Source organism: Aegilops tauschii, chromosome 5 (assembly GCF_002575655.3).
Source record: "Aegilops tauschii subsp. strangulata cultivar AL8/78 chromosome 5, Aet v6.0, whole genome shotgun sequence".
Classification (NCBI taxonomy): Eukaryota; Viridiplantae; Streptophyta; class Magnoliopsida; order Poales; family Poaceae; genus Aegilops; species Aegilops tauschii.
In genome coordinates, this window is record NC_053039.3 from 451,869,396 (window position 1) to 451,941,484 (window position 72,089).

The 72,089-nt window shown below is 44.6% G+C and overlaps 1 protein-coding gene and 1 pseudogene across 1 annotated transcript; both read right to left on the reverse strand.

Annotated features, from left to right (window-relative positions):
* Positions 1-12,066: 12,066 nt before the first annotated feature.
* Positions 12,067-18,038, reverse strand: LOC109780098 (uncharacterized; annotated as a pseudogene).
* A 3,477-nt stretch (positions 18,039-21,515) lies between these two features.
* Positions 21,516-24,066, reverse strand: LOC109736442 (uncharacterized). Its single transcript, XM_073499295.1, has 4 exons — positions 23,665-24,066; positions 22,595-22,729; positions 22,314-22,400; positions 21,516-22,000 (listed from the first exon to the last, which is right to left on the reverse strand). The coding sequence occupies exons 1-4, from the start codon at positions 24,064-24,066 to the stop codon at positions 21,812-21,814; spliced, it is 813 nt and encodes a 270-aa protein (XP_073355396.1). The 3' UTR covers positions 21,516-21,811.
* Positions 24,067-72,089: the final 48,023 nt, after the last annotated feature.

Here is a 72,089-nt window from a genome sequence, read left to right on the forward strand (position 1 = left end):
AAACATGCTCAAATCTACCATCCACTAGCACAGCTGTTTTGACCACTAGTGGATATCTCCAATACCTGGGTGGATGACACCAATGGAGTTTGTTTACGAAAATATTGAAATTCTCCATTAGCAAAATAATATTAGTAGTCTGACTAAGAAAAAATATGAATAAAATAGCAACATGTTAAATTATTTAAAGCATTAAATATTAGTATGTTATGGCATCAATAACGTTTGTAATAGGTGAACTATATTTTTACAACACCAATAGACAGTTCTATTTCTGTTTCTTACTCATGTAGGGTAAACTCTTTCTGTTGTATGAATCTTGTTTCTTGACAACAGTTATTTTTACGTGCCTTGATGGGTGAGCTATATACCAGAGTAATCGTAGTCCGAATAATACTAGTGTTCAGCTATCGACAACAATAGGTAATTTCTTCTGTCTTTATCGCTGTTTGGTATACGTTCTTTCAGTATTTAATAATTAATAACTATGTTTTTATTTCAGTGAAGCTAAAACACGGGAAGCGTTTCATTATCTCACCTCCAGGTGAAGTTGACTTGGGCATAGAGTGAGAATATAAGATTACATTTTTTGGCACAGTAAAACACTTCTAATTATTTAATTATAAATATTTTATTGTTCTATGCTTGCCTTATTGGTTCAAATGTTATAAACTATTACTTTCTTCATTAAATTAAGCTGCTCTGATATTTCCAGAAGTATATGGTGAGCTGATTTTACTTGCGCTCATGATTCAAATATAAAAATCTCCTAAAAAAATTCAAAGCACTAATTCATGTTCCGACTATTGGTCCGTTTTTATTAATGTATACATGATTTATACTAAATTTTATACTTACTATACTACTTTGTTAAGTAGTAAAAATTTTAATTGCTTATTTGACATACTTAATAAAAACATAAACTTATATTTTAGTTATATTTTTTTAATGTGTACCATTCAAAAATATCTATGTGTTGCGACGAATTCAATTTATATTTTGTAACAAATTTTTATATTTTTATACTTGTGTATTTTATGTTGTTTATACAACTATTTGTTAGATATTTCAAAAACATATTGTCTAACAAATATTGTAATAGTGTGATTCTACTATATGATTTGGAAAACATATAGAAAATTCTAGAGTATAAATTTAATTATATGTGTGGGACTGCTTGAGATATACTCTTTTTTGGAGCACACATTTACAATTTAACCATATATTTATAAAACCACTTCCATAACCTCCCCAATTTCCTTCCCAATTGCTTCACCTGCTTCCCTACACATCATTCCTAAGGGCAGCCTCTTCACTCATATCCAAATTGGGATGGTCTCGAACGTATAGTCCTCAATGCGTTTACTAGCATCAAAATCTTCAAAAATAAGAAGGGCATTCCCAAACTCCCAAGGGCCGCCATCCAGAGCCATCCTTTTACCCGATTCCTGCCCAAACATGAACAAAAATACATTCTCTTTGACCTCCTTGCAATCCACCCCCCCGATCGGGCACCATATCTTACCCAAGGTCTCTGCCATTGCATCAACGAACATAGGTTTCTCTGAGAGTAATTTGGCGGGGGCTTGCGATTCCACGACCCCCGCGTTTGCAGACCCGGCCCAACCGATCTTAATGCCCTTCTTCTCCTTGTCCGACAACTTCAAACTCTGCAGCAGACCTTCCACCCTCTCCATCTCTGCCGCCACACAGCAGGGGACACGAAACGCAGAACACAAACCAGGTTTGGAGGTGGTGTACGATCACGAGCCCTAGCTCTCGCGAAAGGTCTATGGTGGGTGGTTTTGTCAACGGAAAGGGGATCAGCCGTCCGAGACAACGAGATCACAGATTGATGGGCGGTGGTGGACTGAGGACGGGCGCACGGGAGATGGTGGCGGCGGCCGAGGAAACCCTAGATCGCATCCTGCGTCACCAAACAAAAACAAACCGCACCCTCGTGTATTCTCTTCCCATCTCAATTTTGTCTCAACTACAGTCGACGATTCTGCATGCAATAATTCATACATATTAGTGATGGGAAGCTCATTAGAGAGTTATTTACCCAAAACCACCACACTTGGGGCTAGGGTAACAGATCGGTACCACATTTGAGGCAGGGCACAAAAAACCACCAACAATGGGGCTAATCTGTAATGCAGAGCACTGACGCTGCGTTTTAGCCCAGAAAATAGCGAATCCGACAAGTCGGTCCCACCTGTCGGGCTGACGTGGCGCGGGTTGACGGAAGGCGTTAGACGGTCACAGACGGCCGTTTCCACGCGCCCGTATGAGTGGCCCGCACCGGTCGGTGTTTGGACCAGACCAGCCAGTTCATCCCGCTCGCTCTCTGCTCTCTCGACTGCGACCACCGCTGGGGTCGCCACTGCCGACTCGCCACCGTTCGCCGCTCCGCCATGGTTTCTTGGAGCGAGCCGTCCTCCAGCTCTTCTTCGGATGGCGAAGAAGTCACTAGCCAGGTATGCGTGATCGCCTCCCCCATCGAAGGTTAGGGTTAGGGTTCCTCATTTGGGGATTTTTTACCAGCTCGCTTATTTGTGCAATTTGTGTGCTGGTTAGCTTCCTAGGACTATCCCTTGCTATGAATGGAGTGGCATTGCTCACGATCTGTCTTCTCGTTGTCTGCATCGAGAACCTTGCGTTAGGCTAGTTGCATTTTAATCCGTGGACACGAGCAGACGTTTTCTTGCGTGTGCTAAGGAGAAGGTATGTTGCTTAGTAGTGTAAATAGATTTTCTTAGTTAGCTTATGCTCCATTCACTTATCAGTACTCCAATTTTGTGTATGAAAGATTTGTTCCTGGATAGTTGCTCAAATATGAATTGCTTCAGTACTCCAATCTTCTCTTGCTTCAGTTGGTGTATTAAATCTTTGTGCTTGCCAACAATTTATACATATACAATCTTATTGAGAAAAAAAATTATATATGCTGTTATAATTGTTTCTGCCCAGAATCTATGCATACAATTTCTTATTGAGAACATTCAGTTGAATACAATCTTGCCCACACTTTATATATGCTGTTATAATTGTTTCTGCCCAGAATATCGCTATTAATTTATGATCTAATATTTGTTTTATCCCCCAATTTATGCATAGAATATAAGCTAATGTAAGCTAATTAGCCCATGCCCTCAATTTCATACAGTATTATATAATTTGTGCACATTTCATATAATTTCTTATTGAGAACATATTTATTTAATTGTAGACAGAACTAAAGTGCAGCTATCTCGAGTGGATATACCCTGAGTGGTCAGTGGCTATGCAGTTCAGCCTAACTGAATTGTGGAGCATGTACGACAAAGAAAGCAAGGACAGGCTGAGAGACAATGTTTAGCTTGCTGAACAAAATTTCAAAGTAGTTGGAGAAAAGAGGAAGATGGAGGAAGATCAGAGGTTTTTCAAACTGGACTTTGCTAAAATGGTTGCTGACAAGGAGGAGGCTATCACACAGTTGGGCAATGCTATGTTGGCTCTAAGTGATATCAAAGAGGAGATGGAGAAGAAGAAGTTGGCAGACCATGGTTGTACCAATCTACATCAGCTACTTAGGGCAAAGGAAGAGAAAGAGAGGGACCAGCTTGTGCTAGAGAGAGACCAAGTTGTGACAGAGAGGGACCAACTGAAGCAAGAGAAGAAAAAACTTGAGTATATGATTGCAGATCTGCTCAAACAGAAACATGGGTACAAGGACAAGATCAAGAAGTTGAAGGAGATATGTGATAATTTTGAAGTATGTATTATGGTGTGGTTTAGGGTAGCACTATAGTTGCTATGATTGTGCTCTTTTGCACTTAATAAGTTGTGATGCTTTAACTTGTAGTGAATTATTCAGTTTATCTCCAAGACTTGTGTTGTGTACTCCCAAGACTTAAATATGTAATGGAATGGATTTGATGGCTTATTTTCTTATTATCATTGCATCTTTGGATCAATGTCCAAGTTATGAATGTATTATGTTTATATCAAATGAAATGGTTGTGGTAGTTGTGCCATAATAGTTCCTGATGATTTTGCACAGAATATATTTGACAAATGCACAGAATATGTACAGAACATTGCACAGAACCTATTTTGCACAAAATATGTTTGACAATTGAGATAAATATGCACAGAATATGTACAGAATTTATTTTGCACAAAATTTGCACAGAACCTGCTTTGCACAGAACCTATTTTGCACAGAATTTTAACAGCAAGAAATAAACATAGATAACTTGACAGTGAAGAAACATAGATAGTTCATGATGTGCCACAGATAAGACCAACATAGCATTACAGCAGTAGTTCTTAGTGCCATACATAGGGTCAACATAGGCTCAACATCATAATGTCATACATAGTGCTGTAATGCCTGATTTAGCACACATGCACTTGGATAAACACTTCAAAGGTGAACATTCAGTAGTTCCCACTGGCATAGAAGTACCCCTCCATCCTCTTGCTCATGTATTTTGTCCTCTTTGGCCTATCTTTGCTGGCTGGCTACTTGAAGTTTCTGCAGAACTTCTTGGAGGGTTGAACCTTCTTCCACACCTTCCAGCAGTAGTAGAAGATCTTGCACCTCTTCCAGCAACAGGAGAAGAACTTGCACCCCTTCCAGCAGCAGCAGAAGACCTTGCTCCTCTTCCAATAGCAGGAGATGAGGTTGCACCCCTTCCAGCAGCAGAAGAAGACCTTGCACCTCTTCCAGCAGCAGGAGATGAGGTTGCACCCCTTCCAGCAGCACCAGAAGTCTTTGCACCTCTTCCAGCAGCAGGAGAAGAGTTTGCAGTAGATGATGAGGTTGCACCTCTAGCACTTCCAGTAGCTGATGATCCTGCACCATGCTGCCATTCAAGTGCACTCCTGTTTTCCTATAATTAAAAATGTAAACAACTTTATAATGATCATTGAATAGAAATGAACACTCAAGTAATTTCAAGTTGAAAATACCGTGTGCTTGTTCCTCCTGATTTGCAAATCAGGCCTCAATGGCTTTGTACAACTTGTGTACTTGTGTACCTGCAGCTTGCAGTTCCCACATGTTATAGTAGTCATCCTAGATGTCTGCTTTGCTTGAGGTGGCTCAAACTTTCCTTTTTTTCCTTTTCTCTTCTGCTGGCCCCTTCTTGTCATCTTTGAATTGTGGTGGGTCAATGACAGGTGTTGGAGTTTTCACCCACTATCTGGACCTGGAACAGGGTAAATTACAGGCTTATATGACTTCAAGTACATTTTTTAAGAACACATTGATATGGTCCTCTGGCAGCTGTTTAGACCTATAGATGGCAGAACGAGCATGGGGCAAGGAACTCCAGTGATGTCCCATTTCTTGCACCCACATATTTGTAGGTTTGTGTCAACAGCATAGGTCTTGTCTCCACTAGTGACTTGGAAAAGTCCTTGGCCAGCTATCAATGCATTGCAATCCCTTGCGTACTTCTTGTTCATCTCCAACTTATCTGCATAGGTTGGTGCAATCTCCCATCTAGCACATTTTCCACCCTCTCTCTTCTCGTGGAACCTCACTAGAAAATTGTCCTTGATCCCATTGATCATAGTGACAATTGGTTTGTTCCTTACATCTAGAATGTACTTATTAAAAATTTCACTAAGTTATTGACCACCAGATTAGTTTTGCAATTAGTATCCATTGCATGCCTAGACCAAGCTTTAGGAGGAATTCTTGACATCGACTCCCAAGCAGCAATGCACTCAGCCTTCATGCTATCCATTGCCAAAATAAAGTCATGTTCAGTGTAAGCATAGGCAGCTGCATCCATGCATCTCTTCATAAATGTGGCTCAAACAGTACCTATGATAGCAGTTTGGGAATACTGCTGTCACTACATTCAGTAGACCCTGCATGAAAATGAATTTTAACTGATTATAAATAATTTAATGTGAATTTAAATGACTATAAATTATTTAATATGAAATTAAATGATTTAATATGAATATAAATGATTTAATATGATTTAAATTATTTAATATGATTTAAATGATTTTTGTACCCACATGGGTCACCCTAGGCTATCTAGACCAAAGTGTCGACAAGAAGCGTTACGACTCGACACCTACCAAATAGGGTTGATGGGTCCATTTTGATGACGCCTATGATTTTTGTACCCACATGGGTCACCCTAGACTATCTAGACCAAAGTGCCGACAAGACGCTTACGACTCGACACCTAGCAAGTAGGGTTGATAGGTTCATTTTGATGATGCCTATGCTTTTTGTACCCACATGAGTCACCCTAGGCTATCTAGACCAAAGTGTCGACAAGACGCGTTACGACTCGACACCTACAAAGTAGGGTTGGTGGGTTCATTTTGATGATGCCTATGCTTTTTGTACCCACATGGGTCACCTGGGCTATCTATGAAGGAAATATGCCCTAGAGGCAATAATAAAGTATTATTTATTTCCTTATATCATGATAAATGTTTATTATTCATGCTAGAATTGTATTAACCAGAAACATAATACATGTGTGAATACATAGACAAACAGAGTGTCACTAGTATGCCTCTACTTGACTAGCTCGTTAATCAAAGATGGTTATGTTTCCTAGCCATAGACATGAGTTGTCATTTGATTAACGGGATCACCTCATTAGGAGAATGACGTGATTGACTTGACCCATTCCGTTAGCTTAGCACTCGATCGTTTAGTATGTTGCTATTGCTTTCTTCATGACTTATACATGTTCCTATGACTATGAGATTATGCAACTCCCGTTTACCGGAAGAACACTTTGTGTGCTACCAAACGTCACAACGTAACTAGGTGATTATAAAGGTGCTCTACAGGTGTCTCCAAAGGTACTTGTTGGGTTGGCGTATTTCGAGATTAGGATTTGTCACTCCGATTGTCGGAGAGGTATCTCTGGGCCCACTCGGTAATGCACATCACTATAAGCCTTGCAAGCATTGTAACTAATGAGTTAGTTGCGGGATGATGTATTACAGAACGAGTGAAGAGACTTGCCGGTAACGAGATTGAACTAGGTATCAAGATACCGACGATCGAATCTCGGGCAAGTAACATACCGATGACAAAGGGAACAACGTATGTTGTTATGCGGTCTGCCTGATAAAGATCTTCGTAGAATATGTGGGAACCAATATGAGCATCCAGGTTCCACTATTGGTTATTGACCGGAGAGGTGTCTCGGTCATGTCTACATAGTTCTTGAACCCGTAGGGTCCGCACGCTTAAAGTTACGATGACAGTTATATTATGAGTTTATATGTTTTGATGTACCGAAGGTTGTTCGGAGTCCCGGATGTGATCACGGACATGACGAGGAGTCTCGAAATGGTCGAGACATAAATATTGATATATTGGAAGCCTATGTTCGGACATCGGAAGTGTTCCGGGTGAAATCGGGATTTTTCCGGAGTACCGGGAGGTTACCGGAACCCCCCGGTAACTTAATGGGCCTTATTGGGCCTAGGTGGAAGAGAGGAGAGGAGGCTAGGGCAGGGCCGCGCCCCCCTTCCCCCCCAGTCCAAATAGGACAAGGAGAGGGGGGCGGCGCCCGCCCTTCCTTCCTCCCCTCCACCTCTTCCCCCCTTCCTCTCCTAGTCCAACATGGAAAGGGGGGGAGTCCTACTCCCGGTAGGAGTAGGACTCCTCCTGGCGCGCCACACCTCCTAGGCCGGCGGCCTCCCCCTTGCACCTTTATATACGGGGGCAGGGGGGCACCTCTTGACACACAATTGATATATGATCTTTTAGCCGTGTGCGGTGCCCCCCTCCACCATATTACACCTCGATAATATCGTAGCGGAGCTTAGGCGAAGCCCTGCGTCGGTAGAACATCATCATCATCACCACGCCGTCGTGCTGACGAAACTCTCCCTCAACACTCGGCTGGATCGGAGTTCGAGGGACGTCATCGAGCTGAACGTGTGCTGAACTCGGAGGTGCCGTGCGTTCGGTACTTGATCGGTCGGATCGTGAAGACGTACGACTACATCAACCGCGTTGTGTTAACGCTTCCGCTTTCGGTCTACGAGGCTACGTGGACAACACTCTCCCCTCTCGTTGCCATGCATCACCATGATCTTGCGTGTGCGTAGGAATTTTTTTGAAATTACTACGTTCCCCAACAATCTAGACCAAAGTGTTGACAAGACGCGTTACGACTCGACACCTACCAAGTAGGGTTGATGGGCTCATTTTGTCGACAACAAACGTTAAGACTCAACACCTACCAACAAGAGGCTTTCTACAAGTAAATGAACTAAATTAACAAGTAAATAAACTATATGAACTAAATGAACAAGTAAATGAACTAAATGAACAAGTAAATGAACTAACCTTCTATCTATCAGACATGAATGTGTACTTTCCAAATTTCCCCTCTTCACTTCCTCCTAGAGCATACTTGAGTTGTGTCAAGAACCGGGACCAGTTTGGTGTATCTTCAACTCCAACCACTCCAAAGGCAATGAGGTACATATTGTTGTTTGCATCCCTTCCAGTAGCTGCTAGTATCTGTTCACCACTTGTCAATTTGATGAAGCAGCCATCTAGACCTATGAATGGCCTACATCAATTCAAAAACCCCTCACAACATGCATTCAAACTGAAAAATAAACCATGGAACCTTGGTCCAGCAGTAGGATTTTCTCTGGTTTTGCCACTAACAGTACTAACAATGCATCTAGATCCAGGATTTGTAAGCTTCACATTCTCCAAATAATCTCTCAGCCTCCTATATTGCTTCTTGTGATCTCCAAGCACAATATCATTTGCTTTCTTCTTAGCTCTCCATGCCATCATCCTAGGAACCTCAAGCCCAAACTACCTCTTTGCCTTGTCAACAATAGCAGGTACAGTGGTGTTGGGATCTGATCTGATAGTTTCAAGCATTTTGTTGCCAAGCCACCTTGAGCTAATGCTAGTCTTCTCAGACTGGGTGGGACATGTGTAATCCAACCTCATCTTCTTAATGCAGAAAGTGGGCTCATTGCTTATCTTTGCTGCTACCATGTAGAATTGACAACCATCTCCATCACAGCAAACTATTATCCTATCACTGCAGTTTCTGTAATATTTGTATCTTCTAAGTTGTTTCACATGCAAATTGATAAGAGCCTCTCTGAATTGGTAAACATCTTTGAAACAAAGCTTTAGCTTGAATTGCTATTCTGGATGCATCCTCTCCTCATCATACCAGACCCTAGGTGGTCTTTTCTTAGCTCTGCTCCTTCTGCCAGAGGTGATAACAAAGGACATTGGTTCATTGCCATCATCATCTGCTTCAAAGCCTGTATCTTCCTGTTCTGAAGATGGAAACCAATCAGGATTAATGGTTGGACCGGCACTAGAGTGGGACCTACTTGTAGGACCTGGCCTCTTTGCCTTCTTCTGAACAGGCTCGGGAACTGGAATCTCTTGGGCCTCCTCATCATCTTCTTCCTGGTCCATGTCATATATATCTTCATGATCAGGATCTGTGTCCCCCTCACAGTGTGTACTACACATGTATTCAGCTTTCTTCCTCTTTATTTCAGAAATAGTTTCCTCTAGCTTAGGTTCCTCTTTCCTCCTGTTTGCACTCTGTTCTTCTACATACTGCATTGAATCTGATTCTTCTTCTTCTTCTCCTGCATCTAAGAGGTCCACATCAACTACAAAATCTTCATCACTGCTTGAACCTTCATCATCATCTGTGTCCATGCCTACAGGAATTTTTTCCTCACTGACTGCATGGTCCTCCTCATCTGTATCAAACTGAAAATCAGCATAATTGACACTTATTTCAGTGTTAATTTGTGTCCCAAGATGTAACTGACAGTTAGGAGGAACTGATTTGAGTGGCAAAAAATTGACACTTTCCTGTGTACCAATTGTTTTGTGCACAACACTTGATTCAGCAATAGCAAACACAACAGGTGGATCTCCATCTATTTGTTGAGACTCTTCATCTTGTCCAATTGGTGATTCTTTAATAACTAGATTTCCCTTTCTAACTGTCAGAGACAATGTCTGGGCGCTCTCAAATTTTCTCAGCATGTGAACTACTTCAATGTTGTCTTTGATGACACAAACACCTTGCAGCCCTATATCTTCCTCTTTCAAGTAGCAAAGACTGTTATCCTTACAATATCCATTGCTGACCATTACATTGACCAAACTACCATCAGTGATTTCTCTTTCACACATCTGAACAAGAGCATACTTCTTCCCAGGAAACTGGAAATATATTGACCATAAATCTTCAGGCCTAAAATAGACATGCAAATGAATATTACCAAGTCAATTCTACTAACATAACTGACCATTATAGCTGACCATTACAATGCACTATCAAAAAAATCAGAACCCTAAAATTATTGCTAAAATTACTAACATAGACATACAAATGAATATCTTCGGGCCTAATATAGCTGACCATTACAATGCACTATAAAAAAATTACCAAGTCAATTCTACTAACATTACAATAACATAACTGAACCCTACATTGTGATTTTCAGAACCCTACATTACTACTAACATAACTGAACCCTACAGTATGATTTTCTCCAAAAATTCAGGACTACCGTTAATTCTAAATGACTAACAAATGAATATTCAAACCTACACTATGATTATAAGTCTAAAATCTTTGTTCAATGTCTAAAACAGATCCAGTAGTAAGGAAAGAATGAAAGAACACATTTTCAAAGATTCAGATTTACCTCGCTGAAGATGGGCCGAACGGGAGCACATCCTCGGGACCAATCTGTGAAGCTGCTTCCTCGGTACAAGGCTCCGGCGACAGGACTGCCGCCGCCGCCGACTCTAGATCTTGATCGCAGCCCCCATCGATGTGGGGGCCGATGAATCCGCATTGCGACCGCTGCCACTTCAGTCCTGAAGTACTACCACCGCCTTTGCCACCGCTGTCTGCGCCGTCGCCGCTTCTGTCGACTCCATGTGCGCCGTCGCCGCCGGAGCAAACTGAATCAAGGGGGTGGACTGAATCGACGGGCTGGGGAACGGCTAGACACCGTACACGTGCCCGCGGAAACGGTCGTCTGTCGCCGTCTAACGGCGTCCGTCAACCCGCGCCACGTCAGCCCGACAGGTGGGACCCACATGTCGGATTCGCTGTTTTCTGGGCTAAAACGCAGCGGCAGTGCTCCGCGTTACAGATTAGCCCCATTGTTGGTGGTTTATTATGCCCTGCCTCAAATATGATACCGATCTGTTACCCTAATGTGGTGGTTTTGGGTAAATAACTCCTCATTAGATTCTGGCGTTACTGATGGCTCCTGGAGATGCCTCTTGCTACTGATACAGTACTTCGGTGGCTCGTTCTCACGATGGAGATGCCTCGATGAGATTCCTCAAGCTAGCATGACCTCACTCAGCCTGCCCTACAGGAATCACAAATATGTGGCACAAGATTAGTTGTGTGAGCAGTAGTCGGCAAAGTCTGCTTACCAGCTGCAGTTCTTTGGCCTACTCACGGTTGACATTTATATCATAATCTGGTATGCAAGATTTTTGCCTGGACTGCTACTCAAGGGCTGCGGATAATCTTATAAAGAGGGGATGACCGAGGTGCGTACTTGTCAGCTTTGTCTTCAACAGAAGTGAAACGGCTTGCAAGCTGCCTCTTATCAACCGGCATCTGGAAGATGATGTGGTCTCATCTGAAAGATGATGTTGTCCTTGGTCTGGTCGGACCACATCATCTTCCATATGCCGGTTGATTGATGGAATGCTCAAGCCAACTCCTTCACAACTGCTGATTCCAAAGGATACGGCCAGGACACAGGCTGGCTTTTCTAAGTTGGTAGCCCTTGCTGTTTGTACTCTTTTCCTTTACATCAACGAGTGCAACATGTTTCTACTCCTTTACATCAATGAAATGCAACATGTTTCCTCCCCATTACAACAGGTCAAGACAGACAAGGGCAATTTTAAAGGCTTTCATGCACCAATCTACAGTCGTAAAACCACAAGCAGATCAACAAAATGGGTGCTGGTTGATACCGGGGAGACGAGTCAAGAACATAAATCACTGGACACCACTATGCTTAGAGCACATGGGCTTGTGACATGGTTTACCCACTTACACATACAGATACCATGACATTAATTGGTTTTGATGATAACAGAGCTCTAGCAACACAGAGCAAACGGTTCAGAATGGAGGACTGACAGCCAACCACCAACAGGAACTATAGATACTACTATTAGTACTAGCACGAGTCTGTCATGGAGAAAGCAATATTAATACTACTTGTACTCGAGCAGCTCAGAATGGAGGTCCCAGCACCAACGGACAAGAAAACATCATCAATATTAGCAGCGATCGTCGGCTCTACAACAAACGTGACCTCACACAGGCAGAGGCTTTCGGCCACGAGGCAGAGGCCATTTGTGACGTGGCAAAGGGTTGGCTCGTCTACGACCAACGTAGCGTGGCTCAGGCAACGGCCATCTGTCATGAGCAAGAAAGTACAAGTCAATGAAGAGATCTATTCTAAACAATGTCACAGATAGATAGTATTAACATGTGTAAGAAAGAATACTTGTTTCCATCAATCGGTGCAATAGTTTCAGTGTTTCCGTGTGTCCCACCAGGCAACAACCATCTGTCGTTGACAGTCATTTCAAAAGGCATAAGAGTTACTGAATAAAATTTTTCAAACAATATGTAGATACCGTACTTAAGAAAGAATACCTGTTTTCAACACTCTCGGCAATAGTACCATCTGCACTAGTCCTGCAAGTACACCCAAAATCAATTTTACCACAAGGAAACGAGTTAGTTTAAACCAATGACATACCAGCTTAATGCGTTAAAAAATAGGCAAGGATATAAGAGCACGATGAGAGCGTACGGGTAAGTATGGCATCAAGAGTGATAATGGCAGATAACAACAGAACACGCAAATGAATTAAGTTACCGGAATAATGTACAATTACATCACTACATCAGTGCACAGTATTACACTTTGGGGCACACACAAGTTGTCATATCAGCCAAACACAATTGGGCCAAAATTATGTTGAAGTGAAAATGATTAAACGATGTGAAAACTAGAGATGAATATACACAGGACAACTTCCCTAAAACCTACAAGCTTCTTTTATTAAAAACAAGACATACCGTTTTTTATTTAAGTTCAATTAGAGGCGGTGAATAACGTCCCTTGGCAAGAATGGAGTTTCTTCCTCATCATAAAAGTTCATTCCAACAAAATTTCCATCATTGTCAATAAGAGGGCCCCCAATCCCAGCCTAGCAAAACAAAAGTAATAACATACAAGAGTTAAACACAGATATCGTTTGATAGATGTAGTGATAGCTTATGTTAGTATTGCAACGGTAATAACTTTTTGGCAAGTTAGAGGTACTGGGGAAGTCCACAAGAAATACCTTGGTGATTTTACAGGTGGAGACACAAAGTTCTTTGCAGTCAAGTTTGCTTTGTTTGCCAATCAACACCTTCCCCTCGACAGCCATTAGTTTGCGACACGCAAAAAGACTACCCACAGCTATTACGTCCATAGATGAGGTAACTGGATGCCCACGGATTTTTATTGTCCGAGGATGCCAGAATCCCATGATGTCAACAAGGGCAACATTGTAGTGTAAATTATAACAGTTCAATATCCCTACGACTCGAAATTGATTTGGAAGGCAAACTTCAATCTGCAATGATAACGTTATGTTAACCAGTATCTGAAATGAAAATAAAATAAAATTGATAGCAGTTAGCAGTAACAACCCTCAAGTTATCATCGATCAAGTGTGAACTGCCAGGAACTCTAAACAAACTTGCTGAAGTCAGAATTGTTGCAGAGCATGCTTCGCCCTTTATAAATACACCTGAGCAAGAAAACTTTTTTGCAAATCCTACAGAGATAATCATTTCAGTTATCAATCACTGATCAATTAAAACATGGACAAGTAAGTACTCTATAACAGAGTCATCACCATTGCATGAAGCAATTGAGACAACACTTCGATTCATTTTTGAAGCAAGAAGTTTGCTTGATTCTGAAGCAAGTGAGTAGGCACTTCGATCCATTTCTAAACCAAAACCTCCCAATGGTTTCCTCAAGATATCCTTCTTGAACATAGCATCGAGATGATTTATGTATTGCCCGCCTAGCATGATACACCAGTTAGCAGTGTTTGATAAAGTTTTTTAAAGTGTGAGTGTGCAACATAAGGTACTCAGCAAAATAAGTTAAAATGTATTGGCTGCCAAGGGTTTCAACGTAGCCACTGTAGTTTAAATATGTAATTCAAGAAAAAAAAAAGCTGTGATGGTATGTTCCATCTTCCTTCTTCCATCGCACCATTTCCACATCTTGTTTAAGGGTTTGTCACACACTCCCTCCGTCCCATAAGCCATAATAGAATAGCGTTTTTTAAACTAGTGTAGTGTCAAAAACGCTCTTATACTATGGGCCGGAGGGAGTATGTCATATGAGTATTCCTCACAGTTTTGATATTTCTATGTTATCTTGTTTTCCTAATTCCAAGTCAGTTTCTGTGCCCATGGATTTGCAGACTGATGTGCCACATGCATGGTTAAATTTATTTTTATGATTTCCATAGCAACAAGCAGGCATTCACCTAGTTTATCAAATAAATAAAATTGTGAAGACATAATGCTAGTACTAATCAGTCAGTATGTTTTTGCTATGTACTAACAGTATATGACCACAAACCAAGTGAGTGGATAGGATCCCCATAAGGCCATAATCTCCCAGTTAGGTTGTTTATCACATAAAAATGGGGAAGCTACCATTCAGCTTGACCATGGACCCAGTATGAGGAACACAATCTAACTTCCCGTCTCATCTTCCTCCCTGTGGTTCAACAGCAGTCAAAGGGACAGCCGCGCCTCTTGGGTCCAGGGCTGTCTCATTCTGGCCTTACAGCCAATATCCTATGAAATAAATTTGCTCACCTCCTGCCCTGAGGAAAGCTGAATCTCCATAACGACTTTTAAATCTTTCTCTTACAGCTTCATCAACCTCTTCCTTAACACTGCAGCACAATGTAGAAAACTCACTGTGATAAATCCACAAAAAGAAGATATCAAGAGACACAGACCATGCACAAAATGAGAGTATTAAACAAGGGAAATATAGAACAAGGGAGCGCCAAATAGTTGCATATACTTTACAGCAGATAAATTTAATAAAATCTAAAACAATTTCTCCATGGGTCTGTTTAAATGCGAGTTTAGAGTGTAGCAGAAATATGCATTACCGCCAGATTAATATAACAACCGTAATCTAGCACTCCCTCTGTCCCAAAATAAGTGTCGCAGACTTAGCTAGTATAACTTTGTCCTAAAGTTGCACTAAATCAGCGACACTTATTTTGGGACGGAATGCAGCTTGTTGGGCTACAGGAAGAGATGGTCACAGATGCAGAGCAACAGGAGATGTAAAAAAAGTTAAAAAAAACACAAGAGTACAAAATAGCTAATGAGGCAGTTTTGGGGATAAATTTGTAAACCTCGGAAGCTGCTATTTAGCTTTCAGAACAATACACCTTACACAAACTCAAATAAAAATAGGGCAGGGAGATGTAGTGTAGGATGCAGTGAGAGAGAAGTATGGGTAAGCCGAACAGAGTGTTTGTTCATCAATACTGAAAGTGCGCATACCTGACCATGCCGTGAAACCACATGAATTCACGAATTGAAGGCCTTCGTACGTAGGGGGTCTTTCTTTGTTTGGTACCAGAGCAATTCATCCCAACAAAGTTGCCATCAAAATCAACAAGGGGACCTCCAATCCCCACCTAGCACAAAAATGAGGATGAAGTTATGCATGAAAAATGCAATCAATAATTCCTGAAACTAAGGATATGCATCAGCGCATACAATGATATAAGCCATTCATATCATCATACAGCAGTTATATGTTTGAACTGTACAGACTAAAGCAGCTAGCTCACCTCATGGATTCGGCATGTGCTTAACATCTCCTCATCTGTAAGAGCGCATACAGAGGCAAGATCTACTCCACTTGTGGTCTTTAATTCTCCTGAATCATAATCGCGCCATACAGCTGCTACCTTCCTATAAGGCTCAAACTGCGTGGCACGATCAAGACTTAGATGACATAGATGGGGGGGATCAATAACATGGTCGTTCTTGATTTGACGATAAAAAAATCAACATATATCTCAGGATTCTCTATCCACCCAGTGACAATCTGATCATCGGGAAGGCGTACTTTAATCTGAAATGAGCACAGGGCAATGGCTGTACTGAATTAACCATTACAGGTGCAGCATATACATTAGCATAATTAATAATCCAGAAAAGGTTACCGTCAAACTTTCGGTGATCTTCCTTAGACGCCAAGTATAAGGAATCAAATTTATCGATGTCAGGAAACACGTGGCATCAGGACATGAGCTTTCGATGCATGTGCCCGTGCATTCGTGTAATTGGGTATCACCTGGAGAGGGAGAGAGTCATACGTGCAAACTGAATAGCTGGTCATCAAAAACAAGGTAACATGAGAAATTATTAACAGTATAATCACCAACCATCAAATGAGGCCAGCGCCACAATACTCGTGCTTAATCTGGAAAGTACTTGCTTACTCAAGGCACCTTTTCTGGATTTACTCAATTTCTCTACAGACTTAGCACTCAAACCTAGTTAATTGAAATAAAATCATGTGTGATACAGTTAACAGAACGGTCTACTATGAATAGTCAGGAAAAGGAAGCAGAAATGGACTCACTTGGCCTAATTGCTTTCATCTCACTGTTCATTCTTGCCCTTGAAGCATCATCAAACCCTTCCTTAACTCTAACACTGCAGCGTAACACAGAAAACTCAAAGTGATAAATCCACTAAGGCAATGTATCGCAACCACATACAAAAAATGAGCTAGTATTAAACAAGGGAAATTTAGAACAAGGGAGCCAAATAGTTACAGATATTTCACAGCAGAGAAATATAAGAAAATCTTAAACAATTTCCCCATGGGTCTTCTTGTTAAATGTAAGTTCAAGTGCAGCAGAAATATGTATTAGCGCCGGCATTGAAATAACAACCTTAATCAAGTGCAGTGCAGATCTAAACAATTAAAGAAAAGAAACACATGAGTAGAAAAATAGCTAATGGTACAGTTTTTGGGATATAAACTCGTAAACCTTGGAACCTGCTCTTTGGCTTTGAGAATGACACACCTTGCACACAAACTCAAATAAAAATAGAAGAGATATGTAGAATAGGATGCAGTAAGAGAGAAGCATGAGTAAGCCAAAGAGGGAAGGACAGTTCATCAATACTGAAAGTGTACATACCTGACCTTCCCGTGAAGCACCAAGAATCGGAAAATTCCCTCCCTTCGCACGTAAGCAGTCTTCTCCATTTTGGTACGAGAGGAGTTCATCCCGACAAAGTTGCCATCAAAATCAACAAGGGGGCCTCCAATCCCCGCCTAGCACAGAAGTGACAATGAAGTTACACAGAGAAAATGCATGCAATTCATAATGCCTGAAACTGTACAAAAGCAGCTCACCTTGTGGATCCGGCACGTGCTTACGATTGTCTCACTGGTTGGAGAGGCAAGATTTAGTCCGCTTGTGGCTGTTAAAAATCCAGAACTGAAACAGCGGCATACAGCTGCTACCTTCGTATGAGGCTCAAACTGCATGTCATGGTCCAGACTTGCGGCATCAACACCAGACACGTTCTTGATGTGGACAATGAAAAAATCAACATATATCTTAGGATCCTCTATCCACCCAGTGACAATCCGATCATTCGGAAGGCGTACTTTAATCTGAAATGAGCGCAAGGTGAATTAATGATTACAGGTGCAACATATATATAAGCATAATTAATAACCAAGGAAAAGAATAGAGAAAAAAGTTACATTCAAACTTGCAGCTGGGTGAGTAGGTGGAATCAACCGTCTCGATGTCAGGATTGTAGCTTCAGAATCAGAAGATGAGGTTTCAATGCACATGCCTGTGCATTCACGTAACTTGGTATCACCTACGCACAGAGAGAAAGTCAAGCGTGCAGACAAAATAACTGGTCACTAAAAACAGGCAATATGAGAAAGTATTAACAGCAAGTATAATTACTAACCATCGAACGAAGCAAGCGACACGACACTCCTGCGCAATCTTGAAACTACTTGCTCACTGAGTTCACTGAGGGCGCCTGGACTGGTTTCACTCGAGCTGTCCAATCTCACTATGAAGGTACCACACAAAGCTAGTTAATTGAAAATAAAATCTTGTGTGATACAGTTAACAGAAGCGTCAATTTTACGACTTATTGTGAATATGTACTTGCAGGAGAAGGGAAACAGCATGGACTCACTTTTAGCTACCCTTTTGTAAGGGCGTTGCTCTTCATCGCCTCTCACCAGCCGCCGCTTGTTTTTCATCATCGATCTTTTCAATCCAGCCTGAACAGCAACGAATGAAATTCAACTAACACTGACTTATCTGATTACACAACTGGTGGATTGGTATGGTTGCCGGACAAATGGAGGGATTGGGCTATCCGTACACAATAGATCGGAGTTGGAAACTAGGTCAAAAATACCATAGAAACTGCGCCAGATTACTTTGGTGGAATCGCTCTAAGAAACTGGGTGGGTTAGTTGAAGTATCCGTATAGTACAACCAAGAAAGAAAGATTTTGAATTAGATGTCGGACAATCCAAGCAACCAAAATTCGACCGGAGGTGGAGAAGGGATACCTTCGAAACAAGCAGAATCTCACCGGCCGCCGCTGGATTCGTCGACGGAAGGACCTCTGCTCCAACTTTGGTTTTTTGAGCGGACCTTTTTTTTAGCCGACCTCTTGTCCAACTTTAGTCCAGCCGCGAGATGGATTGAGCTCTCGCCAAAGGGGCGTTTTATCTGGGCCGGCCCACTAAGCTCCTGTTTTAGAACCTCCGATTCGATTTTGGGCGGTTTGTGGAAGCTTCCGGTCAGTTTTTTTCTTTTATTTTTCTTGTTTCCAACTCAAAAATCATATAGGGTTCAACCATATCCTCAAAAACTAGTACAAATACTCAAACAAAGACATGAAGGTTAGGGACAAGTTATAAGCCGGCATCAGGCCAGTGAAGGGAGAAGGCATGGTGGCGGTATGCGTCTTGTAGTTTATGTCGAGCTTCATGCTAGGAAGGAACATGTCTGTGCAATGGTCGAAGCTCTGCCACAGCATGGGGCCGTTTGACAATCGGACTACGAGATTACCGGTGTTCAAAAGCACGGCTATCGAGGTAGACGAGACCAGGTCAGTGGTCACGTTGGTTGTTGCCCAAATGACACGGCTCCCGCCACCATCGTCGGAGAGAACCAGATTAGAGTTGTTGGTGAGGGAGAGCTTCGGTGTTGAGGAATTGTGTTGGTGGTCGGGGTCTCTCGGTTGGCGACCCACACAACAGTGAGCTCAGGAATGTCGTTATACCATATGCCTAGGTACAAGCTGGCCGGAGTGGAGTTGCAGGGGTTGAAGAAGCCCAAGGCGAATCCACCATCATCGGAGACGATGGTGTTACCAGGGTACAGCACCCTGCCGGGGACAAGCCGGTCTTGGGAAGCGCTTAGTGGCAGGGAGAAGATGATCATGACCGTGGTGTAGCTGGTGAGAGCCGGCCAATCCATGGGTCGACCAGGCTTAGATCCGAGTACTAACCAAGGTCCAACTAAGGCTGCCCATAGTGATGGTATCTTAGTCGGTATCATGCATTCGGGACTAGCAAACAAGCTAGTATCATATACATGATACTAGTATATGATACTCCCCACTATGAGTAGCCTAACTAGTTAGACTAATTGTTAGTAATTAAGTACTTCCCGCAAAACGAAAAACTAGAAGTAAGTGCATAATCATACCAGTCCTTGGTCTACAAGCAAGATATGCTTAATTTGACCGAGCAGCATCCACGAATGTTCGATCGCGGCGGCAGATGATTGAATAATGCAAACGTTCTTTGAATTTAGTAGTTGAGACTTGACATATAAGTTGTCCACGTCGGATTGGGATGCCACCGTCACTGCTTACTGGTCAGATAGCTGTTCTATATCAACACTTCTGGTCAAACTGAAACATTAAGCTATATAGTGGAGGAGGATGCGGTCACGTCCCGATAGTCGAAGTAGGGTTTGCTGGATGAATTGGGGATCCCGGAGAATGGGGAATCATACTGTAGGATCCCAATATTTTGTATACTGTAATCATACTGTAGGGTAAAACAATATTACACATTTTTATGTGGAGCTCGTAACAGGGCAGTGGATGACAGGCTTTCTGATACAGTGATAAGTGATTGTTCGAGAAATTGGATCTTTTGCTCCAGTTTACTTCTAACTTTGATAATTTGCCCCCTCACCGCACCCCCCCCCCCCCCCCCCCCCGAGATTGACAAGTGGGGTCGGGGCCACTAGCCATTGACATAACCCTGGGGCAAATCATGAAACCCCATGTAAAGTGGGGCAAATGATCCAAATCCCCGTGATTGTTCATAGAATACGTTGGTTGGTTTCCCTTTTAATGTTTGTTGTGATTTCTGTTCGCCTTTACATGATAAAGAAATTAGTCTTCGCTCTGTTTTGATACTATCATATGATTGTTTTTTAAGCGTCTTCGTCTGTCGATTCCGTCTGTCTCCTACCGTCAATAATGAAGCAACAGGCCCAACTCTTGCCCGCAATGACTATTATGAAACTCCTTTTTGTGGACCTGTATGTGTCATGTGGATCACTGTGTGTATGATGTTTCACTGGGTATGAACTAGATAATATCTGATGTTTCACTGGGTATGCACTAGATAATATCTGATGTTTATATTGTGGTAGTTCGGATCTCATTTTCTATCAGTTCTCTAGTTTTTTCAATACAGACCATAATTTTTGGTGGTTTTTTTTTTGCAATCCCGAGTTCTATGTGGCACAGTAGTAATTAATTCTTTTTCTTAGCTTTTATGTGCCATTAGTCCTGCAATAACACTCATTTATAGAGAATCTAATACTACTAGGAAAATTGCCCGTGCATTGCAACGGGAGAAACAAAACCTCACACATGACTATCTAATATGTTAAAGCATGCTACTGTGCAAATTAAGAATATGGTTCTTTGGTTAGGCGGGGCGGGGCAGTAGGTGGTGGCGGGGACGAGGTTTTGTCCAACAGCCACACAAGGACCGACATCCCATATTATGTTTAATTTTGTCTTTCTTAAAAAAAAGTTGAGCGGCTTAATTTGCTCGTTCTCGAGGTAGTACTCCAAAGGTTATTATGTCAGGATTTAGTGTAAATGCAGTAAATAATGATATGCAATACAAAGATACTTGTTTCAAAGGATCCCAATTATTATTATTTTCATTTAGGTGCATTTTCTCCCACCAGAATACGTTTGTGGATGGACGTAGAGTCCTTAATACGAGCTTCCTGACGTACTTTTTCAATGTTCCTTTTGTGTTCTACTAATAGTCCAATACAGAGTCCTTAAAAATCACTTTCATGCCAGAAGAAATTACCACTTGAGTTGTTACCTTGATTGCTCTATAATATTAGTATAACTATGAAATCTAAACACGAAGTAACTACAATTCCAGGTACCTCGTTACTACCAGGAACATAATATCCTCTGATGTCAAAAAAAGAAGAAAGAAAGGAATATATCATCCTCCATCGCCAGCTCCAATTCGGACCAAATCTCTCCGGGACTATTCACAACTCGCACTACACAAATCTCAGCGTTGGGTTTCCAACGCGATGGAATCATTCAAGGAACTGCCTACAGAGGCGATCTGCATCTGGCATCGACAGCTAAGCAGCCGTGGGCTGCTGAGCTGCTGGCTCTGGCTCTGGCTCTGCCTGGGCAGCGCTGGAAGTGAAGGCCCTTGGAAGAACCCACGGCCACCCTCCCCCTGCCCCGGTTACCCGCTCCACCTCGGCCACTCTCAGCTTCATCATCTGCTTTTCCCTCTTGAGCTCCTCCATCTTCTCCTTTATTTCCTATTTTTACAAACATGAAAAAGAGTTGATCATCTCTGCACAACTCTTGCACAACTCCTGACAAGATTGTATGTAGGGCATGATCCAAATTAACTGTCAGTGATTTGTTTTGTCTCCTGAGATGTAAGTTCAGGATAAAAATAACAACCGAGATAAATCTGAATTCTAGAGAGTAGAGTCCTCAACACAGATTAGCACTTTCTGTGGTGTACTTGCTCGTAATATATCCTAGAAATCTGAGTACCAGAGAGTGATGTGGAAATAAAAAGAAAACACGACCACAACCAATCGGACCATCAACCAATCATCTTACCTCCAGTGCCTTATTACGGGCCTCTTCTTTTCTGGCTTCTGACTTGCCACTTCTATGAACCTCAAAGATTATTGCAGCACAAGCAACCTGAGAAATTACGTGGGAGTCAATGTCAGTTGTAATCATCTGCCATCATAAAACCATCAAGTATTTCTAGGGATCTGAAGATCTAGGACAGTTAATGATAACAGAAAACAGATTCATGGACTTGTCGGGTTTTTAGTTCTTCCATGTGCATAAGGGAAAGCTGTTAATAACTCTTCCAGGTCCAGAGTACTTACCAAGAAAATGAACAGTTCACCAAGAAGATCTGTAGCAGCTTGAATAGCTTTCTCTTCATTCAGGGGCCTAATGTGAATGTCAGTTGCACGTCCAATAAGCCGCCTCTGCATGTTTGTTGCTAAACGATGGTTTGCCTGAACATGGTGTGGTATACATCTTGTCAGTACAGCAATCATACTCACACAATGTATTATAGATATTGTTTAGTACTCAAACAAGACAACCAGAGCGCATCCAAATTTGTAATTCTTTGGACAGATCAATAAACTGTAAACAGAAGAGGACATGGCAAAATTGTTATTCAGTTCTTGTATGAGTAAATCTCAACCGAGAAATTCTTTGAAGTGTTCCACAAGGATTGAACATCATCATCAACAATACTTCACATCTATTTCCTTCGCGACACATACGCTCTATCCACATTAATGGCATATACATAAGTCCTTTCACTGTCAGCAAGAAGTAACGTGCCATTTTGATGGTGATCTGAATGATCATCGACGTATGTTGTTCACACAGAGTTCCATGATCATTCTAAACCGATCTGTAAGACTATAAGGAATCACTGTAAACTGTCATCGCTTAGATATTCCTTTTGTGATATTAACAATAGCATTCAGAACCTCAAAGTACTACGTGTGTCCACATTACAGAACTTTTGGCGTCAGATAAGGTTGCACCAACAATCTGAATCAAACTACATTGGCGTTCACAGGAATCAAATTCCCCCGAAACAACAGTGCGAGTGATTGATACCATTATCATAGAACAGGGTGACCTAAACCGCCAATTATCCCACACGCCCAAGCATGAAATCGATTCGATTCTGCGACATATCAGAGCAATGTTGTCACCAACTTATAATTAACCAGTAAAAACAGAGGCAGGTCCTCACGCCTTTTCTAATAAGCATTTTGTCATGCACTTCCCCCACTTGAGATCATCAAGAGAGAGAGAGAGCAACTAAACACGGAAGGAATATCTGCTCCGGTCCACCGACAAACAAATCAAATCTGACCCTACATCTCTCTCTGTAGCCAATAGGGAGAAGCATCCTATCATCACTCACCTCGTCCACGGACGCCACCCGTGCACGCTCATGTCCCCGTGTTGACCACCATGGTTGAGCCTGCGGGGAGTAGGGGTGGGGGCGGAACAGGGAGGGAGGAGGGAGATGGCGAGGGAAAAGATGGAGAAGAGGGGCGGCGCGCGGCGGGGCGGGGTTGGAGGTGGCGGCGTTAGGGGGCGCAGGGCGGGGCGGGGCAGGAGGTAGCGGCGGCGGGCACGGGCGGGGCGCGGTGAGGTGGCGCGGGGCAGTAGGTGGCGGCGCGCTGCGCGCGGCTGCGGCCGCCGGCACACGGTGAGGTGGGGCGGGGCAGGAGGTGGCGGTGGGCTGGAGGTGGAGATGGCATCGAGGAGATAGGGTGGTGCGGGAGGCTGGCCTAATTTTTTTTCGAGTAAAATGCATCATAGGTCCTATAACTATCCAAGGTGTGTCACTTTAGTCCTATAACTATCAAAGTGCAGATTTGGGTCCCAAAACTATTTTGAGTCGTTCACTGCAGGTCCTATGGTCGCCCCAGCCGTGATTGTTGGCTGACGTGTCACCTGGACCAGTGCCAGAACGACCCAGGGCGCGTGGTGGAAGATTTCCCGCCATTGGTGGTTGATACATTTTGCAATTTGGTCCATCAAACTGTTTGCTCTCCAGCCGCAGCCCTCCTCTCTGCAATCTCATCTCTCTTTCATCAGTTCTGCCATATTTGGAACAAGCTCGACGGCAGCAAGATGTAGCAGGAACAAGCCAGCGCGGCAAATGATCATGCAAATGACAAATGAATATATATTTCACACCATCTCTCTAAGATTACAAATGATAAATGATACTTGGTCTGGACAATCATAGAAGAGAGAAATGATGTTGCAACTTAACAGGCAAATATATAGATGAGAATTGCCACGATTCCAGGAAGTAGCACATCATATTGTCATTACATAAAGAGTGCTCTTACATAAACATAGATACACACTAAAGCTTGCAACTATGTAATGTGGTACTGGGTTGCACTCTGCATGATGCAGTACCACATTACATAAGTAGTACCTCCGTCCTGAGAATGAGACGAGCTGAGATTTCAAGGGCTTTCCTGCAAATAAACGCTTCATTGTTTAGCCTGGTGGGCCCCTCTGGTCGATGTGGCACCGGTCCAGGTGACACGTCGGATGGTCAACGCTGCTGGGGCGACCATAGGACCTGCAGTGAACGACTCAAAATAGTTTTGGGACCCAAATATGCACTTTGATAGTTATAGGACTAAAGTGACACACCTTGGATAGTTATAGGACCTATGATGCATTTTACTCTTTTTTTTCTCTCCGTACCGGTTCGGCCTGACTTATGACTTATGACAAAGACTGCAGGTTAATTTCTCATAAACGGGAGGACCTTTTTACAAAAAGGCCGATGACGGACGACCAGGAGCAGCTGCTGGTTTATTAGTAGGTAAAAATAAAGATAAAGATATGGCGGTATGGCTTTTGTGCTTGCATGTCAGTCACCATGGTTAGGCAGGGTTCCTTGCTATTCTCTTTATCTCATGTATACGTGCACTATAGAGTACAACTAGACATGGCAAGGTCGGTACGTACTGTCCACCGCCAGAAGAGCTAAGGTAACCAGTGGCGGAGACACGGGGGACCAGCAGGGGCCCTGGCCCCCCTAACATCCAATATTTGCTGCTAATTAGCTAATGAACAGTGGGTAATTAGTGAGTATTTGCTGCTAAAAACCTATTTTTCAATGATTTGGCCCTCTCCAACCAGTTCTAACAGCCCTTGGCCCCTCTGATAATATTTTCCTTGGCTCCGCCACTGAAGGTAACTAGTTAAAGATCAACGTTGATAAGGTGCTAGCACAGTAGCACCATTCTCTCTTTATTTGGTGAAGCTGCTAGACAACATATCAAATTCGCCAGAAGCTCTCCTTATCGCCTATTGCATGTGACGATGGTGTGTATTTCCTTTACCTTGCGACAACCTTTGGATGCCAAGTTGCTGAATTCCCCTGCAAGTATCTGGTTTGCCTTTCTCAGTTACTAGGAGACAACTAGAGCTGATTACCAAGCTTTGTTAGATCTGATGCGGAACAGGTTAGCTGGCTGCCGGCTAGAAGCAAATTTCTGGCCGCCACGCCTCTATATATTAGAATTAGACGATGATCATTTACCAGCCCCCTTGGCTCATTAAGAAGGTCCAAAAGCTAGAGCGCAGCTTCCTTTGGGGCGATTCAGATGTGGTCAGGGGTAAGAGCAACTCCAACACGCTGACCCAAACAGGTGATTGTTTTGTTCGTTTTTTGTTTGTTCGGGTCGGTGTGTCCGCCCCCTTTCGTGTTTGTGTTGGCGCAGTGCGCCCAAAGCGCGCACACATTTTCGTCCTCACGGCCGGTTTGCGGCCTTTTCTTTAGCTCTTTTTGCGACATGTGAAATAAAATTGGTCCAAGTTTGATGTAGACCGAACCTCGTGGCGAGATCCGATCTGTTGTTGCGGCACGACCTTTCACGATACTCCATCACCAGCAGTAGCAACCTCTCGCCCGCGCATGCGATGTACACGAAGTAAGGGTTTGAACCTTGCGGCCCAGCACGAGAAAACCAATCTCAACGACAGTACTCACGCGCAAAACAATTTTCTCACAAAGAAATCGCAACACAGAGGTTTTCTAAAGGTTCTTCCAAAACTTAGGGATTTTTAGACAGCTTCCCCCAAACTCGATACGGGTATTTACCCTAAAATCGTGTTTATTATCAAAATATAACCTCCTTTACAAATGACTCAATTGGCTTTATATAATAGCCACACATCATAACTAGCTTGGAAAGCAAGCACTTGGTACGTACTTTAAATAATAGGTAACACCTGGGCATAAGATAAACCGACTAGATCTATCTATAGGAAAACAAAAACTACTAGTTTGAGGCATGCGTTGCACTAGTGCTGGTGGGCCCCACCCAACATCCTTCAAGGTGAATCGTTTCCTAAACAGAATCCTCACTTTGATCTTTTCCTTGCTGGGCAGGAAAAGAAACATCAATAATCTTCTTGTTTTAATAATCCTGACGGAGCAAGTAACCTTGGCAAGCAAACACACAAGATCAAACCTAGACTCCTTGAACCCCCCTTCAAAACGTGGCTTACCAAAATAATTAGAATATTCTTTTTCCTGATTTCCGTCAGATGCATGCACGTCCTGTTGGGGAAGGTAGTAATTTTAAAAAAAATCCTACGCACACGCAAGATCATGGTGATGCATAGCAACGAGAGGGGAGAGTGTTGTCCACGTACCCTCGTAGACCGAAAGCGGAAGCGTTAGCACAACGCGGTTGATGTAGTCGTACGTCTTCACGATCCGACCGATCAAGTACCGAACGCACGGCACCTCCAAGTTCAGCACACGTTCAACCCGATGACGTCCCTCGAACTCCGATCCAGCCGAGTGTTGAGGGAGAGTTTCGTCAGCACAACGGCGTCGTGATGATGATGATGTTCTACCGACGCAGGGCTTCGCCTAAGCACGGCTACAGTATTATCGAGGTGGACTATGGTGGAGGGGGGCACCGCACACGGCTAAAAGATCAAACGATCAATTGTTGTGTCTCTAGGGTGCCCCTGGCCCCGTATATAAAGGAGCAAGGGGGGAGGTGCGGCCAGCTAGGAGGGGGCGCGCTAGGAGGAGTCCTACTCCCACCGGGAGTAGGACTCCCTCCCTTTTCCTTGTTGGATTAGGAGTGGAGGGGGAAAGAGGAGGAGGAGAAGAAGGAAAGGGGGGGCGCCGCCCCCCTCTCCTTGTCCTATTCGGACTAGGGGGAGGGGCGCGCGGCCCTTGCCCTGGCCGCCTCTCCTCTTCTCCATTAAGGCCCACTATGGCCCATTAACCCCCGGGGGGTTCCGGTAACCCCTCCGGTACTCCGGTAAAATCCCGATTTCACCCGGAACACTTCCGATATCCAAATATAGGCTTCCAATATATCAATCTTCATGTCTCGACCATTTCGAGACTCCTCGTCATGTCCGTGATCACATCCGGGACTCCGAACAACCTTCGGTACATCAAAACATATAAACTCATAATATAACTGTCATCGAAGCGTTAAGCGTGCGGACCCTACGGGTTCGAGAACTATGTAGACATGACCGATACACGTCTCCGGTCAATAACCAATAGCGGAACCTGGATGCTCATATTGGCTCCCACATATTCTACGAAGATCTTTATCGGTCAGACCGCATAACAACATACGTTGTTCCCTTTGTCATCGGTATGTTACTTGCCCGAGATTCGATCGTCGGTATCTCAATACCTTGTTCAATCTCGTTACCGACAAGTCTCTTTACTCGTTCCGTAATACATCATCCCGCAACTAACTCATTAGTTGAAATGCTTGCAAGGCTTAAGTGAGGTGCATTACCGAGTGGGCCCAGAGATACCTCTCCGACAATCGGAGTGACAAATCCTAATGTCGAAATACGCCAACCCAACAAGTACCTTCGGAGACACCTGTAGAGCACCTTTATAATCACCCAGTTACGTTGTGATGTTTGGTAGCACACAAAGTGTTCCTCTGGTAAACAGGAGTTGCATAATCTCATAGTCATAGGAACATGTATAAGTCATGAAGAAAGCAATAGCAACATACGAAACGATCGAGTGCTAAGCTAACGAAATGGGTCAAGTCAATCACATCATTCACCTAATGATATGATCTCGTTAATCAAATGACAACCCATGTCAATGGCTAGGAAACTTAACCATCTTTGATCAACGAGCTAGTCAAGTAGAGGCATACTAGTGACACTCTGTTTGTCTATGTATTCACACATGTATTATGTTTCCGGTTAATACAATTCTAGCATGAATAATAAACATTTATCATGATATAAGGAAATAAATAATAACTTTATTATTGCCTCTAGGGCATATTTCCTTCAGTCTCCCACTTGCACTAGAGTCAATAATCTAGATTACACAGTAATGATTCTAACACCCATGGAGCCTTGGTGCTGATCATGTTTTGCTCGTGGAAGAGGCTTAGTTAACGTGTCTGCAACATTCAGATCTGTATGTATCTTGCAAATTTCTATGTCTCCCACCTGGACTAAATCCCGGATGGAATTGAAGCGTCTCTTGATGTGCTTGGTTCTCTTGTGAAATCTGAATTCCTTCGCCAAGGCAATTGCACCAGTATTGTCACAAAAGATTTTCATTGGACCCGATGCACTAGGTATGACACCTAGGTCGGATATGAACTCCTTCATCCAGACTCCTTCATTTGCCGCTTCCAAAGCAGCTATGTACTCCGCTTCACACGTAGATCCCGCCACGACGCTTTGTTTAGAACTGCACCAACTGACAGCTCCACCGTTCAATGTAAACACGTATCCGGTTTGCGATTTGGAATCGTCCGGATCAGTGTCAAAGCTTGCATCAACGTAACCATTTACGATGAACTCTTTGTCACCTCCATAAACGAGAAACATATCCTTAGTCCTTTTCAGGTATTTCAGGATGTTCTTGACCGCTGTCCAGTGATCCATTCCTGGATTACTTTGGCACCTCCCTGCTAGACTTATAGCAAGGCACACATCAGGTCTGGTACACAGCATTGCATACATGATAGAGCCTATGGCTGAAGCATAGGGAACATCTTTCATTTTCTCTCTATCTTCTGCAGTGGTCGGGCATTGAGTCTTACTCAACTTCACACCTTGTAACACAGGCAAGAACCCTTTCTTTGCTTGATCCATTTTGAACTTCTTCAAAACTTTGTCAAGGTATGTGCTTTGTGAAAGTCCAATTAAGCGTCTTGATCTATCTCTATAGATCTTGATGCCCAATATATACGCAGCTTCACCAAGGTCTTTCATTGAAAAACTCTTATTCAAGTATCCCTTTACGCTATCCAGAAATTCTATATCATTTCCAATCAGCAATATGTCATCCACATATAATATCAGAAATGCTACAGAGCTCCCACTCACTTTCTTGTAAATACAGGCTTCTCCAAAAGTCTGTACAAAACCAAATGCTTTGATCACACTATCAAAGCGTTTATTCCAACTCCGAGAGGCTTGCACCAGTCCATAAATGGATCGCTAGAGCTTGCACACTTTGTTAGCTCCCTTTGGATCGACAAAACCTTCCGGTTGCATCATATACAACTCTTCTTCCAAAAATCCATTCAGGAATGCAGTTTTGACATCCATTTGCCAAATTTCATAATCATAAAATGCGGCAATTGCTAACATGATTCGGACAGACTTAAGCATCGCTACGGGTGAGAAGGTCTCATCGTAGTCAATCCCTTGAACTTGTCGAAAACCTTTTGCAACAAGTCGAGCTTTATAGACAGTAACATTACCGTCAGCATCAGTCTTCTTCTTGAAGATCCATTTATTCTCAATTGCTTGCCGATCATCGGGCAAGTCAACCAAAGTCCACACTTTGTCTCATACATGGATCCCATCTCAGATATCATGGCCTCAAGCCATTTTGCGGAATCTGGGCTCACCATCGCTTCTTCATAGTTCGTAGGTTCGTCATGGTCTAGTAACATAACCTCCAGAACAGGATTACCGTACCACTCTAGTGCGGATCTTACTCTGGTTGACCTACGAGGTTCAGTAACAACTTGATCTGAAGTTCCATGATCATCATCATTAACTTCCTCACTAATTGGTGTAGGCGTCACAGGAACAGATTTCTGTGATGAGCTACTTTCCAATAAGGGAGCAGGTATAGTTACCTCATCAAGTTCTACTTTCCTCCCACTCACTTCTTTCGAGAGAAACTCCTTCTCTAGAAAGGATCCATTCTTAGCAACGAATGTCTTGCCTTCGGATCTGTGATAGAAGGTGTACCCAACAGTCTCCTTTGGGTATCCTATGAAGACACATTTCTCTGATTTGGGTTCGAGCTTATCAGGTTGAAGCTTTTTCACATAAGCATCGCAGCACCAAACTTTAAGAAACGACAACTTTGGTTTCTTGCCAAACCACAGTTCATGTAGCGACCAGACCTCAAATGGCCTGTGCTGCTGTGCACCAGTGTCATCCCTGGATCAGTAATGCTGACACGCACAGTACAAATGGAGGATTTATAACAGAGTAGCAATCACACACTTATTACATCAAATATCTCCGAAGAGAATAAGTATAAACATGGCTTAAGGCCATCTAATAACGATAACAGCGGAAGACTTGGAAGATAAGTGAGACCATCAACTCCAGCGGCACCACGACCTAAGGCACCTTACTCGTCGTCTGAAAAGTCTGCAACATGAAACGTTGCAGCCCGAAAACGGGTCAGCACATAGAATATGCTGGCAAAGCAACACATAGAGAGCAATGAACAATAATAATGCTATACTATATGCATATATGGCTGGTGGAAAGGCTCTATGGTTACTGTTTTGCGAAAAGCCAATTTTATCCTACTACAAAGGAATAAATTTTATTTAACTATCATGGTGGTTGAAACATTGAGAAGGTACCTCCAACTCAATCCCAATTAAGTAACATCATTAACCCAACAAAATTAATTATAAGTATCACGGTGATGAGATTCAAATGATAATCCAGGTACTAGATACTCAAGTTGTCCATAACCGGGGACACGGCTAATCATGATCAGTTTGTACACTCTGCAGAGGTTTGTGCACTTTTCCCTACATCTGCTAGTCCACCTCTTCAAGAGATCCTGTAACCTACTCAGCTATGCTAGAGCCCATAATAGCTTGCGGCTGCACACGGAAGTTTCTAGCATGAACAATCTTATGATCCCTTTGAGCCTGGGTGGCGGACCTTATACAAACAGACAACACTGGGTTCTCCAGGTGCCACAATCCACCCAGATGTGAGTTTTAGTTGCCACCTTAAGTTGAACCATTATTAAACACTCACATCTATCATGAATATCTCTCAAACCCAATCCACGTCTACGAGCATAGCATGGCAATAATAAAAGCAACGTAGAAGTAACTCCCAAGGGTTTGACAAAGAACAGGTAATAGGTACTACCTCAACTACTTCCCAATACCCACAGTTTAATTAGATCCTAATCATGCAATGTGTTTGAGGGAATAGATCTAATGCAATAAAACTGGGTATGAACGGGGTATGATCAAAGTGTTACTTGCCTTGCTGATGATCCGCAAAACCTAGCGAGTCGAAGTAACAAGCGGCACACTCCGGGTACTCTATCTCAAACAAACAAGCATACAATCAGTACTCATCTAATGCACAGGTAAAACTCGAAAGAAAGATCCAACCAGAAAGTTCAACTTAAAAACTCCGGTTTGCAAAAAGAATCAACTCGAAAGAAGCAACGAAATTCAAACGATGAAAGAAATAAACTTCGTTTGCTAATCTGGATCTAGGTCAAATTTTACTGTAGCAAAAACTTGTTTGAGTAGGTTAAACGGAAAGAGAATTTCGAGACGAAACTCTAGGCGCTTGAATCACTTGATTCCGATAAACGAGCGAAAAGTTAAACAGATTCGAAGTTTCGATCAGAAATCGAATCTGAGAAAAATAACGAGAAAGTCCGACGAAAAAGAAAAACGGACGAACGGTTAAATAACGGACGTTCGTTAACAGAGAAAAACCGACGAACGCGTTCGTTAAAACGAACGGTTCGGTGAACGCTCGCAAAATAATAAAACCGAAAAAAAACCGATCTAGGGTTTTTTTTTAAAACAAAAGTTTTTTTTTCAAAAAAACCGGTCAACACGAACGGGCAGTACCTCGTCGGGCTTCTCCGGCGAGGGGCTCCGGCGGGGCTCGGGCTCGGCGCGAGGGGCGGCGGGGGTGCGGGCTCGGGGGGGGGGGGGGAGGGGGGCGGCTCCGGCGGCGAGGGGGCGGGCTCCGGCGACGGGCGGCGAGGCAAAAGCGGCGGCGGCGGCGGGGCTACATGCGGCGGCGGCGGGCGGCTCCTCCGGCGGCGATGTGGCGAAAAACGGAGGGGGGGTATATATGGAGGGGGGGGGGTGCTAGGGGGCTTGGGGAAGGGGGCACCCGAGGCGGCGGCGACTCCCGTGGCGAGGCCGGACTCCGGCGGCGTCATGGGGAAGAAGGAGAGGTCGCGGCGGGGTGGGCCGTCGGCTGGGCTCGGCCCAGTCGGCGCGGCGCGTATTTTTTTAATTTTTTTTTAAATATGTTCCGCGGAAAATATTGCGTAGAAAAATAAATAAAAATCAGAAAAATATGAAATAAATTTTCCCCGTCTAGTTAGAAAATCTAGAATAGGGTGAACATTTTTTAAAATCAAAATTAAATATTTTGAAAACATGCATATTTTTAAATGCAATAAAAATTGCAAATAAAATCCAATAAATTCCAAATAATGTTTTTAACATTTTTCCTCCAGTATTTCAATGTTTTTGGAGAAGTCATATTTTCTCCTCTCGCTTATTTATAAATTGGAATATTTTTCCGGAGAGAAAAATAATTAAAAATCCCAATCCTCGTTTGAAAAATCAAATAAGAAAATTCGAGAAAATCCCCTACTCTCTCCGAGGGTCCTTGAGTTGCTTAGGATTTATCGAGGATTTGTCAAAATGCAACAAAACATGATATGCAAATGATGATCTATGTATAACATTCCAAATTGAAAATTTGGGATGTTACAAACCTACCCCCCTTAAGATGAATCTCGCCCTCAAGATTCGGGTTGGCTAGAAAACAGGTGGGAGTGGTTTTTCCGTAGATCTTCCTCTCGCTCCCAGGTGGCCTCATCTTCTGTGTGGTGACTCCACTGAACTTTGCAAAACTTGATAACCTTGCTACGGGTAACTCGGTTGGCATACTCGAGAATCTTCACTGGTTTCTCCTCATAGGTCAAATCACTTTCCAACTGAATCGCTTCCAGTGGCACAGTATCTCTCAGCGGTATCTCAGCCATCTCTGCGTGGCACTTCTTCAACTGCGAAACGTGAAATACATCATGTACTTCAGACAATCCTTCGGGCAATTCCAGCTTGTAGGCAACTTCTCCCATACGTTCCAACACTCTGTATGGTCCGATAAAACGAGGCGCTAACTTTCCCTTAACTCCAAAGCGCTTCACTCCTCAAAGTGGTGATACTCGAAGATACACTCTGTCTCCGATTTCGTGAACGGTCTCCTTGCGTTTAGAATCAGCATAACTCTTCTGCCTGGACTGGGCTACCTTGAGCCTATCGCGAATCAACTTCACTTTCTGTTCAGACTCCTTAATCAAATCTGGTCCAAACAACTGACGATCTCCAACTTCGTCCCATAACAACGGTGTTCTACACCTCCTTCCGTACAAAGCTTCGAAAGGGGCCATCTTCAAACTGGTTTGATAGCTGTTGTTATAAGAAAACTCCGCATATGGCAAATTGTCGTCCCAACTTGATCCATAATCTAGCGCACATGCTCTCAACTTGTCCTCCAAAATCTGGTTGACTCTCTCGGTCTGTCCATCTGTCTGCGGATGAAATGTTGTACTAAATTCCAGCCTGGTTCCCAATGTTTCATGTAACTGCTTCCAAAACTTTGAGGTAAATTGGGTTCCTCTGTCTGATACTATGGTCCTCGGAACTCCATGCAAACATACTATTCTGGTCATGTATATCTTTGCCAACTTAGCACTGGTGTAAGTGGTCTTCACTGGAATGAAATGAGCCACTTTTGTCAAACGGTCGACTACAACCCATATCGAGTCATAGCCTGAACGGGTCCTGGGTAATCCCGTGATAAAATCCATGCCTATTTTATCCCACTTCCATTCGGGTATCGGCAATGGCTGTAGCAATCCTGCTGGCTTCTGATGCTCTGCCTTCACTCTCTGACATACATCACAAACTGCTACAAACTCCGCAATATCCTTCTTCATTCCGGTCCACCAGAAAATATTCTTCAAATCCAAATACATCTTGGTATTCCCTGGGTGAATCGAATACGGTGAATCATGGGCTTCTTGCAAAATCAACTTCCTGATCTCCGGATCATTTGGCACATATAGGCGGTCCTCGAACCATAAGGTATCGTGCTCATCCTCACGAAATCCCTTGGCTTTTCCTTTGCTCATCTTCTCCTTTATCTCTTCAATCTCCTTGTCTGTCTTCTGAGCTTCTCTGATCCTTTCCATCAAGGTAGACTGAATATCCAATGACGCTAAATAGCCTCTTGGGACTATCTCCAAACATAGCTCACGTATGTCCTCGGCTAACTCCTGAGGTAACTCTCCTGTCATGAGGGTGTTGACATGACTCTTGCGGCTCAACGCGTCTGCTACTACGTTAGCCTTTCCAGGGTGATAATGCAATCTCATATCATAGTCTTTGATGAGCTCCAACCATCTCCTCTGTCTGAGGTTTAACTCCTTCTGCGTGAAAATGTACTTCAAACTCTTGTGATCCGTGTACACCTCACAATGGTTTCCGATGAGAAAATGTCTCCATGTCTTCAATGCATGCACCACGGCTGCTAACACCAAATCATGCGTAGCATAATTCCTCTCATGGGGTTTAAGTTGTCGTGAAGCATACGGAACAACTCTTCCTACCTGCATAAGCACTGCTCCAAGTCCTCGACGAGAAGCGTCGCAATAAACTTCATAGTCCTTGCGTTGATCTGGCAGAATCAACACGGGTGATGTAACCAATCGTTTCTTCAACTCTTGGAAACTAGCTTCGCATTCCTCAGTCTAATTGAATTTGGTGTCCTTCTTCAATAGCTCAGTCATGGGCTTAGCAATCCTTGAGAAATTCTCGATGAATCTCCGGTAGTATCCTGCAAGTCCAAGAAAACTCCGGATTTCTCCAACTGTAGTGGGTGATTCCCAACTGGTCACTGTGTCAACCTTGGCAGGGTCTACTGCTATTCCATCTCCAGAAATAACATGTCCAAGGAATCCAACTTCCTTCAACCAAAACTCACATTTGCTGAACTTGGCATATAACTGATGTTCTCTGAGCTTCTCAAGTACCAATCGTAAATGCTCCTCATGCTCTTCTTCATTCTTGGAAAATATTAAGATATCATCAATGAACACCACGATGAACTTATCCAAAAACTCCATAAACACTTTGTTCATCAGGTTCATGAAATAGGCCGGTGCGTTAGTCAGTCCAAATGACATAACAGTATGCTCATACAATCCATATCTGGTGGTAAATGCCGTCTTGGGTATATCCTGCTCTCGAATCTTTAACTGATGGTATCCTGATCGTAGATCGATCTTGGAAAATACTTTAGCTCCTTGCAGGCGGTCAAACAAATCATTGATCATCGGCAATGGGTACTTGTTTTTGATGGTCACTTCATTCAATCCTCGGTAATCCACAACCATCCTTAGTGATCCATCTTTCTTCTCCACTAGAAGTACTGGTGATCCCCAAGGTGACGAACTTGGGCGAATATAGCCTTTATCCAGTAACTCCTTGATCTGCTTCTTAATTTCCTCCAAATCCTTTGCGGGCATCCTGTACGGTCTCTTAGATATTGGCCCTGTGCCTGGCAAAAGTTCAATCAAGAACTCAATGTCTCTATCCGGTGGCATGCCTGGCAACTCTTCTGGAAATACATCCGGATAATCCTTCACCACTGGTACTTCCTCTTGTACAACTCCTGATAAGGAATTCACTTGAGTCCTCTTCGGCATATGCCTGGATACATACTTGATCCTCCTTCCTTCCGGGGTGGTAAGCAAAATAGTCTTGCTGGCACAATCGATGTTTCCTCCATACAACGATAGACAATCCATTCCCAAAATCACATCCAAACCTTGCGATTCCAAAACAATGAGGTCTGAGGGGAAAATATGCCTTCCAATGGCCAACGGTATCTTAAAACATCCTTGGGTGGCCATATACTCTGCTCCTGGCGAGGTTACTAACATGGGGCTTTTGAGAACTTGGGTGGACATCTTAAACTTGTTTACGAATCCCCTTGATATGTATGAATGTGATGCACCAGTATCGAAAAGAACAGTTGCAGTAAATGACTTAACCAAAAACTTACCTATTACTGCATCAGGCTGAGCTTCAATTTCCTCCACGCTCACGTGGTTCACATGTCCTTTGTTGAACGGGTTCGGCTTCTTCCCGGAGCTTCCATTGCCATTTCCATTTTGGGCTTCGGGACAATCAGTTGCATAATGTCCCGTCTTTTGGCACTTGAAACAAGTAATGTGACTTAGATCTCTCTTGGTTGGGGTAGATGGGTTGGTGCGGTTCTGTCCGTTTCCTCCTCCATTCCCATTACCATTCTTGGAGCCATTATGGTTGTGCGAACTACCTCCATGGGTATGCTGAAACTGTCCTCCCGGCTTCGGGGTAAATCGTGGCTTCTGCTGGGCTCCAGAATTGTACTTCCCTTGTCCATACTTCCTCTTGCGGTTTTCAATCTGCTGTTGCTTCCCTTCAATCATGAGAGCTCTATCTACCAGCTCCTGGTAGTTGTTGAAAGTTGCTACCATCAACTGCATACTCAGCTCATCATTCAATCCTTCCAGAAATTTCTCCTGCTTGGCTGCATCTGTAGCAACGTCATCTGGTGCATAACGTGCTAACTTACTGAAATCCTCCACATACTGGCCTACGGTGCGTCCTCCTTGGCGTAGGTTGCGAAACTCACGCTTCTTCATAGCCATAGCTCCTGCTGAAACATGAGCTGTACGGAAAGCTTGCTGAAACTGGTCCCATGTGACAGTGTCAATAGGGTGCGTGGCTGTATAATTCTCCCACCATGATGCTGCGGGTCCATCAAGCTGATGTGCGGCAAAACGCACTCTTTCCGCATCTGTGCATCCTGCAGTGGTCAACTCCCTTCCAACTTTGTGGAGCCAATCATCTGCAACAATCGGCTCGGTGCTACTTGAAAACACCGGCGGGTTTAGCCTTAAGAAACGGGCTAAGTGATCAACAGGTGGTGGTGGCGGTGAGTTGTTGTTGTTGTTGTTGCCTTGGTTCTGAACTAACACTTGCATCAGGGCATTCTGTTGCTGAATCAACTGGGTGATCTCTGGCGGGAAAACAAATCCGGTGTCGCGTCTCGGAGGCATCTGATAGGTTTAGAAAAGATGAGAATTAAGAATAGAATGAGGTCTAGAGAGAAAACACTACCCATGCTCATGAGACAAATTCAATCAATATCACTCAATCAATCCAAACAAGGCAAAACAATCGATCTAACTAGCGTTACAAAGTGCTTGAACTATACTACTAAATGGGGGAAAACTACTACTGATATGGTAGTCTACTAAAAATTCTGATCCGTTGAAGACTCCATGATGTCTGCTCCAGCTTCATCAATCCATTGGTTTTCACTTGGTTCCGAGTCGGTGTCGTCGATGATGATGTAGTTATCCGGACAAGTGCATTCGTCGACTTTTTCTTTTGGCACTGGATTTCCCACGAATGATCCAATCTTATTCTCCAGGTCGTCAATCTTCCCGACTAGTGCGTTGATTTCCTCCAGATAATCTTCGCGTGTAGTCTTGAGTTCTTCTTGGAGTTCCTTGATCTTCGTGAATGCCTTCTTCAGTTCTTCCTTGTCCGTGCATATCTGGTTCTCCTGGCGTCGAATATGTTGGTTCTGCTCCTGGATGAAAGCTGCAATTGATCCATCCTTCTTGGTCTTGATCATCTCCCATTGCGCGTCTTGACGTCCACAAATCTGGTAAATTGTATCCTTAAGCTCCTGGTGATAGACTTCTCCGATGCATCCCATGGCGATGTGTGCGGCCAGGCTCTTCCCTAAACTCCAAGTTGGTGCTTCGAAAACCAATCTCATGGGTTTCGTAATTGGCGCAAACGTCCTTCCTGGAATGATAACTTGAATCTTCCAGCTCTCCTCTTCAGGTAATATAGCGTTGTAGGTTCCGGTGATGCTTGGTATTCCTATGTTCAAGTACTTGGTGACTTCCTTCAAATGTCGTCCAAATGGCGTGTCTTCATCTGGTTGCATGAACTTGCTCCTTGCATTCGCCATTCCTAAAAGAGTAGAAAGTGGAGAGGGGTCAGAAATGAGAAGAGAGAAGTTTTCTAGGGCTTAAGCTTAGTGGTCGTGTCCTATAGTCAGCGTGTGCTCTGATACCAACTTTGTAGAGACCAGACCTCAAATGGCCTGTGCTGCTGTGCACCAGTGTCATCCCTGGATCAGTAATGCTGACACGCACAGTACAAATGGAGGATTTATAACAGAGTAGCAATCACACACTTATTACATCGAATATCTCCGAAGAGAATAAGTATAAACATGGCTTAAGGCCATCTAATAACGATAACAGCGGAAGACTTGGAAGATAAGTGAGACCATCAACTCCAGCGGCATCACTGAGTATAAGACCACGACCTAAGGCACCTTACTCGTCGTCTGAAAAGTCTGCAACATGAAACGTTGCAGCCCGAAAACGGGTCAGCACATAGAATATGCTGGCAAAGCAACACATAGAGAGCAATGAACAATAATAATGCTATACTATATGCATATATGGCTGGTGGAAAGGCTCTATGGTTACTGTTTTGCGAAAAGCCAATTTTATCCTACTACAAAGGAATAAATTTTATTTAACTATCATGGTGGTTGAAACATTGAGAAGGTACCTCCAACTCAATCCCAATTAAGTAACATCATTAACCCAACAAAATTAATTATAAGTATCACGGTGATGAGATTCAAATGATAATCCAGGTACTAGATACTCAAGTTGTCCATAACCGGGGACACGGCTAATCATGATCAGTTTGTACACTCTGCAGAGGTTTGTGCACTTTTCCCTACATCTGCTAGTCCACCTCTTCAAGAGATCCTGTAACCTACTCAGCTATGCTAGAGCCCATAATAGCTTGCGGCTGCACACGGAAGTTTCTAGCATGAACAATCTTATGATCCCTTTGAGCCTGGGTGGCGGACCTTATACAAACAGACAACACTGGGTTCTCCAGGTGCCACAATCCACCCAGATGTGAGTTTTAGTTGCCACCTTAAGTTGAACCATTATTAAACACTCACATCTATCATGAATATCTCTCAAACCCAATCCACGTCTACGAGCATAGCATGGCAATAATAAAAGCAACGTAGAAGTAACTCCCAAGGGTTTGACAAAGAACAGGTAATAGGTACTACCTCAACTACTTCCCAATACCCACAGTTTAATTAGATCCTAATCATGCAATGTGTTTGAGGGAATAGATCTAATGCAATAAAACTGGGTATGAACGGGGTATGATCAAAGTGTTACTTGCCTTGCTGATGATCCGCAAAACCTAGCGAGTCGAAGTAACAAGCGGCACACTCCGGGTACTCTATCGCAAACAAACAAGCATACAATCAGTACTCATCTAATGCACAGGTAAAACTCGAAAGAAAGATCCAACCAGAAAGTTCAACTTAAAAACTCCGGTTTGCAAAAAGAATCAACTCGAAAGAAGCAACGAAATTCAAACGACGAAAGAAATAAACTTCGTTTGCTAATCTGGATCTAGGTCAAATTTTACTGTAGCAAAAACTTGTTTGAGTAGGTTAAACGGAAAGAGAATTTCGAGACGAAACTCTAGGCGCTTGAATCACTTGATTCCGATAAACGAGCGAAAAGTTAAACAGATTCGAAGTTTCGATCAGAAATCGAATCTGAGAAAAATAACGAGAAAGTCCGACGAAAAAGAAAAACGGACGAACGGTTAAATAACGGACGTTCGTTAACAGAGAAAAACCGACGAACGCGTTCGTTAAAATGAACGGTTCGGTGAACGCTCGCAAAATAATAAAACCGAAAAAAACCGATCTAGGGTTTTTTTTAAACAAAAGTTTTTTTTTAAAAAAAACCGGTCAACACGAACGGGCAGTACCTCGTCGGGCTTCTCCGGCGAGGGGCTCCGGCGGGGCTCGGGCTCGGCGCGAGGGGCGGCGGGGGTGCGGGCTCGGGGGGGGGGGGGGGCGGCTCCGGCGGCGAGGGGGCGGGCTCCGGCGACGGGCGGCGAGGCAAAAGCGGCGGCAGCGGCGGGGCTAGATGCGGCGGCGGCGAGCGGCTCCTCCGGCGGCGATGTGGCGAAAAACGGAGGGGGGGTGCTAGGGGGCTTGGGGAAGGGGGCACCCGAGGCGGCGGCGGCTCCCGTGGCGAGGCTGGACTCCGGCGGCGTCGTGGGGAAGAAGGAGAGGTCGCGGCGGGGTGGGCCGTCGGCTGGGCTCGGCCCAGTCGGTGCGGCGCGTTTTTTGTTTTTAAAATATGTTCCGCAGAAAATATTGCGTAGAAAAATAAATAAAAATCAGAAAAATATGAAATAAATCTTCCCCGTCTAGTTAGAAAATCTAGAATAGGGTGAACATTTTTTAAAATCAAAAATAAATATTTTGAAAACATGCATATTTTTAAATGCAATAAAAATTGCAAATAAAATCCAATAAATTCCAAATAATGTTTTTAACATTTTTCCTCCAGTATTTCAATGTTTTTGGAGAAGTCATATTTTCTCCTCTCGCTTATTTATAAATTGGAATATTTTTCCGGAGAGAAAAATAATTAAAAATCCCAATCCTCGTTTGAAAAATCAAATAAGAAAATTCGAGAAAATCCCCTACTCTCTCCGAGGGTCCTTGAGTTGCTTAGGATTTATCGAGGATTTGTCAAAATGCAACAAAACATGATATGAAAATGATGATCTATGTATAACATTCCAAATTGAAAATTTGGGATGTTACAGTTCATAAGGCGTCGTCTCAACGGATTTCGATGGTGCCCTATTTAACGTGAATGCAGCCGTCTCTAAAGCATAACTCCAAAACAATAGCGGTAAATCAGTAAGAGACATCATAGATCGCACCATATCTAGTAAAGTACGATTACGACGTTCGGACACACCATTACGCTGTGGTGTTCCGGGTGGCGTGAGTTGCGAAACTATTCCGCATTGTTTCAAATGTAGACCAAACTCATAACTTAAATATTCTCCTCCACGATCTGATCGTAGAAACTTTATTTTCTTGTTACGATGATTTTCAACTTCACTCTGAAATTCTTTGAACTTTTCAAACGTTTCAGACTTATGTATCATTAAGTAGATATACCCATATCTGCTTAAATCATCTCTGAAGGTGAGAAAATAACGATATCCGCCACGAGCCTCAACATTCATCGGACCACATACATCTGTATGTATGATTTCCAACAAATCTGTTGCTCTCTCCATAGTACCGGAGAACGGCGTTTTAGTCATCTTGCCAATGAGGCACGGTTCGCAAGTACCAAGTGATTCATAATCAAGTGGTTCCAAAAGTCCATCAGTATGGAGTTTCTTCATGCGCTTTATACCGATATGACCTAAACGGCAGTGCCACAAATAAGTTGCACTATCATTATCAACTCTGCATCTTTTGGCTTCAACATTATGAATATCTGTATCACTACTATCGAGATTCATCAAAAATAGACCACTCTTTAAGGGTGCATGACCATAAAAGACATTACTCATATAAATAGAACAACCATTATTCTCTGATTTAAATGAATAACCGTCTCGCATCAAACAAGATCCAGATATAATGTTCATGCTCAACGCTGGCACCAAATAACAGTTATTTAGGTCTAATACTAATCCCGAAGGTAGATGTAGAGGTAGCGTGCCGACGGCGATTACATCGACTTTGGAACCGTTTCCCACGCGTATCGTCACCTCGTCCTTAGCCAGTGTTCACTTAATCCGTAGTCCCTGTTTTGAGTTGCAAATATTAGCAACAGAACCAGTATCAAATACCCAGGTGCTACTGCGAGCTCTGGTAAGGTACACATCAATAACATGTATATCATATACCTTTGTTCACCTTGCCATCCTTCTTATCCGCCAAATACTTGGGGCAGTTCCGCTTCCAGTGACCAGTCTGTTTGCAGTAGAAGCACTCAGTCTCAGGCTTAGGTCCGGACTTGGGTTTCTTCTCTTGAGCAGCAACTTGTTTGATGTTCTTCTTGAAGTTCCACTTCTTCTTCCCTTTACCCTTTTTCTTGAAACTGGTGGTCTTATTGACCATCAACACTTGATGCTCCTTCTTGATTTCTACCTCCGCAGCCTTTATCATTGCGAAGAGCTCGGGAATCGTCTTATCCATCCCTTGCACGTTATAGTTCATCATGAAGCTCTTGTAGCTTGGTGGCAGTGATTGAAGAATTCTGTCAATGACACTATCATCCGGAAGATTAACTCCCAGTTGAATCAAGTGATTGTTATATCCAGACATTCTGAGTATATGCTCACTGACAGAACTATTCTCCTCCATCTTGCAGCTGTAGAACTTATTGGAGACTTCCTATCTCTCAATCCGGGCATTTGCTTGAAATATTAACTTCAACTCCTGGAACATCTCATATGCTCCATGACGTTCAAAACGTCGTTGAAGTCCCGGTTCTAAGCCGTAAAGCATGGCACACTGAACTATCGAGTAGTCAACAGCTTTGCTTTGCCAGACGTTCTTAACGTCGTCAGTTGCATCTGCAGCAGGCCTCGCACCCAGCGGTGCTTCCAGGACGTAATTCTTCTGTGCAGCAATGAGGATAATCCTCAAGTTACGGACCCAGTCCATGTAATTGCTACCATCATATTTCAACTTTGCTTTCTCAAGGAACGCATTAAAATTCAACGGAACAACAGCACGGGCCATCTATCTACAATCAACATAGACAAGCAAGATACTATCAGGTACTAAGTTCATGATAAATTTAAGTTCAATTAATCATATTACTTAAGAACTCCCACTTAGATAGACATCTCTCTAATCCTCTAAGTGATCACGTGATCCAAATCAACTAAACCATAACCGATCATCACGTGAAATGGATTAGCTTTCAATGGTGAACATCACTATGTTGATCATATCTACTATATGATTCACGCTCGACCTTTCGGTCTCAGTGTTCCGAGGCCATATCTGCATATGCTAGGCTCGTCAAGTTTAACCTGAGTATTCCGCATGTGCAAAACTGTCTTGCACCCGTTGTAGATGGACGTAGAGCTTATCACACCCAATCATCACGTGGTGTCTGGGCACGACGAACTTTGGCAACGGTGCATACTCAGGCGGAACACTTTTATCTTGAAATTTAGTGAGAGATCATCTTATAATGCTACCGTCAATCAAAGCAAGATAAGATGCATAAAAGATAAACATCACATGCAATCAATATAAGTGATATGATATGGCCATCATCATCTTATGCTTGTGATCTCCATCTTTGAAGCACCGTCATGATCACCATCGTCACCGGCGCGACTGAAGGAAATATGCCCTAGAGGCAATAATAAAGTATTATTTATTTCCTTATATCATGATAAATGTTTATTATTCATGCTAGAATTGTATTAACCGGAAACATAATACATGTGTGAATACATAGACAAACAGAGTGTCACTAGTATGCCTCTACTTGACTAGCTCGTTAATCAAAGATGGTTATGTTTCCTAGCCATAGACATGAGTTGTCATTTGATTAACGAGATCACCTCATTAGGAGAATGACGTGATTGACTTGACCCATTCCGTTAGCTTAGCACCCGATCGTTTAGTATGTTGCTATTGCTTTCTTCATGACTTATACATGTTCCTATGACTATGAGATTATGCAACTCCCGTTTACCGGAGGAACACTTTGTGTGCTACCAAACGTCACAACGTAAATGGGTGATTATAAAGGTGCTCTACAGGTGTCTCCAAAGGTAATTGTTGGGTTGGCGTATTTCGAGATTAGGATTTGTCACTCCGATTGTCGGAGAGGTATCTCTGGGCCCACTCGGTAATGCACATCACTATAAGCCTTGCAAGCATTGTGACTAATAAGTTAGTTGCGGGATGATGTGTTACGGAACGAGTAAAGAGACTTGCCGGTAACGAGATTGAACTAGGTATCGAGATACCGACGATCGAATCTCGGGCAAGTAACATACTGATGACAAAGGAAACAACGTATGTTGTTATGCGGTCTGACCGATAAAGATCTTCGTAGAATATGTGGGAGCCAATATGGGCATCCAGGTCCCGCTATTGGTTATTGACCGGAGACGTGTCTCGGTCATGTCTACATAGTTCTCGAACCCGTAGGGTCCGCACGCTTAAAGTTACGATGACAGTTTTATTATGAGTTTATGTATGTTGATGTACCGAAGGAGTTCGGAGTCCCGGATGAGATCGGGGACATGACGAGGAGTCTCGAAATGGTCGAGACGTAAAGATCGATATATTGGATGACTATATTCGGACTTCGGAAAGGTTCCGAGTGATTCGGGTATTTTTCGGAGTACCGAAGAGTTACGGGAATACGTATTGGGCCTTATTGGGCCATACGGGAAAGAAGAAAAAGGGCCTCAAGGGTGGCCGCACCCCTCCCCTTGGTCTGGTCCGAATTGGACTAGGGAAGGGGGGCGCCCCCTTCCTTCCTTCTCTTTTTCCCTTCCTCTTTTCCTATTCCATATGGGAGGTGGAATCCTACTAGGACTAGGGAGTCCTAGTAGGACTCCACACTTGGTGCGCCCCCTCCTAGGGCCGGCCTCCTCCTCCCTTGCTCCTTTATATACGGGGGCAGGGGGCACCCCAGAGACACAACAATTGATCCTTGAGATCTCTTAGCCGTGTGCGGTGCCCCCCTCCACCATATTACACCTCGGTAATACCGTTGCGGAGCTTAGGCGAAGCCCTGCGCCGGTGGAACATCATCATCGTCACCACGCCGTCGTGCTGAAGAAACTCTCCCTCAACACTCGGCTGGATCGGAGTTCGAGGGACGTCATCGAGCTGAACGTGTGTAGAACTCGGAGGTGCCGTGCGTTCGGTACTTGATCGGTCGGATCGTGAAGACGTACGACTACATCAACCGCGTTGTGATAACGCTTCCGCTGCCGGTCTACGAGGGTACGTGGACAACACTCTCCCCTCTCGTTGCTATGCATCACCATGATCTTGCATGTGCGTAGGAAAATTTTGAAATTACTACGTTCCACAACAGCGACACCTTGATCTCCATCGTAGCATCGTTGTCGTCTCGCCAATCTTATACTTCTACGACTATCGCTACCGCTTAGTGATAAAGTAAAGCATTACAGGGCGATTGCATTGCATACAATAAAGCGACAACCATATGGCTCCTGCCAGTTGCCGATAACTCGGTTACAAAACATGATCATCTCATACAATAAAATTTAGCATCATGTCTTGACCATATCACATCACAACATGCCCTGCAAAAACAAGTTAGACGTCCTCTACTTTGTTGTTGCAAGTTTTACGTGGCTGCTACGGGCTTAGCAAGAACCGTTCTTACCTACGCATCACAACCAAAACGATAGTTTGTCAAGTTGGTGTTGTTTTAGCCTTCGCAAGGACCGGGCGTAGCCACACTCGGTTCAACTAAAGTTGGAGAAACTGACACCCGCCAGCCACCTGTGTGCAAAGCACGTCGGTAGAACCAGTCTCGCGTAAGCATACCCGTAATGTCGGTCCGGGCCGCTTCATCCAACAATACCGCCGAACCAAAGTATGACATGCTGGTAAGCAGTATGACTTATATCGCCCACAACTCACTTGTGTTCTACTCGTGCATATGACATCTACGCATAAAACCAGGCTCGGATGCCACTGTTGGGGAACGTAGTAATTTCAAAAAAATTCCTACGCACACGCAAGATCATGGTGATGCATAGCAACGAGAGGGGAGAGTGTTGTCCATGTACCCTCGTAGACCGAAAGTGGAAGCGTTAGCACAACGCGGTTGATGTAGTCGTACATCTTCACGATCCGACCGATCAAGTACCGAACGCACGGCACCTCCCAGTTCAGCACACGTTCAGCCCGATGACGTCCCTCGAACTCCGATCCAGCCGAGTGTTGAGGGAGAGTTTCGTCAGCACGACGGCGTGGTGACGATGACAATGTTCTACCGATGCAGGGCTTCCCCTAAGCACCGCGACAGTATTATCGAGGTGGACTATGGTGAAGGGGGGCACCGCACACGGCTAAAAGATCAAACGATCAATTGTTGTGTCTCTAGGGTGCCCCCTGCCTCCGTATATAAAGGAGCAAGGGGGGAGGTGCAGCCGGCTAGGAGGGGGTGCGCCAGGAGGAGTCCTACTCCCACCGGGAGTAGGACTCCCTCCCTTTTCCTTGTTGGATTAGGAGTGGAGGGGGAAAGAGGGGGAGGAGAAGAAGGAAAGGGGGGCGCCGCCCCCTCTCCTTGTCCTATTCGGACTAGGGGGAAGGGGCGCGCGGCCCTTGCCCTGGCCGCTTCTCCTCTTCTCCACTAAGGCCCACTATGGCCCATTAACCCCCGGGGGGTTCCGGTAACCCCTCCGGAACTCCGGTAAAATCCCGATTTCACCCGGAACACTTCCGATATCCAAATATAGGCTTCCAATATATCAATCTCATGTCTTGACCATTTCGAGACTCCTCGTCATGTCCGTGATCACATCCGGGACTCTGAACAACCTTCGGTACATCAAAACATATAAACTCATAATATAACTGTCATCGAAACGTTAAGCGTGCGGACCCTACGGGTTCGAGAACTATGTAGACATGACCGAGACACGTCTCCGGTCAATTACCAATAGCGGAACCTCGACGCTCATATTGGCTCCTTCATATTCTACGAAGATCTTTATCGGTCAGACCGCATAACAACATACGTTGTTCCCTTTGTCATCGGTATGTTACTTGCCCGAGATTCGATCGTCGGTATCTCAATACCTAGTTCAATCTCGTTACCGGCAAGTCTCTTACTTGTTCTGTAATACATCATCCCGCAACTAACTCATTAGTTGCAATGCTTGCAAGGCTTAAGTGATGTGCATTACCGAGTGGGCCCAGAGATACCTCTCCGACAATCGGAGTGACAAATCCTAATCTCGAAATACGCCAACCCAACAATTACCTTCGGAGACACCTGTAGAGCACCTTTATAATCACCCAGTTACGTTGTGATGTTTGGGAGCACACAAGGTGTTCCTCCGGTAAACGGGAGTTGCATAATCTCATAGTCATAGGAACATGTATAAGTCATGAAGAAAGCAATAGCAACATACTAAACGATCGAGTGCTGAGCTAACGGAATGGGTCAAGTCAATCACATCATTCACCTAATGATGTGATCCCGTTAATCAAATGACAACCCATGTCAATGGCTAGGAAACTTAACCATCTTTGATCAACGAGCTAGTCAAGTAGAGGCATAGTAGTGACACTCTGTTTGTTTATGTATTCACACATGTATCATGTTTCCGGTTAATACAATTCTAGCATTAATAATAAACATTTATCATAATATAAGGAAATAACTAATAACTTTATTATAGCCTCTATGGCATATTTCCTTCACGACCATCCCAGTAGCAATTATCATCTCAATTTGAACATGTCTCTCATATTTTCCTATGCACTGCAACACATCATCGTGCATTAACTTAACTTCTACAAGTGGTTGTTCATCTCCGGAACTTAGGCGTGGTTGCTCTAGTGTATATGCAGTGTATTTTCGGACAACACCAACTTCAGGCGAAACAAAAATATTGGTATTTAAATTACATGCGGTCGTATCATCCTCTCCCCCTTGAATGGAAACCGTCCTCGGTTTCAACTGAATCTCTTGAGCAATCTTTTCATCTATGGATTTAACGGTGATCACAGAAATTTCAGTAGCTTCGACCATGTTCTTTTTTGCATCTTCACCTTATTTTATATTTTTTTGATGGTCGCTCCTTCAAGCAACAAAACAATCCTTACCCATGGGCACGAGGTCACACTTCTTACCCTTCTTGAAAGTATATTTATGTGTTTGGCAATCATATGCAACATCATGCTCTTTATACCATGGCTCGCCCAACAACAAGTGACACGAAATCATCGGTACCGGAATAACGTCACACAAAACTTCACAAAAATATTTTCCCAACAAAAACGATACCTTGGTCTGGTGCGTGACCGTGAGCTCTTCATGACCCCAACGGAACGAGTATGGTTGTGGACGTGGTGTCATCGGTAGTTCCAACCTCTCCACCATCTCGTTACTTGCGGCATTAATCAAACTCATGTGGTCGATTGTCATAGCACATGATCTCTCTTGTACCACAACACGAGTATGAAAAAGTCCATCCCATCGGCCTTCCTCCTCCAACTGAAATCCATAGCTTACCTTCCACGATAACCTAGTCATCTTCTGCACAGTGCCGTGAACAATCTTGCTCTGAATACCACCTTATGTAGACAAAACCTCGTGGCGAGATCCGATCTGTTGTTGCGGCCCGACCTTTCACGACACTCCACCACCAGCAGTAGTAACCTCTCGCCCGCGCACGCGATGTACACGAAGTAGAGGGTTTGAACCTTGCGGCCCAGCACGAGAAAACCAATCTCAACGACAGTACTCACACGCAAAACAATTTCCTCACAAAGAAATCGCAACACAGAGGTTTTCTAAAGGTTCCTCCAAAACTTAGGGATTTTAGACAGCTTCCTCCAAACCTCGATACGGGTATTTACCCTAAAATCGTGTTTATTATCAAAATATAACCTCCTTTACAAATGACTCAATTGGCTTTATATAATAGCCACACATCATAACTAGCTTGGAAAGCAAGCACTTGGTACGTACTTTAAATAAAAGGTAACACCTGGGCATAAGATAAACCGACTAGATCTATCTATAGGAAAACAAAAACTACTAGTTTGAGGCATGCGTTGCACTAGTGCTGGTGGGCCCCACCCAACATCCTTCAAGGTGAATCGTTTCCTAAACAGAATCCTCACGTTGATCTTCTCCTTGCTGGGCAGGAAAAGAAACATCAATAATCTTCTTGTTTTAATAATCCTGATGGAGCAAGTAACCTTGGCAAGCAAACACACAAGATCAAACCTAGACTCCTTCAACCCCCCTTCAAAACGTGGTTTACCAAAATAATTAGAATATTCTTTTTCCTGTTTTCCGTCAGATGCATGCACGTCCATCCCAGTAGCAATTATCATCTCAATTTGAACATGTCTCTCATCTTTTCCTATGCACTGCAACACATCATCGTGCATTAACTTAACTTCTACAAGTGGTTGTTCATCTCCGGAACTTAGGCGTGGTTGCTCCAGTGTATATGCAGTGTATTTTCAGACAACACCAACTTCAGGCGAAACAACAATATTGGTATTTAAATTACATGCGATCGTATCATCCTCCCCCCCTTGAATGGAAACCGTCCTCGGTTTCAACTGAATCTCTTGAGCAATCTTTTCATCTATGGATTGAATGGTGATCACGGAAATTTCAGTAGCTTCGACCATGTTCTTTTTTGCATCTTCACCTTCTTTTATCTTTTTCTGATGGTCGCTCCTCCAAGCAACAAAACGATCCTCACCCATGGGCACGAGGTCAGACTTCTTACCCTTCTTGACAGTATATTTATGTGTTTGGCAATCATATGCAACATCATGCTCTTTATACCATGGCTCGCCCAACAACAAGTGACACGAAATCATCGGTACCGGAATAACGTCACACAAAACTTCACAAAAAAAAATTCCCAACAAAAATGATACCTTGGTCTGGTGCGTGACCGTGAGCTCTTCATGACCCCAACGGAACGAGTATGGTTGTGGACGTGGTGTCATCGATAGTTCCAACTTCTCCACCATCTCGTTGCTTGCGGCATTAATCAAACTCATGTGGTCGATTGTCATAGCACATGATCTCTCTTGTACCACAACACGAGTATGAAAAAGCCCATCCCATCGGCCTTCCTCCTCCAACTGAAATCCATAGCTTAGCTTCCACGATAACCTAGTCATCTTCTGCACAGTGCCGTGAACAATCTTGCTCTGAATACCACCTGATGTAGACCGAACCTCGTGGCAAGATCCGATCTGTTGTTGCGGCCCGACCTTTCACGACACTCCACCACCAGCAGTAGCAACCTCTCGCCTGCGCACGCGATGTACACGAAGTAGAGGGTTTGAACCTTGCGGCCCAGCACGAGAAAACCAATCTCAACGACAGTACTCACGCGCAAAACAATTTCCTCACAAAGAAATCGCAACACAGAGGTGTTCTAAAGGTTCCTCCAAAACTTAGGGATTTTTAGACAGCTTCCCCCAAAACTCGATATGGGTATTTACCCTAAAATCGTGTTTATTATCAAAATATAACCCCCTTTACAAATGACTCAATTGGCTTTATATAATAGCCACACATCATAACTAGCTTGGAAAGCAAGTACTTGGTACGTACTTTAAATAAAAGGTAACACCTGGGCATAAGATAAACCGACTAGATCTATCTATAGGAAAACAAAAACTACTAGTTTGAGGCATGCGTTGCACTAGTGCTGGTGGGCCCCACCCAACATCCTTCGAGCTGAATCGTTTCCTAAACAGAATCCTCACGTTGATCTTTTCCTTGCTGGGCAGGAAAAGAAACATCAATAATCTTCTTGTTTTAATAATCCTGACGGAGCAAGTAACCTTGGCAAGCAAACACACAAGATCAAACCTAGACTCCTTGAACCCCCCTTCAAAACGTGGCTTACCAAAATAATTAGAATATTCTTTTTCCTGATTTCCGTCAGATGCATGCACGTCCATCCCAGTAGCAATTATCGTCTCAATTTGAACATGTCTATCATCTTTTCCTATGCACTGCAACACATCATCGTGCATTAACTTAACTTCTACAAGTGGTTGTTCATCTCCGGAACATAGGCGTGGTTGCTCCAGTGTATATGCAGTGTATTTTCGGACAACACCAACTTCAGGCGAAACAACAATATTGGTATTTAAATTACATGGGGTTGTATCAAAGTTCACATAATTCAAACAAACTACAAATATCTCATACTCACTCCTTCTCATAATATAAGACATTTTTTGACACTACACTAGAGTCAAAAAACATCTTACATTATGGGACGGAGGGAGTAGTTTACAAGCCAAATAAGATTTAAATTGTCTCAAGTACATTTGATTGAAAAAATAACCGGCACATCTACTGATTGCCAACATGAGCTCACATATGCTCACCAAATCATCTTGCAGTTTAATGTGAGTTTCCTAATCATACATTTGATGATGAAATTTGCTGAAGTGTGCAAACGTTGCCACTCCTTCATGCTCAGGCACAACATTGCCACCTTGAAATTCAAACCCTTGGTCATAGATATCATCCGGACGCTCATCCTCTATGATCATGTTGTGCATGATCACACAAGCAATAATCACCTCCCACAATTTCTTGGTTCTCCAATTTCTAGCAGGATACCGAACGATGCCCCATCGAGATTGAAGAACACCAAAGGCACACTCCACATCCTTCCTAGGATTCTCTTGTTCTTGGTCAAATCTCTTCCTCTTCTCTCCTACAGGGTTGGGGATTGTCTTTCCAAGAGTAGTCCACTAAGGATAGATATCGTCAGCTAGGTAGTATCCTTTGTTGTAGTGGTGGCCATTGATCTCAACACTGACCGCTGGGCAGTTGCCTTCTGCAAGCCTTGCCACGGAGAGCGCTGAAGCACGTTGATGTCGTTGTGAGATCCAGCCAAGCCGAAGAAAGAGTGTCAAATCCAGAGATCTAGTGAAGCCATAGCCTCGAGTATAACAGTGCAAGCTTTAACATGGCCCATATACTGCCCCTGCCAAGCAGAAGGGCGGTTCTTCCACTCTCAATGCATACAATCTATGCTACCAAGCATCCCTGGAAAGCCCCTACTCGCATTGATCGCCAACAACCGGGTTGTATCTGCATCAGTTGGCTCTATCAAGTACTCTAGGCCAAACACTGATACCACAACCTTGCAGAACTTGTACATGGAGTCTAGGCACGTGGACTCGCTCATTCGGACTTACTCATCAATGAGCTCACCGGGCACTTTGTAAGTAAGCATCTAAATAACCGTAGTGCATTTCTAATAAGAGAAGAAGTCAATCTTTCACTAGTAGAAAACAGGGCATAGGTCACAGGGCAGTTTTCACATTAGCCCCGGTTCAGTCACGAACCGGGACCTATGGGGGCATTCGTCCCGGTTCGTGAGCCCGGGGGGCCGGCCGGGGCCTCGTGGGCATTGGTCCCGGTTCGTATGGAACCATTTGTCCCGGTTCGAGCCACGAACCGGGACTAATGGTCCTCGCTCCTGGCCCACAACCATTTGTCCCGGTTCTTGGCATGAACCGCGACAGAAGGCCCGGATTTAGTACCGGTTCATGCCACGAACCGGGACCAATGAGGTGCCTATATATACCCCCCGCCCACGAGCAGAGCACTCCAGTGCTCTGTTTTTCTCTGGCCGGCGAGGGGAGGGCTTTGTGGTGCTCTAGCTCACCTCCTATGCACATGAGGTGTTCGATGAAATGCCCGAGCCACACTAGTTAAGCTTTGTCCTCTCGAAGCTCGACCTCAAAGCTCCATTTTCCTCGAGATTTGTCTAGGTTTAGCGGCCCGTCACGTCCCATTCCCGTCTTCACCGCCGTCGACCGCCCGCGCCGATCTCGTCGCCGGCACCACCGTGGTGAGCCTCTTGTTCTTATCTTCTTTTTGAAAGAAAAAAATTCTTACTTTAGATAGATACTTGTCTAATTTTCTTACTATTTTATTCCTTCTTATTACATAGTGCGATGGTTTTGGTATCCGCCCCCGTCGGCCCTCGTCCTGTCTATGATTCGGATGTGGTATATATTATCTTTTTATAACTATTTGATTCATTTATTGTTTATGACAAATATACCGACCAGCGTGATATAGATTTTATTTATCTAGGAGGTGGTTCAACCGGAAATTCTAACCGACCCTATTGTCGAGAGGTTAAATTTAGTTGAAGAAGAAAACAATTACTTGAAGGAAAAAATAAAAAAATTTGAGGAGGAGAAGATGATATTGGAGTTGCATTTTTCGGATGTCATCGATGATCACAAGATCAAGATGGATGCAATGCGCTTGAAGATTAGAAAGATTAGAAAATATGCCATTCATACCGAGGCTTGGTATCATTATGCCGTTGGATCAATTGTTACCTTGGTTGCGATTATGGTCGCATTTGTTTTCGCATTGAAATGGTTTACATAGTTTCAATGTATGGTTTAATTAATTAGATGCTCTGGAGAGCTATATATATGTTGTTAGATGAGAACTATGTATGTACTTTGGTTGTAATGTGATGATGAACTTCTATTAATTTGGTCACTTAATTATCTATTCATGATTTTCTGTAATGGTTTTTGACACACTTAATTATATATAATGCACGCAGATGAACCGGCAATGGATGTACGGTGATAGACACACCTCCGAGTACATTAAGGGCGTGCATGATTTTCTCGAAGTGGCTGAGGCAAACAAGCAGAATGGTTTTATGTGTTGTCCATGCCCTATATGTGGGAATACGAAGTCTTACTCTGACCGGAAAATCCTTCATGCCCACCTGCTTTACAAGGGTTTCATGCCACACTATAATATTTGGACGAGGCACGGAGAAATGGGGGTTATGATGGAAGACGGCGAAGAAGAAGAGGACGATGACAACTATGTGCCCCCTGAATACAGTGATGCTGCAACGGGGGAAGCTGCTGAAGATCAAGAGGAACCAGACGATGTGCCCAATTATGCCGCAAGGGGGGAAGCTGCTGAAGATCAAGAGGAACCAGTGCCCGATGATGATGATCTCCGCCGGGTCATAGTCGATGCAAGGACGCAATGCGAAAGTCAAAAGGAGAAGCTGAAGTTCGATCGCATGTTAGAGGATCACAAAAAAGGGTTGTACCCCAATTGCGAAGATGGCAACACAAAGCTCGGTACCGTACTGGAATTGCTGCAGTGGAAGGCAGAGAATGCTGTGCCTGACAAAGGATTTGAGAAGCTATTGAATTGCCCGACAGTACATACGCAGCAAAGAAGGTCGTATGCCCTCTAGGATTGGAGGTGCAGAAGATACATGCATGCCCTAATGACTGCATCCTCTACCGCGGTGCGTACAAGGATCTGAATGCATGCCCGGTATGCGGTGCATTGCGGTATGAGATCAGACGAGATGACCCTGGTGATGTTGACGGCGAGCCCCCCAGGAAGAGGGTTCCTGCGAAGGTGATGTGGTATGCTCCTATAATACCACGGTTGAAACATCTGTTCAGAAACGAAGAGCATGCCAAGTTGATGCGATGGCACAGTGAGGACCGTAAGAAAGACGGGAAGTTGAGAGCACCCGCTGACGGGTCGCAGTGGAGAAAAATCGAGAGAAAGTACTGGGCTGAGTTTGCAGCTGACCCAAGGAACATATGGTTTGGTTTAAGCGCGGATGGCATTAATCCTTTCGGGGAGCGGAGCAGCAATCACAGCACCTGGCCCGTGACTCTATGTATGTATAACCTTCCTCCTTGGATGTGCATGAAGCGGAAGTTCATTATGATGCCAGTTCTCATCCAAGGCCCTAAGCAACCCGACAACGACATTGATGTGTACCTAAGGCCATTAGTTGAAGAACTTTTACAGCTGTGGAATGGAAACGGTGTACGTACGTGGGATGAGCACAAACAGGAGGAATTTAACCTGCACGCGTTGCTGTTTGTAACCATCAACGATTGGCCCGCTCTCAGTAACCTTTCAGGACAGACAAACAAGGGATACCGCGCATGCACGCACTGTTTAGATGACACTGAAAGTATATACCTGGACAAAAGCAGGAAGAATGTGTACCTGGGCCATCGTCGATTTCTTCCGACCAACCATCAATGTCGAAAGAAAGGCAAGCATTTCAAAGGCGAGGCAGATCACCGGAAGAAGCCCGCCATGCGTACCGGTGATCACGTACTTGCTATGGTCAATGATTTACACGTAATCTTTGGAAAGGGTCCCGGCGGACTAGCTGTTCCGAATGACGCTGAGGGACACGCACCCATGTGGAAGAAGAAATCTATATTTTGGGACCTACCCTACTGGAAAGAGCTAGAGGTCCGCTCTTCAATCGACGTGATGCACGTGACGAAGAACCTTTGCGTGAACCTGCTAGGCTTCTTGGGCGTGTATGGGAAGACAAAAGATACACCTGAGGCACGGGAGGACCTGCAACGTTTGCACGAAAAAGACGGCATGCCTCCGAAGCAGTATGAAGGTCCTGCCAGCTACACTCTTACGAAAGAAGAGAAATAAATCTTCTTTGAATGCCTGCTCAGTATGAAGGTCCCGACTGGCTTCTCGTCGAATATAAAGGGAATAATAAATATGCCAGAGAAAAAGTTCCAGAACCTAAAGTCTCATGACGGCCACGTGATTATGACGCAACTGCTTCCGGTTGCATTGAGGGGGCTTCTACTGGAAAACGTCCGATTAGCCATTGTGAAGCTATGTGCATTCCTCAATGCAATCTCTCAGAAGGTGATCGATCCAGAAATCATACCAAGGCTAAGGAGTGATGTGGCGCAATGTCTTGTCAGTTTCGAGCTGGTGTTCCCACCATCCTTCTTTAATATCATGACGCACGTCCTAGTTCATCTAGTCGACGAGATTGTCATTCTGGGGCCCGTATTTCTACACAATATGTTCCCCTTTGAGAGGTTCATGGGAGTCCTAAAGAAATATGTACGTAACCGCGCTAGGCCAGAAGGAAGCATCTCCATGGGCCATCAAACAGAGGATGTCATTGGGTTTTGTGTTGACTTCATTCCTGGCCTTAAGAAGATAGGTCTCCCTAAATCGCGGTATGAGGGGAGACTGACTGGAAAAGGCACGCTTGGAGGGGGGGACTCAATAATATGCAGGGACGGATATTCTTGGTCTGAAGCACACTACACAGTTCTACAGAACTCTACCTTGGTGACCCCGTATGTCGATGAACACAAGAACAGTCTGCGCTCCAAACACCCGGGGCAGTGTGACGACTGGATTACATGTGAACACATCAGGACTTTCAGCAGTTGGTTGGAAACACGTCCCAGAGGTGACACCACTGTTTGTGATGAGTTGTACTCGTTGTCCAGGGAACCATCTTCGACTGTATTGACTTACAAAGGATACGAGATAAATGGGAATACATTTTACACGATCGCCCAAGATCAAAAGAGCACCAACCAAAACAGCGGTGTCCGCTTTGATGCAGCAATCGAGAGGGGAAAGGACACATATTATGGTTACATAATGGACATATGGGAACTTGACTACGGACATGATTTTAAGGTCCCATTGTTTAAGTGCAAATGGGTCAATCTGTCAGGAGGCGGGGTACAGGTAGACCCACAGTACGGAATGACAACAGTGGATCTGAACAATCTTGGGTACACTGACGAACCGTTCGTCCTAGCCAATGATGTGGCACAGGTTATCTATGTGAAGGACATGTCTACCAGACCAAGGAAAAAAAAAAGATAAGGAAGCGAATACATCATACGATGAGCCAAAGCGGCACATAGTTCTTTCAGGAAAAAGGGACATTGTGGGAGTGGAGGGCAAGACAGACATGTCTGAAGATTATGAAAAGTTTCATGAAATTCCTCCCTTCAAAGTCAAGCCTGACCCAAGCATCCTGATAAACGATGAAGATTATCCATGGTTACGGCGCAATAAGCAAATGACACAAGCGAAGAAAAAGTGAAGACTTTCTCCCGCAACTATTATGATGATACCATGCCAACTTTGTAATAGACGAGTATGATACCATTGTCCGTTTTGTACAAGAAGTGCATCTAGTTTTTGCCGTAACCCTCTCAACTTTCTTGCACATGCTATGTGGATGAAATGATGATACCATGCCAACTTTCAACCTTTTCAGAGTTCATTTGAAATGCTTTATAAGCCCTGAGTGCAGAGAGGTTAGGCCCGTAAGCCTGCTTTAGAGAGGAGCTCGACAGCTCAGGCGCACCGCACCTTATAAACATGTGCGGCTCTCTCTTAGCTAGCGAGGTGGGACTAAACTCACCACCACGCCGCTGTGCAAGGCCATTGGTCCCGGTTGGTGGCACGAACCGGGACCAATTCCACCCTTTGGTCCCTGTTGGTGCCACGAACCGGTACTAATGAGGCTGTGGCCCCACGAGCACCTTTAGTACCTGTTCGTGGCACGAACCGGTACTAGAGTTTCTTACTAGCTAAGCAGTTTTTTAGTCCCACCTCGCTAGCTGAGAGGCACTAGGAGCGGTTTATAAGCCCTGAGTGCAGAGACGATGAAGAAGAGGCACAATGCTCACGTTGCTTACCTTCAAACCTTGAGGAATAAGGTAGACTGCATCGAGCTATGTGCAGTGCAGTCTACACTATTCCGAAAGGCTTGAAGCAAATCAATGCGCATTGCGCCTCTTTTTATTTTTAATCATTAAAAGCAAAAAGAATTTTCATAAAGAACTTTTTTTGATAGAAACTTTAATAGCAGAAAGAATTATCATAAAGTAAAATAAATAAGTAATTAGAAACAAAATAAATTAAAATAAATAAGTTTTTTGTTGTAAGTAGAAACAAAACAAAATAAATATAGCAAAAAAGAAAACAAAAAAACTAAATACAGCAAAAAGAATTTTCATAAAGAACTAGTGGCACTAATAGAAAGTTTATATGTTTTCTAAAACTAATGGCACTAACAGACAGTTTATAATTTTGCTGACCTAAAAGCAAAAAGAATTAAAAAATAAAGCAAAAAACAAAAGAAAATAAATAATGCAAAAAACAGAACCAAAAAACTGGATTTTTTTTAAAAAACTGCCACCTATTGGGCCACCACGGCCTGAATACGACTAGAAACCCAACCTGGGCCAGGATTCAGGCCCGCAGAAGGCCCAATAGGACAACAGACAGCACAGTGTGACATTAGGCCCATAAGCCTGCATTTGAGAGGAGCTCGAGAGGGCAGCCGCAGTGGGGCTTATAAACCACTCCGAGCCCCTCTCAACTAGCGAGGTGGGACTAAACTTTTGGCCGCGGGCAGCGCAAGGCCTTTGGTCCCGGTTGGTGGCACCAACCGGGACCAATGCCCCCCCTTTAGTCCCGGTTGGTGCCACCAACCGGGACCAAAGGCCGCCGCTTCCCGCCCTTTGGGCTGCTGAAAAGGGGCCTTTGGTCCCGGTTGGTGGCACGAACCGGGACTAATGCCCACCTTTAGTCCCGGTTGGTGCCACAAACCGGGACTAAAGGCTTTGCTATATAAGTCCACACTTAGGAAATTTTCGAGATACCTCGCCAGTTGCCCACGACGCCGCCAGGCTGCCCGTGCTCGCCGTCGCCGCCCGCTCCTCGTCGCCGTCGCCCCGCGCCCTTGCCTCGACGGGTCGCCGCCCGGTGCTCGTCGCCGTCGCCCCGCCCCCACGCGCCGCCCCGCCTCGTGCTCCCCTGCTCGCGCGCGCCGCCTCGGCGCCCCGAGCCCCCCTGCCCGGCCCGTGCGTGCTCGCCGGCGCCCTCGCGGCCCCCGCCCCCGCCGTCGCCATCGTCCTAGCCGCCCCCGCTGTGAGAGCCGCCGCCCCGGCTCTGTTTTTTTATTTTTATTAGTTTAATTTTTTTGTTCATATGTGATGTATATGTGTATGTGGCTATAATGTATATGTGAACAAAAAAAATTTGTATGTATGTAGATGTTCAAAATGTATGAATATATATGTCAAAAATGTTTTTTTGTTCATAGAAAGTTTTTTGTTCATATATAGAAAGTTTTTATATATGACAATGGATATATATTCGATATATATGAGAAATGATGATCCACATGGAAAAGTTTTATATATGCAAAAGTTACAATTTTAGAAAAGTTTTATATATCTAGCTAGGAAGGGAAGAAGAAGAAAAAGAAGGATAGGAAAGAAGAAAATAAGAAGAGGAAAGAAAGAAGAAGAGGAGAGGAAGAAGAGGAGATATAAATAAGAAGAGGAAAAAAGAAGAAAAAGAAGAGGAGAAGAAGAAAGGAATAGAGGAGAAGAAGAAAAAATAGAAAATATTCTTTTTTTCTTCTTCTTTTTTTTTCTTCAATCCTCTCCTCTATTTCTTTCTTCTTCTCTCCTCTTTTTATTTCTTCTTCGTTTTCTTATGTTTTATCGGGTCTGTCGTCGTCGATATATACCCCTCCCGATAACTTCAACACGAGGGGGGATAACTTCAACACGAGGGGGGGTCGATATACCCCCTCCCCGATAACATTATTTTCCCGTGTATATATGTCGTCGTTGTCGATATAACCCCCTCCTGATAACTTCAACACGTGGGGGGGGGGGTCGATATACCCCCTCCCCGATAACATTATTTTCCCGTGTATGTATGTTGTCGTTGTCGATATTACCCCCTCCCGATAACTTCAACACGAGGGGGGATAACTTCAACACGAGGGGGGGTCGATATACTCCCTCCTCGATAACATATCCCGTGTATGTATGTCGTCGTTGTCGATATAAAACCCCCTCCCGATAACTTCAACACGTGGGGGGGGGGTCGATATATACCCCCTCCCCGATAACATTATTTTCCCGTGTATGTATGTCGTCGTTGTCGATATATATAACTCCCTCCCAGATAACTTCGACATGATGGACGGTCGATATGTATACCCCCTCTCGACCGTGATAACTTATACCACGGGAGCACCCCCCGGCCCTCTCGCTCGACCAAAACTCTCGAGGACACCCAAACCCTAGAAAAAAACGATGTCGGTCTCCTACCCCCTCCCGCCGCGCCCCTACCCTTGAAGCGTTGCCTAGGCCACCCCATACCCGGAATAAGCTAGGTCTACGTTTGCACTAATATATCCACCTGCTGTCATGTTTGTGTAATAATTGCCATGTTGTAATATTTGCAGAAACAATGGAGCACGGACGAGATGAGCAAGCAGAAGATGTGTTGGGGGACATAATCTTAGCCGGAGGTGAAATCTTGTCGTATCTTAACGACAATGATGGTCTGGAAGAACAGGGTGAAGAAGCAGGCTGCGGTGATCGAAGAGTGGAGGAGGAAAGACATGATTATGATGGCTCCGGTGACCCAATGCTGGTGCAAGAAGGAGCCCGTGGTGACGGCTCCGGTGACCGAACAGAGTCTGGCCAGGTAAATATATTAGTTAAGCCTGTGCTGACTAGCTAATTGATGCATTCATTGTTTTGGTATGTACACATATTAATTAACACTCGTCTTTCTTCTTTTTTCTAGCCCTCCGGATCGAGCACAACTACGGTAAAGAGACGAGGCCCGAAGAGAAAGTTGCGCTCGGATGAAAGGTTTGAGATCACAGCAATCGCGCGCGACGGCCAACCGATTGAACCCCTCCGGACAAAGGATGCTTTTGCTGCTCAGTGCGGGGTTCTAGTTAGGGACAAGATCCCGATCAGCATCCACCAATGGTATAAGCCTAAGAAGGAAGACCCTGAGGTGTCTTATGTCAATGATATGCAAAAAGATGATCTTTGGACTGAGCTGAAGGCAAATTTCACCCTACCGCCAGAGGAGGATCTGGAGAAGCCAGTTATAGAGCAATTAATCAAGTCTCATGCTCTTAAGAAGATGGCAGACCTATTCAGGAGGTGGAAGAATGAGCTGAAAACTTTTATCGACAAAGAAGAGACACCAGAATTCGTCGGCCGGTATGAGAAGATCAGAGATCACTGGCCCGCATTTGTGGCCCACAAGACATCGGAAAAGAGTAAGAAGATGTCAGCGACAAACAAGAAGAATGCTGTGATGAAGAAGCTTCACCATCGCACGGGGTCAGGTGGCTACCTCAAAGCCCGGCCTAAGTGGGCCAAGTCTGAGAGGGATCTGCTTGATAAAGAGATCGAACCAGAGACAATGAACTGGCCAGACCGTTGCCGGACTTGGTTCTTCGGGGCTGGCGGAACCTTGGACCCTGTATCAGGGAGGTGTCGTTGGACGGACGAGGAACTTGCAATACCCGTCAAGAAGCTTAAGCACTATATCGATGCAGCGCAGCAAGGGACGTTCGTTCCAGACAGAGAGAACGACGAGCTCACAATGGCCCTCGGGAATCTTGAGCACCCTGGACGGACACGAGGCACGCCAGGCTCCGTTCCGTGGAAGGCTGGTTTTCCGGACGCGGGCGGTTACAAAACCCAGGAGAGGAGGAAAAAAGTGGAGCAGATCCAAATTCAGCGTCTGCACGAAAGGGTTCAAGTGCTAGAGGATCGAGACGGCAATCGAGATGCCGAAACTGCCCCCGAAGCTACACCGCCATCTCAGCGTAGAAGCAACGTGGCTTCCACCGAGCTGCCTCAGCTGGAGCATGCGGCTACTGCTAGCTACCCCATGGATGCTATCACGGAGTCTCAACATTGCCACCTTATGGCGGAATGGCAGAACTTGAAAGTCAAGGCGGCTGTTGGCTCTGTTTTACCTACTGAACCCGGCGCAACCTACCACTGCCGGCCGATTCTAGAAGGATATGCTAGGGTGATGGTGGATGAAATAACGGAGGGATTTGAGGACCTCCAGCTTGACCACCCTACCGGTGAAGGGGAGACTCGGCTGGGTTTAGCTCTGAAGACTCCATGCCTATGGCGGAAGGAGCTCATCAAGCTTCCGAACTGGACGGCTCCGGCGAGTAAGGGCACTCCGCCTCCTCCTCCGCCTCCTCCTCCGGCGAGTGATCAGGGCACTCAGCCTCCTTCTCCGGCGCGTGGCGGCACTCCGCCTCCTTCTCCGCCAGCGCCGGCGCGCCAGAGCAGCCAGCCTCCTCCTTCTCCGCCTCGTCAGCAAGGGCGGAAGAGACCCGCCGCCACTGCGGCTGCTCCGGCGCGTCGTAGTCCTTCTCCTCCGCCTCGTAAGCAAGGAAAGAAGACAGCCGCAGCCGCTCCGTCTGCTCTGCCGGCGTCTAGCAGTACAGTTGCCAGAGGCGGGAGGCAATACAGATTCGGTCCTTCTCTGAAGACTCCAGAGAAGTTACCGTATGAGAGGACCGAGGAGGAGAACGCGAAGATCGTGCGAGCCGGAGTAAAGAACTTCTTTGAAGGGGTCAAAGCAAAGAAACATCCACCTCCGGAGGAGAAGGTAGATCCGGCGAAAGCAAAGCGCACTCTAGCTGCCCTGACAAAACCACCAAAGTCTCTGCCAAAAGGCAACTATGAGCGCGTTCTTGGAAAGGCATATGCCGAAGCGGAGCGGTCGGGAAGTACTGTCAGTGATAAAAGGATGAAAGAACGACGAGCTGGGAAAAATTGCCCAGCTCGGCGAACAAGCGAACCAATCGTGCCCCCCGCTCAAGGTGTCAAAAGACATCGTCGCTAATGATCCGGGTATGGTGCCCGGTTATAGCAATCTTGGAGATTACCTGCCCGACGATGTACATTATGAAATCATGGAGGTGGACGACCACAAATACCATTACGGGAAGCCTCCCGTCAAAGATGTCAGATCTCTAAGCACGATGATGCGAAGACTACATGATTGGTACATGAAAACCTGCAGAGAGTCTGATGGGATGAGTACTTTGACGCTGAGAGTTAAACCGGAGCATGACCTCGTTGGAATTGAACTGCTGAATGTTCCATTTGAGGATTTCTTCCAGTTTTACAATCTAAAGTCCCTCGATAAAACAACGATCACTTGCTACTGTCTGTAAGTAGTACTACTTCTGTCATTAAGTCTCTCTATATAGGTCAGCTCTTTCATTGCATGTATTTATACTTATCCTCACTATATTATGCAGATTGAAGATCGCCGAATTGAAGAAAAGACAAATCGGTGATATTGGGTTCATCAACACAAATCTCATAGATGCATATACGGTTGAAAAACATCCCAAAGAAGCCGAGGCCAACTTGCTACAATCGTTGGTATTAAATCAAAACAAAGATATAATACTCTTTCCTTACAACTTCAAGTGAGTGTTACTGTCTTCTGCATATTCGGTTTCCCTTATTAGTCCAGGTTATGGTAATGTAATTGATGACTTATGCATGCATGCGCAGCTTCCACTATATTCTCCTAGAGATTAAGCTTGAGCCGGGAGTAGTAACCGTCTTAGACTCGAGACGAAAAGATCCCCAGGACTATGCGAACATGACTCAAATGCTCCAGAAGTAAGTTAAATCGATCATTATCCACCATATCAGCAACTTTGTTCATTTCCTGATATCAAGTAATTGTTTTCTTTGTCTGGCAGGGTTTGGAGAAAATTCACCTCAAAAGCCCCGGGACTGCCGAACCAGCTGCAATTTAGACACCCGAAAGTAAGTACTATAGTAGCATATTCCGCGCATCTCCTAGTGATTCAAGCGCTAGTTTGATCAAGACCATTTAGCATGCTTGCTTATCAGTTTGATTGACCACTATTTCTTGTAAAGTGGTTGTGGCAGCAACCCGGGAATAATTACTGTGGATACTACGTTTGCGAGTCCATCCACTACCATACCTATGAGCGGGGCTCCACAGAAGAACAATATGAAGTGCGTAAGCAATAATATTCACAATTTTATTTTATTACCATCATTTGTGTTGAGTTTCATTTATTCATATATATATGTATTGACCCCCTTCTTCAAATTAGATTTTTCGGAAGCGGGATCAACTCCTAGCAGAAGATCGTATGCTAGGAATTCAAGAGGAATTGGCGGCATTCTTCCTTGACCACGTGATCGCTGAAAATGGAGAATACTATGTGGACCCTGTGTTCCTACAATATAATTAGGAGATTGTATTGTAAGAGATAATTACTGTATATATGTAGCCGGTAGTGTCGGATAGATATACGAGAACTTGTTGTTCGACCAATATCTCGGAGAAGGAGAGGTGGTCGATATCACTTCTCTCTGTATGCATATGTTCATGACGATCTTCTGTTTCCTTCATTTGATTACTAGCTAGCGTGTCTACTCCTCTCCATACGTATATACTACATAGCGTCGACCAAGCACGGAGATAAGAGAGGACACTTCTCTCTATTAATTAGCTAGCTAACACAATATATGAAACACCTAAATTAACCCCCAAAACCCCTAAACCACCCCCTTTCAAAAAAAACAAAAAGCTCAGCTCCTGCCAGGTGCTGACGCGTGGATGCCTATTGGTCCCGGTTGGTGGCACCAACCGGGACCAAAGGCCCTCCTGCCTGGGCTCCCCGCACCGGCCACGTGGACGGCCTTTAGTCCCGATTCGTGTAAGAACCGGGACTAAAGGGCTAGGTCATTTGTAACGACCCTTTAGTCCCGGTTCCAGAACCGGGACTAAAGGCCCTTATGAACCGGGGTAAAAGCCCCTTTTCCTACTAGTGTTTCCCAGGGCATCCTCCTTGCACTCGAAATAGTTATCGTACGCCGCCACCCCTTCCCGGGTACGGTTGAACACATGTCTAGCCATCTGGAAACGGCGCCGGAATAGGTGGTGTTTGAAGAGCAGATTAGGGGTCTCTAAGTAGTCCTAGCAGAGTAGGCAATGGCGGCTCTCTTGGTTGCGATTCAACGCCGGGGTATATGCCCCAGGATCGAGCCCCTGAACATCGGTTGCTGCCTACTAATGTGGTCATGGACGACTAAAGCAACAGCCACAATCTCCTCATCATCGGATGAAGAATCATCTGAATCACAAATGAAATTGTGGAAAAAGTACTTGTCGCTGGAGTCCACTTGTACCTTGCAGGTAAACCTTCGAACACCTTGCGGGGATCGTGGAAGAAGATGACCGGTGAAGAGGCTCGGGCCTCTCCAAGACCAGGTAGCAGGTCTGTCGGCGTGGAGACGTACATGGTGGCATCTGGCGAGCAAGGTAGCCGCACTTGTGTGCTACCGGCAGTGGGAGGCGAGGGGGTGGTGGCGTTGACGTCGAGGTGCTGCGACGACGACGAAAACGGTTTACCAGACGCCAAAGTATGTGGCCTTCGGGAGGTGGCGTACTGCGGGGGAGGTAAGTGGGTGCGGGCGGCCGGCCTGGGCACCTGGATGGGGCTGGCGGGTGTGCTGGGTGTCGATGGGAGGAAGATGGAATGGCCAATGTCACCGACTAGCGGGCCAAGGAAAGGACAAGGGCAGGCGTGGTGCCTGTCCATTGCGTGTCCGTACCGACGCAAACGCGTCTCGAATTAGGGCATGAAATGGGTCACGCACGAACAAAAGGCGGATGCTGGTGCATTTGGGTCGGTGCGTTGTGCCGACTTTTGTGTCCGTTCAACCCAAAAAATGCACACACGGACAGTTTGAGTTGGCGCGTTAGAGTTGCTCTAAGTGCCTTGTGCAATGAATATCCGAAGAGTTGTGTGGGCTTGCAATCCCTTGCATCAAAGCAGAGATCGACACACTAAAGCTCCGACTGCGGTGGCAGCACCGGATGGAGGCGGAAATGCCATGGCACGGCCGGCATCTTTCTGTTGCCGGTGCGGCAACTTGAGCATTTTCAATGCCTCTGGACACAATCACTCATATTCCGTCCCGTCTAGAAAAACTTGTCCCAAGTTTGTCTTTCAAATGGATGTATTTAGCACTAACTTGATACTAGATACATCCATTTGAGGGACAAGCTTTTCGGACGGAGAGAATACGTATTAGCGATGGCAAGCTCGTTAGATTCTGGCGTTACCGATGGCTCCTGGAGATACCTCTTGCTACTGCTGTTCCTACCCGGGAGACGAGTCAAAAACATAAATCACTTGTCACCACTATGTTTAGAGCACATGGGCTTGTGACGGGGTTTACCCATTTACACATACAGACCATAACATTAATTGGTTCCGATGATAACAGTAACAGAACTCTAGCGACACAAAGCGAACGCTTCAGAATGCGGAAATTGACAGCCAACCACCAACAGAACACTATACTCATACTACTAGTAGTACTAGCAGGAGTCTCTCATAGAGGAAGCAATATTAATACTACTAGTACTCTAGCACCAACGGATAAGAAAACATCGTCAAATACTAGCAGCGATCGTCAGCTCTACAACCAACGTGACATCACACAGGCAGAGGCCTTCGGCGACGCAGAGGCCATTTCTGAAGTGGCAAACGGATGTCTCTACAACGAAGGAAGCGTGGCTCGGGCAACGGCCATCTGTCATGAGCAAGAAAGTACAAGTCAATGAAGAGATCTATTTCAAACAAATGTTACAGATAGATATTAACATGTCTAAGAAAGAGTACTTGTTTCCATCAATTGCTGCAATAGATTCAGTGTTTCCGTGTGTCCCACCAGGCAACAACCATCTGTTGTTGACAGTCATTTCAAAAGGCATAAGAGTTACTGAATAAATTATTTCAAACAATACGTAGATACCGTACTTATGAAAGAATACCTGTTTTCAACACTCTCGGCAATAGTACCATCTGCACTAGTCCTGCAAGTACACCCAAAATCAATTTTACCACAAGGAAACGAGTTAGTTTAAACCAATGACATACCAGCTTAATGCGTTAAAAAATAGGCAAGGATATAAGAGCACGGTGAGAGTGTACGGGTAAGTATGGTATCGAGTATGATAGTGGTAGATAACAACAGAACACGCAAATGAATTAAGTTACCGGAATAATGTACAATTACATCACTACATCAGTGCACAGTATTACACTTTGGGGCACGCACAAGTTGTCATATCAGCCAAACACAATTGGGCCAAAATTATGTTGAAGTGAAAATGATTAAACGATGTGAAAACTAGAGATGAATATACACAGGACAACTTCCCTAAAACCTACAAGCTTCTTTTATTAAAAACAAGACATACCGTGTTTTATTGAAGTTCAATAAGAGGCGGTGAATAACATCCCTCGGCAGGAACGGAGTTTCTTCCTCGTCATAAAAGTTCATTCCAACAAAATTCCCATCATTGTCAATAAGAGGCCCTCCAATCCCAGCCTAGCAAAACAAAAGGAACAACATACAAGAGTTACACACATATATGGTTTGATAGATGTAGTGATAGCTATGTTAGTACTCCAACGCTAATAACTTTTTGGCATGTTAGAGGTACTGGGGAAGTCCACAAGAAATACCTTGGTGATTTCACAGGTGGAGACACAAAGCTCTTTGCAATCAAGTTTGCTTTGTTTGCCAATCAACACCTTCCCCTCAACAGCCATTAGTTTGCGACGCGCAAAAAGACTACCCACAGCTATTACGTCCATAGATGAGGTAACTGGATGCCCATGGATTTTTATTGTACGAGGACGCCAGAATCCCATGATGTCAACAAGAGCAACATTGTAGTGTAAATTATAACAGTTCAATATCCCTACAACTCGAAATCCGCCTGGAAGGCAAACTTCAATCTACACTAACAAGGTAATGTTAATAACCAGTATCTGAAATGAAAAGGCGAAAAAAATGATACTAGGAATTAGCAGTAACAACCCATAAGTTATCATCAATCATGTGTGCACTGCCAGGAACTCTAACCAAACTTGCTGAAGTCAGAATTGTTGCAGAGCATTTTTTGCCCTTTATAAATACACCTGTGCAAGAAAACTTCTTTGCAAATCCTACAGAGATAGTCATTTCAGTTATCAATCATTGAGCAAATTAAAAAAAGGAAAAGTAAGGACTGTATAACAGAGTCATCACCATTGAATGAGGCAAGTGAGACAACACTACGATCCATTTCTGAAGCAAGACGTTTGCTTGATTCTGAAGCAAGTGAGTAGGCACTTCGATCCATTTCTGAACCAAAACCTTCTAATGGTTTCCTCAGGATATCCTTCTTGAACATATCGTCAAGACGATTTATGTATTGCCCGCCTAGCATGATACACAAGTTAAAAATGTTTGATAAAGTTTTCATAGTGTGCGTGTGCAACATAAGGTACTCAACAAAGTAAGTAAAAATGGATTGGCTGCCAAGGGGTCACCCTAGGCCATTGTAGTTTCAATATGTAATCCAAGAAAATTGGAGTGTGATGGTGATGATCCATCTTCCTTCTTCCATCGCACTATTTCCACATCTTGTTTAAGGGTTTGCCAATTATGTCATATGAGTATTCCTCAGAGTTTTGATGTTTCCATATTATCTTGTTTTCCTAACTACAAGTCAGTTTCTGTGACCGTGGATTTGCAGACTGATGTGCCACATGCATGATTCAATATATTTTTATGATTTCCATAGCAACAAGCAGGCATTCACCTGGTTTATCAAATAAATAAAATTGTGAAGACATAATGCCAGTACTAATCAGTCAGTATGTTTTTGCTATGTACTAACAACATATGACCACACACCAAGTTAGTGGATAGGATCCCCATAATCTCCCATTCAGCTTGACCAATGACCATGGACCCAGTTTGAGGAACACAATCTAACTTCCCGTCTCCTCTTCCTCCCTGTGGTTCAATAGCTGTCAAAGGGACAGCCGCGCCTCTAGGGTCCAGGGCTGTCTCATTCTGGCCTTACAGCCAATATCCTATGAAATAAATTTGCTCACCTCCTGCCATGAGGAAACCTGAGTCTCCATAACGACCTTTAATTCTGTGACACCCAAGTTTTTATTTGGATTTTTCAAAAGATTTTATTTGACTTGAGGAGAGTGATTTAAATTTCTATTCTAGAGAACTCTCCCTCTCAAATATTTTTCTTATGGCAAAAGTTTTATTTGGATTCACCCAAGATCTGTCCTTGGTCTTGGAGGTTCTTGCTTTTCATTTGGACTCAAGAAAAAATGTTTTTCATTTGGGGAAAATAACTTTTGAAAATCTTTTGCAAATGCACTATGGCTTTTGGAATAACCCTTTGCCACTTTCAACAATCCCTTCTTGCCATGGCCTTAGTACAAATCCTCTCTCCTAACCTCTCCCTCACCTTTGGATCATGATTTGCATCAAATCCAGCATGTTGAACCTCCCCATGTATTCATTTCCATTTAAATCTTATTCAAACAAATTTCTGCCTCCTTTCCTAGCACCTCGAGATTTACAAAGGAACTCCAATCTCTGTCTTGATTTTTGCCCCCAAACCTTTTTCCCCTCCTAGTCCTTTGGACCCTCAACCTAGAACCATGAAGATCCACTGGTCTTCAGTTCAAATTTTTCAAACTACACTTGCTGCAAGTTTGGACCAGATTTGTCAAATTTGGTGAAATTCATTCAAAACTTTCTCCAAAAATTCCAAGTAAAATCAGGCAGCCTCTGGGTGCATTGAGTGGTCACCTCACCAAGTTACAGCTCCAGAAAAATTTATCTCATGGCCAAAACCTTCTGTCGAACACCTGTAGTGCACTGTCTATGTCAAGTTTAGAAAATTCAGAGTTTCAGTCAATGGCCTGCTGTCGTTTTCTTCAGAGAAGGACGTCGATCTCGCCAGTGCCACTGCGTCGCCTTGCCCCTCGTTCCTGCACCGCACGAACGCCTGGCATCTTGCGGGCGTCGGCGACGAGCAGCAGAAGGTGTGCCGCCCCGTGACCGACGCCGGCGGCGGCTTTGCGGACGCCAGCGGGAGACACGGCGCCGACGACGCCACCCAGCGCCGCCCAAACCTCCGGAGCTCGCCGCATGGCCTTCCACTCCCCCGAACGCGCTGCCGCTCTCATCGTGAACCGCAGGGCGCGGAGCGCGCTCTCTGCCGCCGTCGAGCCCGTGCGGTCACCTCACCGTGGACCGACGTCATTACGCCAAGACCAACTCCGTTTAGCTGTGAAACGACTCTAGTAACCTCCACTGATGCTGCCTGGCCACTCAAACCTCCTGCCAATCCACTGCTCCGCCGTAATCGCTCGCCGGAGATTCTCCGTTCACGGCCACCCCGTCGATCTGCCTATAAATAGAGGCCCCGAGCTTCAACTCGAACACCCACCACCCCTGCACTCCCTCTAGAGCACGCCTAGCCACTGGAAGAGCCCCGAGGAGGTCTCCTTCCTCGACTTCGGCCGCCGCGACCCGCCACGGGATCCAGCCCGATTCGCCCCCGTGTGTGCTCCCCCGCCTCCATTCTCTTGCCAGTAGCTTCACCTTGCATCCCTCGTTCTGACCCGCACCTCAATTCGTAGTTTGCAGCCCTCCACCGGAGTTCCCCATCCTCACCCGAGCCGCCGTCCGCCGGAGATAGTGTCGCCGTCGACGTGGTGCTCCCCGTTGGACGAGTCCACCACCCACCGACGCGGAAGAAGACGCTGAAGCTCTTGGTACCCTCCGTTTCTCCTAACTCGCCGTGGTTCGACGCCGGCGTCCACCGCCGTCTTCGGGCGCCGGCGAGCCTTTTCAAACCTGACATGTGGACCCCGCGTGTCAGCCTCTGTTTTATTCCACCTCGAACAGTTTTCTGTTGGCGCCTTCGGGCAAATACGTTTTCTCTCTTGCGCTTGCGCATTTCCAATCGAACCGTTTTCTGTTTTCTCAGTTAAAACCCTGGAACTTTTCTGTTTCATTACAGAAAGGTCCCTGGACAGAAACCTTTATAACTTTTTAACAAAAAGTTATTTTTGAGTGATTCTTTTTCTGACAATCTTCAAATTTTGTCTAGTTTTTTATGGGATTTATTTGAAAAATATTTGGAGAAGTTTCTGTGCATGTGTTGGTTTTCACGTTAGTACCCGTTTCGTGATTGCCGTAGGTTCCGGGAGAGGAGAAGGAGCCGCGAACTTCGCCGAGCTAGAGTCCGACTTCTCCGAACCAGGCAAGCATGTTTCGAACATTTGATATGACAGATGTTTGCACGTTTGCATGATAGTCTGTGCGTGGCATATGAGTGTCGGTAAATACCTCGTTGCTTGTAAGGCAACGACCCGGTTGTCCCAAAGTTGCGATGATCTCTGAGGAGGGATGGCATAATCATGTGGTGACATGAAGGGCAGCAAGGTGGTACTGTTGTAGCATACCAGCCTTGCGTCATCCGACTTTCTCCGACGTTAACGTGGTTGGAGCCTCGTTATCGTTCTTTTCCCGCATGTTCCATAGTTGCGATGATCTCTGATGAGAGATGGCCTAATCATGTGGTGACATGAAGGGAAGCAAGGTGGTACTGTTGTAGCATACCAGTCTTGCGTCATCCGACTATTTCTGACGTTAACATGGACGGAGTCACGTTACCGTTCTTTCCCCCTTCCGTGCTACCACATGTTTCATTTGCCAGGATGCGGTTTAGTAAGTTGGTAACCTCTTTCCGTGTACACACCAAACAGAGAGGCCGGGATGATGGTACCTTGGCCCAGGATTAAAGCCAGTCATCCGGTCAGGGGGCATGGGTGTTTCCGGTTGGGACCGAGAGGGGGGGCACCCCCTTATAGCGCGCGTATAGAAATTTGATCCCATGCTATGCGAGGTTGTAGCCTCCCCGTCTCAAGGTTTTTCTTGAACGTTGCCGAGGGTGATCCCTGGCTCCGGAAGGTTGAATTGGGTGTGTACTGGTTAGACGTGTTTCTTCCAAAACACCGTAGACGGAACTAGTCCCCGTGACTACTGAAATCCGTTGGCTGTGGTTAAGTACAAACTCTGCAGAGTCAATTCCTTCCAAATCATCGTATCCATGATCAAATAGTGAAAACATTTATATCCATATCTATCCGTGTAGAGAACTTGCCCCCGGTGATCAAGCTCAAGTGGTAAATTCAGATTTATTGTTATTCCTGTGGATGGACTAACTTTATAATTATCTCA

Bases quoted from the DNA above. Each gene is read 5' to 3' on its own strand.
- LOC109736442 (XM_073499295.1), bottom strand. From the start codon at position 24,066: ATGATGCATTTTACTCGAAAAAAAATTAGGCCAGCCTCCCGCACCACC. The intron at 22,730-23,664 runs GTGAGTGATGAT...CACCATGTTCAG, and splicing joins GGGTGGCGTCCGTGGACGAG to GCAAACCATCGTTTAGCAAC. The intron at 22,401-22,594 runs GTAAGTACTCTG...GTAATTTCTCAG, and splicing joins GTGAACTGTTCATTTTCTTG to GTTGCTTGTGCTGCAATAAT.